At 32.9% G+C, this 68835-nt stretch overlaps 9 protein-coding genes across 15 annotated transcripts; 5 read left to right on the top strand and 4 right to left on the bottom strand.

The window, feature by feature from the left end:
• Positions 1-12271: 12271 nt before the first annotated feature.
• Positions 12272-20241, top strand: LOC106774261 (DEAD-box ATP-dependent RNA helicase 20). 2 transcript variants are annotated; one of them, XR_002669731.1, is made up of 11 exons: positions 12276-12455; positions 14457-14728; positions 15154-15333; positions 15449-15610; positions 16385-16539; positions 17888-17980; positions 18168-18253; positions 18335-18561; positions 18941-19174; positions 19756-19907; positions 20032-20241. XR_002669731.1 is itself a non-coding variant. In XM_014661194.2 (10 exons), the coding sequence occupies exons 1-10, from the start codon at positions 12400-12402 to the stop codon at positions 19812-19814; spliced, it is 1524 nt and encodes a 507-aa protein (XP_014516680.1). In that variant the 5' UTR covers positions 12272-12399; the 3' UTR covers positions 19815-20019. The 2 variants fall into 2 exon arrangements, 1 of the variants encoding a protein (XP_014516680.1); XM_014661194.2 differs by lacking the exon at positions 20032-20241 and having other exon boundaries at positions 12272-12455; positions 19756-20019.
• An 843-nt stretch (positions 20242-21084) lies between these two features.
• On the top strand, positions 21085-23446 carry LOC106773667. Of its 2 annotated transcripts, none has more exons than XM_022786383.1 (3): positions 21085-21228; positions 21307-21511; positions 22855-23446. In XM_022786383.1, the coding sequence occupies exons 1-3, from the start codon at positions 21208-21210 to the stop codon at positions 23157-23159; spliced, it is 531 nt and encodes a 176-aa protein (XP_022642104.1). In that variant the 5' UTR covers positions 21085-21207; the 3' UTR covers positions 23160-23446. The 2 variants fall into 2 exon arrangements, with proteins under 2 accessions (XP_022642104.1, XP_014515884.1); XM_014660398.2 differs by having other exon boundaries at positions 21091-21228; positions 21329-21511.
• A 1987-nt stretch (positions 23447-25433) lies between these two features.
• Positions 25434-30175, top strand: LOC106773857 (3-epi-6-deoxocathasterone 23-monooxygenase). 2 transcript variants are annotated; one of them, XM_022786419.1, is made up of 8 exons: positions 25434-25850; positions 26055-26379; positions 26877-27026; positions 27125-27370; positions 27704-27793; positions 27882-28067; positions 28155-28276; positions 28377-28653. In XM_022786419.1, the coding sequence occupies exons 1-8, from the start codon at positions 25636-25638 to the stop codon at positions 28492-28494; spliced, it is 1452 nt and encodes a 483-aa protein (XP_022642140.1). In that variant the 5' UTR covers positions 25434-25635; the 3' UTR covers positions 28495-28653. The 2 variants fall into 2 exon arrangements, with proteins under 2 accessions (XP_022642140.1, XP_014516101.2); XM_014660615.2 differs by lacking the exon at positions 28377-28653 and adding an exon at positions 29725-30175 and having other exon boundaries at positions 25446-25850.
• A 2244-nt stretch (positions 30176-32419) lies between these two features.
• On the bottom strand, positions 32420-35596 carry LOC106773869 (calcineurin B-like protein 10). The gene is made up of 10 exons (XM_014660630.2): positions 35575-35596; positions 35361-35408; positions 35096-35270; positions 34920-35002; positions 34751-34810; positions 33853-33961; positions 33700-33752; positions 33319-33399; positions 33124-33236; positions 32420-32804 (listed from the first exon to the last, which is right to left on the bottom strand). Exons 2-10 carry the CDS (start codon positions 35388-35390, stop codon positions 32723-32725), a joined length of 786 nt encoding a protein of 261 aa, XP_014516116.1. The 5' UTR covers positions 35391-35408; positions 35575-35596; the 3' UTR covers positions 32420-32722.
• A 1266-nt stretch (positions 35597-36862) lies between these two features.
• On the bottom strand, positions 36863-41266 carry LOC106773868 (phospholipase D alpha 4). The gene is made up of 5 exons (XM_014660629.2): positions 40582-41266; positions 40333-40429; positions 39591-40157; positions 38144-39338; positions 36863-37391 (listed from the first exon to the last, which is right to left on the bottom strand). The coding sequence occupies exons 1-5, from the start codon at positions 40623-40625 to the stop codon at positions 36955-36957; spliced, it is 2340 nt and encodes a 779-aa protein (XP_014516115.2). The 5' UTR covers positions 40626-41266; the 3' UTR covers positions 36863-36954.
• A 2994-nt stretch (positions 41267-44260) lies between these two features.
• Positions 44261-44988, top strand: LOC106773867 (PRA1 family protein F2). The gene has a single exon (XM_014660628.2). It carries the CDS (start codon positions 44288-44290, stop codon positions 44837-44839), a length of 552 nt encoding a protein of 183 aa, XP_014516114.1. The 5' UTR covers positions 44261-44287; the 3' UTR covers positions 44840-44988.
• Positions 44989-47699: 2711 nt separating this feature from the next.
• Positions 47700-51222, top strand: LOC106773865. Its single transcript, XM_014660625.2, has 10 exons — positions 47700-48052; positions 48175-48237; positions 48720-48801; positions 49075-49149; positions 49390-49456; positions 49602-49641; positions 49860-49963; positions 50142-50211; positions 50566-50648; positions 50751-51222. Exons 1-10 carry the CDS (start codon positions 47873-47875, stop codon positions 50779-50781), a joined length of 795 nt encoding a protein of 264 aa, XP_014516111.1. The 5' UTR covers positions 47700-47872; the 3' UTR covers positions 50782-51222.
• Positions 51223-51416: 194 nt separating this feature from the next.
• Positions 51417-54815, bottom strand: LOC106773866 (DNA replication complex GINS protein SLD5). The gene is made up of 6 exons (XM_014660627.2): positions 54549-54815; positions 54342-54464; positions 53299-53381; positions 53088-53197; positions 51736-51826; positions 51417-51659 (listed from the first exon to the last, which is right to left on the bottom strand). The coding sequence occupies exons 1-6, from the start codon at positions 54720-54722 to the stop codon at positions 51563-51565; spliced, it is 678 nt and encodes a 225-aa protein (XP_014516113.1). The 5' UTR covers positions 54723-54815; the 3' UTR covers positions 51417-51562.
• Positions 54816-60296: 5481 nt separating this feature from the next.
• On the bottom strand, positions 60297-66161 carry LOC106773863 (inactive protein kinase SELMODRAFT_444075). 4 transcript variants are annotated; one of them, XM_014660621.2, is made up of 11 exons: positions 65890-66161; positions 65027-65508; positions 64473-64742; positions 64026-64180; positions 63853-63947; positions 62676-63709; positions 62184-62344; positions 61850-61926; positions 61603-61750; positions 61261-61410; positions 60297-60852 (listed from the first exon to the last, which is right to left on the bottom strand). In XM_014660621.2, exons 3-11 carry the CDS (start codon positions 64654-64656, stop codon positions 60604-60606), a joined length of 2253 nt encoding a protein of 750 aa, XP_014516107.1. In that variant the 5' UTR covers positions 64657-64742; positions 65027-65508; positions 65890-66161; the 3' UTR covers positions 60297-60603. The 4 variants fall into 4 exon arrangements, with proteins under 4 accessions (XP_014516107.1, XP_014516108.1, XP_014516110.1 ...); XM_014660622.2 differs by having other exon boundaries at positions 66004-66161; XM_014660624.2 differs by lacking the exon at positions 65890-66161 and adding an exon at positions 65653-65769.
• Positions 66162-68835: the final 2674 nt, after the last annotated feature.

The following is a 68835-nucleotide window of genomic DNA, read 5'->3' as shown; positions in this document are numbered from 1 at the left end:
GCATATTTGATGAAGAAAATAGAAAAAAAAAATCAATATTTTTTGTTTAATTAATCGAAAACAGACATAAGCAGGTATTTTTTTGTTTGATTGGTGGAAGCAATGAGATCCTGAATAGAATGTGAAGAGGGTTTTCCCATTGATTACTTCTGACGAATTTTGAAATCAAAGACTGAAACATTTATGTGATTTCAAATTTGCTGCAAGATTTTGGTTGGAAGTTACGAAGTTATATTAAACTATATTTAATGATTAGTATTCAAGTATGAATTTTTTGTTAGTGAATGGATTAGGGACCATAATTACAAGACTAAAAGCAATACAAGTTTAATTTTTTATTTGTTTATTAATATCATTATTTATTACTGTTAACATTAAAAATATATTTAATCCTTTTTTTTAATTCTTCTTTATTTTGAAATCATATGTAACAACCTAGTTTAGTGTTAGAAAAACAGGAAGCAAGGTTTCACTTTGTAACTGAAAAAGGGTTTACTTGGAAGAAGGGGAAAGAGAAAAGAAACAAGAAGAGAGGCGCTTTATGAAGAACATCATCTGATGATTGAGTTTCGGTTAGAACTTGGATGTCGACTTCCAAAGCAAACAAATCCAGAAGAAGATTGATTATGCATGTTGTAATGCATGCATATCATTTTTCTAACACTACTATCTATACATGCATCATCATTGCCAACACCAACCATTTTTCATGTTCCTCAACAACTATAACTGAATCAAATATATTCTCTTTTTTAATGCCATCCATCTCCTATCTCATATATATATATATATATATATATATATATATATATATATATATATATATATATATATATATATATATATATATATATGCATGTCTTTCGATTTCGACATCAATGGTGTCTTTTGTTTATTTGACTTCTCACCTTCTGTATAATAGGAATGAGACGGCATATGATAAGTCATCGAAAACACTCTGCGTGGACGCGATATCCTCCTACCGATAACATGTTAATCTTGTTTATATCGGTCCAATTTTATCGGATGTCTTCAAAAGGACGCTCGTTCACCGTGCACGACGCGATCGCGACATCCTCCCACCGGTAACATGTTAACTTTGTCTGTGTCGTGCCAACCTAACGTCCGCGACAAGTGCAATCAATCACGGGTAGATCGTCCGGCAATGTTTGAAGGACAACATTAAAATGAGATTAAGGTAAAACGTAATTAAGGGTATTGGGCCATGATTACGACTTTCCTAATCACGTCTCATGTCAAAAACTATAAATAGAGGTGAGATCAGAGGTATGAAGTAGTTGGTTCACATTTACTGCACATTTATTACTGTTCTCCTTTTATTTAGTGAAGAGTGCACTGACTTGAGTGTCAGAGGACCTTTGACAGGTACTTGGTCGGACGTAATTCGAAAGAACAATCTAGGACTTGATCGAACGGAGTTGGCAACATAAAGACGGTAAGTGTGATTGGACGTCCAAAAAGACAAATTGTGTAAGTTTCGATAGTAACTCGATTCCACAACCGAGACATCTTCTATTATCAATCATTCATGTGAATTCTTTTTTCTTTTTCCAAAATTTCAGATACACCAAATAAATATATTCTTATTTTCATGTTAGAAAGTGCAAGGAAGCTTTTCACCCAACAAATAAGAAATTAGGAAGGAAATTCTTGGAATATAATGTTGGTTGTTTGCAATAAAACAATGAGTATAAGATTTGCTTCATTTGAAGGAATACAGAACTGGTGTCGACTAAATCCAAAAGATAAAAAAGTTGATTATCGACAATTATTGGAAAATATAAAATGGTTAGGAAAGTTCCGTTGATTTGAAGCAGATCAAAACGAAACATCCCAATGCCTAGACACTGTTTGATCAATTGTCCCACAGAACCAAACAAAACGAAAATTGTTGAAAATATTATAAACAGATAAACAATGGGATTATAATTAAAGAATGAAATTTGTTTTATGTAGAAAAGGTGAAGAAAGCGTGTTCCAAACATCTTCTTAGAGTGATGCATATATTGCAAGGAACTGCTTCTCCCAGTGCCCCCAATAATTCATCATAGCTTGTAAGGAAAAAGCTTCCATATTTGTAGTTGGAGGATCATATACTAAAAACCTTAATATGCTTAAAGTTTTTCAGGTCATTTTGGGTCATAAAATACTAATGTGCCTTCATCAAGGTGCAATTTGTTTATTGTGGTGTATATATGTGTTACTATTATTCATAATATAACACACTTTTATTGATGTAAGTATGTGTATAATTCGACTTATATAACATTAGTAATGTTTAAATAAATTCAATTTTGTTATTTTATTAAACACATTTTTTAATTAATAATAAAGAGAAAATATAAAAATATTACGAAATACGTTTAAAATATTAAATAAATTTAATAAAATTTAATTAAAATGATTAAATTTATATATTTCTAAAATTAGATTAAATTTTTGAAAAAAAAATAAAAAACAAAAACATATTTAATTCTTTAAAATATATCATGTTTTGTGAGTAATTTTTTTATTTTGATATAATTTTAAAGATTCTTATAATTTAGCATAACATTTTTAAAGTTTTGATGTGTAGTATTTTTTAAACAATATTAACATTAATTAGCGAAAATAATTAAATTGACTATATTCAATAATATTAAAATATAAGATCTAAAATAAAAACCATACATGATACATCTAAACATAGGAACAAAATATTAATTAAATTAATTATAAATTTAGAAAAAATAAACTTATGCTTTTAAGTTAAACCCATACTCAATAATTTTTAAGTTGAGTGGGTTTTTGCCGATTTAACTGATTCCCAATTCAAATCATTAAAGTAATTGGTGTGATCCAATTTCCAAGGGTAAAAAACTTATGATTGTGACTTTGGCTCACATTAAATTTACCTTTATGCCCCCATCTTCACTTCCTTAAAACATGTTGGTTCATACTAAAATAATTTAATATACATAAATTTAATGTTATTAATTTAATATACATAAATTAGTTATTTAAATAAACTGCTCAATCGGTTTAAAATACAAAGTTCTGAAACCGGTTAAGCTTTACTTATGAACCGGTGGACCGGGTCCGCTTCTGAACTCTGCATGATAATATCCGGTTCAAAAATTAAAAAGAAGGGAAGTTCCCGCCATGATAATGGGAAAACTCATTCATTGGGGTGCGTGAAGCATCTCAGTGTTTTGCGTTATTTCTTTTTGTCATTAGTCAAAAGTCATTTTTCAGATTTTGAATTTTCCACTGAATAACTTTTCAATTTCAATCCAAATGTTTGTTTGAAAGAAAAAAAAAACATAAAATAATAATGAGGTTTTAAATTTTAATTTTAATTAACTTCAAATCGCTTTTATAAACTTAAGTATTTTTAGTTAAATTATATCAAGTGGCTTAAATATTTTATATTTTTAATTAAGTTTTATATGTATTTTTTGTGTTAGTTAAGTGTCTTGGTTATTTGTTTTTCTATATTAACAAATGTGATTTTCTATGATTAATATAAAAAAAATTATTTTTAGTCAATAATTTTTATACAAAACCGTGATAAAACATAAATTTTAAAATAAATAATACCTTATATGAGAGATAATTAACTCTAACTATGACCATCAACATAACATGAGAACATACATATTTCATAAAATGATAGAAAACTCGTGGAAGACATTAACGTTTAACTAATATGGAAACAACCTTGGTTGCTTTTAATATGAGAAACCAAAGAAGAATGAATGTCTAACATGGGAAAACCAAAACAAAAAGTTTTGTCTTGTGAAGTAATTTAGAAGCCACTCTTTTACTAGATTGGTGTCTCGATAACATTGGTACACCGTAATTAGTTTCGTATACGGCTCAGTATTTTATACCTGTAGGGGCACGAAACTATTATTAGGTGCATCAATTCTGAATTTTATATTAAAATACAAAAAAAAATGTAAATTAATACAAGTATACACACATATTAAGATATTGTCCACTTTGAGCCAAACTTTCACAATTTTGTTTTTGATACTACTCCAAAAGGCCTCTTACCATTGGAGATATCTATGTGTGTATAAACTCTTGACCATCATTCTTTCATTCAATGTGAGACTTTGTTTGCACTCGAACAGTTTACTGATTGTGACTGATTAATCTGATCACAGTCTTACCCTTCTGGTTGTTTATATGCCCTTAACCTTTTACTGTTATTTGTTCTTTATTGGCCGTCTGATTCTACTTGAAGGTGAAATTTGGACCCTCCAATACATTTACAATGAGACAAATAAAAGCAATTTATAAATATATATGAGCATTGAGATATTTGCATGGGTCGTAATTGGATACGACCCTGAGCACCGAAAGGAAATTGAAATTGAAGAGCATTGATCATTGTGACGTGGTTGGTTAATTGAAAATGATGGAATATAAGAGATGGCGTAAAGCAAGTCTCACGAATAAGTGCTTGTGAATGAGGTCGCTTTCCTTTATAATAACCCATTTTTCACATACAAAACTCTAATAATTTTTTTCTACTATTTCTTATATATTAAATTTATTTTCTCATCCAAATATATAATCTTTTTATAATACGCAAATTATATATATATTTTTTAATTTCCCGTATATAACAGCTAAATTTACAATGTATTAGTGACACAGGGACCACCACCCTAATAGTTAGACGCTCCATTCAAATATAAATAAGAAAATGTCATAAAACTACATTGGAAACTACAATTATTATTTAGTGATATAGATTAATTAATTAATTCATTACTTGTTAATTTTAAAATATGTGCTGCATCATCACTCTGACTCCAATATCAATCACAATACGATCTCCTAACTAGATTTTTCCTTTAATTTAAACCAAATATTTTTATTTATTGATTTAAGACTTTCAACAGATAAAATTATACTCTCTCGATCAAACATTAAAATTTTCAGGATTGATTAACATCAAACTCCTCGTGTTCTTCATCTTTTTCTTGGATTAATATATAAAATTCAAATTAAGAAATAAGATAATTGGTAAACGAATTTACAAGATTTTCTTGTGATAAGCTTCACCCAGTTTCACATGAGAGAAAAAAGTCAAAGCAAAAAGTATAAGATTGGATGCTCTGTCTTCCACTTATGATTCATTATTCTTACGTTGGTGCATCCCTTTCATATGGTAGCACCATCTTCAACCGTTAATGTTTTAATTACCCAAATCTAATCGAAAGCAAAAACAAGTCCTAGGTTTAAATTACGTTAAGGATAATGATATTTAAACAATGTTTTTTTGACAACATTTGAATATCATTTACGTATTATTGTGTGATTGGTCTAAAATTAGTGTTTATGATTATTACTATTGATTGTGGAGTAATTTTAGACCAATCACACAATAATACGTAAATAATGTTTAAATATTGTCAAAAAAATATCATCTAAATATCATTATCCTTAAACCTAAACAATTACAAGTCCTATAATAATAGATGTATGTAACCCTAACAATCACCATCTACATAATTGTTGATTAGTTGTAAAAAGCTTTCTACTACACAAAAGTGGACCCCATAACTTAGTTTTTTGCTTCCTCATTTTCTAACCATCAACAACATTTTCTTCACCCTAATAATACACACTCAACCACATTGGATACATATAATTCAACACCAAAATAATAAAAAGAAAATAAAAATACTTGTCATTTCTAACTTTATAATTAAATATGTCTCTCACAGATTTAAATTTTTTTAATTTAATTTCTATTACCTTTTTATTTAATTTATTTACATTTTCTAACCGAGTCTCTATAGTTTAGTTAAATTAGGTAGTCCATTATATTCTTTTATTTTCTCTCTACATATTAAAAACATGTGAAATTTTATAATTGTAATATAAAATGATATTAGAATTAGTATAAAACAATAAATATGTGTTATTATTTAATGCTAATTTATATTAATAAGGAATCACCACCATTTCTATTCCATGAAAAAGAAGTAAACAATATATAACGGAATAAAAGTCACATTACTCAATGAATAACAAAATTTAAATTGTAAAAATTCAATTGAAAAATATAAAAATTTAAATATTCAATGGACAAGAGCTTTGTGGAGAAAAAATTAATTATTTAAAAATGAATCAGTCCTTAAATAAATTAAGATGTAATCGTGCCTATTGTTGGTAACCTAATTAATTGATGCACGTTGCACACTAATTCTTGATGAACTAATTTTGTTAGCAACAATTCCTGGGAAGCAGGTAGTAATGTGGACATTTTTTAAATATTATTATTTATTTATTTATTTTCTATATCTGCATTGTTGACTTTTGCAAATGATGAATGAATGAAGTACATGTTAGTCTGAATCTAAACATCGTGGTACTTGTTTAAATTAATTTATAAACAGCTCAGTTATTTAAAAATGAAAAGCATAGCTGGACAGATAGAAACATGAAAATGGATCCAAGGGTCAACATAAATATAATTAAAAGATTAAATCTTAACTAATATTATTTAATTTGATCCAATACAATCTGAATTTTAGTTCTTTAAAAATATTGGAAAATAATGTTTTATTAAAAGTATGTGGGCAGTTAGTTATTTTAATAAAAATTAGGTAAATTATTAATGAAGGTTATATTCGGATCTCAAATTTATTGCAAAATTAAAATTATATTCAATCATTATATATTATATATTATATATTTGAGCTATTATCTGCTTTGAAACTTTATTTATTATAGTTTTGTTTTTGAAAAACATCTTAAAAGATCGAAAGAAAAAATAAATATATAAATTATATCTAATATCGACCTTTTTAAGTGATATAAAATTATTGAAGATAATGGATTTTTATAATACATTTTAATTTTTAATCGATTATACTCAATAAAAAAAGTGTGTATTTGATTGTGATAATAGCAGTACATAATCATGTTCTATTTGTAACAAGAAAAAAAAAAACTTACGAAAGAATAATGTTTACAATGGAAAACACAAAAAATTGTAAAACCTTTTATGCCAATAGTACGTTTATTTTTTAAAAAATAATTAGATTTACGAATGTAAATTTTGCCATGTAATTTTATTATTAGTATTTTTTATATAAAGAAACTTCTATCAATAAAATAAATAAATTATATAAAATATTTTAGAATGCGAATAATAAAATTAAGTCCATTTTTTGTCTTGTAAGGCTTCCATTCCCTCTTTTCTTTATAATATTCTTTTCGAATAAACATTTATATAAGAGAAATGATTTTTTATACACCTAAATTTTTTACATTCATTTAATATTATTTTTATTTACTTTTTACTTTATTTTTTCTTGAAAAACTATAAAACTTTATATTTTTTAGACTATTTTTCCTTTGTATTATGTATCAAATAAATTTAAAAGTGTGTCATGATATTATTACTTTTTATAATATAAAACCAAACACTAAACATTTAATTTGTTTTGTTTTGGGAATCTTTTACTTAAATGCATCACGTTCAAGTAATCATTGAGGTGTGAAAGTGATTGTAAATTTGAAAATGAAACCAGGGATTATTTTACAATTTCTTTTAATCTTTGTAATTTTATTAAATTATCCTGAAATAGAAAAAAAAAGAGAGTATTTGTATCCAATTGTTTCGTACAGCCTTAGCTTTCAAACCAAGCATAGAATAAAATTTCTCAATCATGTATAATATTAAATTAATTTCTTCATGTCTCTTTAAAAGACAAAGGGGACATGAGAAAATATGAGAAGGAAAGTACGTGACTGTACTTATCAAAAATCAGAAGAAGAGCAACATATCAAAAACCAGAAGAAAGGAACAAGACAATGAAAAATACATACCAAGATGAGAATGCCACATAAACTTGGTAAGAGGATGAGTTTGCCACATAAAACCTTTGTGGCAATGTATCATAATTCTTAGCACTTTGAGCTTTCAATCACCATCAATGGCCATTGAATCTAGTAGGCCCTAATGTCTAATTAATCCATCACAATAGTGTTGCAAAAAATGTGTGGGTGTAAAAGTGCATTAGTGGGTCACATACCAATACCATTTCTTATTCCTCATCAACTCAATTATTGCCTTTCTTGTACAAATTTACAATCCATGTTTTTCACTTTTAAACATGTTATACTTTATACTTGTGTAATTCTTCTTAATGAGTTTTTCAAATGTTGGATTGATGATATAAATTTATATCATACAACAAATTATAAAATTTATTCTACAACTCCATTTTGTAGTTTTAAATTCAACGCTCAAATTAATAAAAAAAGTTGAGTTAAGATTTTTATATGTAAAGTGAATATGAGTAAATATTTCTTGATGAATAATAATTGTATTAATAGAAAGGTAGGTTGGAGATATATGTTCTTAGAATAATATTTATCTCAATTATATAATAACAATATAGTTAATAATAATACAATGATAAATAATAACGATATTATGTAAATATTATTTAAATAGACTTAAATTTAGATGATTTTATATCCAAGATATTTAATGAACTTAATCATGTTTTTTGATATGATTTTTTGGTGTTTGAAGTCCCACATTGATTAAAGATAAGGTCAAATTACAATTACAATATATAGCAGTCGGTTTTGTGGAAATTGAATTAAACTTAAAATCCACTTTCTAATAATTGGACTGAGTAGATATCTAGTATTTTGGATGAGATAAGTAGTTTTATATTATAATAAGAGGAGAGATTGAGTAGTACACGGCATTTACATATAGTAAACATGATGATGTTATAAAGATGCATCAAACGTGGTGTGGTACATACAAAATTGATGACATATTTTTATTAACCGGAAACGTTGTTTAAAGGAAAGAGGGGTCAACAAGGATTTTCTTCTGTTGAAAAGTGGCCATCATGCCTTTCTCTTACTCCATAAGTTTTCTTTAAATATATGCATGCATGCATTTTTTAATCTCTTTCTAAAATGTGCTGCTGCTTTGAATTTGTCTTCATTCATTTCGTTCACATTAATTTCAAAGAAAAGAACAATCCTTTCCCTTTCATTCAGCTCTAGGTAGTTATGATGATCATAAGAGTTTAGTTTAGTTTAGTTGATTTTTGATGTATACTTAACTAAATAATGTTATAAATTTAAGTGTTAGTATGAGTTTTTTCACATAATTAAATGTTAAATAACATTAAATTACCATTAGTTGTTTATGTGAATAGAATAATGAATTTTGGTTTGGTTTGGTTTATGATGAGCATCAAGGGTCCATGCCTCATAATGTGATGTCTCACCAGTTTTCCTTCATTTATGTAAGCTCATAGACTTTTACATAAATATTATTGACTGAATGAAAAAGACATTCACAAAAAACTTAAAACTGTTCAAATTCTTGTGATCATACATTTAATGGTGACGCCATTATTTTATTTGAAGGATGCATCAGTCATTACTCTATGCATATGTGACCTTTGCCTTTATCTTATCCTTATTATTATGCTTTAATTTTTAAATCGTTGCACTAATCTGTGGTTGTTAACTGATTAATTGAGCTGCACCTAACCTGTTTGTCATTTTGACAGAAAGAACATATGTGGCAGAGAATAATGATTTTACATCATTGAAACTTGTTTCTTCCAAAACCTTTCTTGTTGTTTCTGAACATAAGATGAACTTGGTGTTAGGTTTATAGAAGAGGAGGTTCATCAAGAGATACAACACCAACAAGATTTGTGTTCAATTACGTAAAGAATTGCCATCATTCTTTATCTAAATCGTAAGGTAATTTTACTTTCTCATTTCTATCAACATGAGACTTATTAGATTTTCAACACTTGGCTTTGGCCAGAGTCTACTTTTGGTTAAGGTTGTTTCAGACCAAACGATTTTGAAAGTGGTTAGAACCAGTTGGTGTGGTGCAGAGAGATTTGGTTCAACTACCAGTGCCTTTAAATAAGCTTTCCCTCTAAGATTTGAACCTCCAAAGGCAAATTATTTGCTTAGAGATAACTCAAAGTGCCCTGTTTGTTTATTCCAAGGGACTCTTTTTGCCTATTTGAGATGGGGCCAAGCCAATACCATGTGTTCTAAATTCTTAAACTTTTGCATTGTTTCTTTAAATGCCATTCCAATGAACCAAACCAAGCCAACATAAAAGATAACCTTGGCCTAAACAGAATTGGTCTAAAGGGCATTGTTGTTTATTGCAACAGATTTTATGCTTGTTTTGGTGGGAAAGTATGTTACTTAAATCATTGGACCACCTTCCCAATTTCAAATGCCACTCTACACTTTCTTTACCATTTTTTATGAAAAGGAAAAGAACCATTGCACTTTGGAGTAGATACCAAATATATACATATAGTTTTGGTTTATCTCAATTCACTCTGCACAAAATGCAGCAAGTGAGTTAATTAAACTAATGATGGATGATTTTAAACAAATACAACACTAAAAAGGTGTATTAGATTGGAGGATGAGGATGAAGATGAAGAAGCTGAATCTTATCAATACTTGGACCTACTTCTATCACTGTTACTGCACAAAACAAAGACAGCCTTTGGTTTTATCCATTACAGTCAGCAAAGATATGTCATTTAAGTATCAGAGCTTGTTTATATCATTCAATGATGTATGATAGGCCTATCAACTATATACCTAAAATAATTCACTTTACATTTATTTTTCTCTCAAAATCTCTAGTTTCTAAACATTAATATTAACTCAATCTTATAAAATAAGATTTATACAATTCTTTCTTATCTATAAGTCATCTTCAACTACGAGCAACTTGATTAATGGAATAAAGCTTTTAAGTGGAAAAAGACTATCAACATGTATGATACCAAATATGGTCAAATTAAGCAAAGTTCTACTTCTAGAAATAATAATTGATAGAAAAGTAGTTTGTTATGGAACGAAAGATTTTCTGTACTGTGTATACAAAAGTGTTTGAACAGGAAGAAGTAGACACCTTATCTGCATATGTGATGAGAATGGCACTATACTTTTATTTATTTATATTTTTGTGTCGAGAGGAATGTCACATGTTTGGTAATTGGATCATATCCATATTCCAAAAGGGTTGGCCAAGTTGCTCAACCTCATCCAAATCAATAACCATAGCCTTCAAAAATTGCAATGCAACACCAAATTCAGCCTCTCTTTTTCACTCATTAATTCCTTGTTATCCAATTGCCTTATCCTTTATGATACCATCAAAGTGTATCTATGTTTATAACACTTCATAAATCAAATTTTTTATGCTAATTATATTTATAAGATTAACATGAATAGTTTTATAATAAAAAGATTTAAATTTTTTTTATTGAATTGTATTTTTTAACATGTTTATTGGATTGTGTATTTTAATATGTCTATTAGATTAAAGACTCGTTAAAACATATATCAATTATATTTATTTACTAGAACCAAAATCATGTAAAAGTTTAGCTCTTAAATTTTATATTAAAATATTTTTTATTTGCTAAATTTTATTTATTTTGAATTTTTTTATTTTAAAATCATTTTGTTTAACGCCCTTGTCTATCTTTTTTCCCTCTTGGATGGGAAATCAGGCACGTGCCGAAGAAAAAACCGTTAAACAGTTCACAGCCTTTACTACCTGCAACCCAATTTTACTAATGGCACCTTCTATTGACTGAAAAGACTAAAATAATCTTTCTCATTGCATTATGCCACTGTTGCTGTGCCATGGAAGCCCGTTTTAAACAAAAGCTCGTTCCAAAATGATTTTATGTATTTTAATTTTTTTTTCATAAGTTCATTTTCAAAAACTCGTTCCAAATTCTGAAAAACTTATTATAAAATTTCTATTCCAGAAAATTAATTTCAAAAAACATTTCACATTTTCCGGAAATCCTATTATGTAAATTCTGTTCTAAAAATACTATTTCCAAAATCATGTTTCAGAAATACTAGAAAACTTACTCCAGAAGATTTTCGGAATTGATTATCCAGAATTTTTACAAAAATAAAATAGTAATTTTAAAACTTATGGGTGTGCAGGAAGTAAAAGCCCAATTTTATATTTTTTTCGAGTTTTCAGATAGTTGAAATTTCAGCACATCATGAAAGAGCTTTCTGTAGCATGTTACATTCTTAATATTTCCGGAAAATACCTTTTAGAATATTGAAATTTTCAACATTTTTTTTATTAAATATTTTAAAAATTTCAAATATTTAATATTGCCGACAAGTTTTTTCCTACTGTTCTGGAATTTAAACATTTCCAAAAATTGTCAGAAAAAAATATACGAAGGCAACAGCAGCGTGACTTGGGCCAGCTAAGAAAAGCCCAATTACCTGTTAGAGAGAAACTGAAAAACGCTGTTTGAGGAGCTACAAGAGAGGAGGAAAGTGAAGAGTGTATTATCGAAGGACATCATGAGCCGCTACGACAGCCGCTCCGGCGACCCCACTTCTTACCGTGACAGGAGGAGGTAACCACCGCTGTCATTTAATCTGAACCCTAATTTTCTGGAAACAGACATGTCCCTTTTTTCGTTCAAATTCAATTTGTTTTGTTATTCTTAATATTTTTCTACACTCCCTAGTTTTGTAGATTTTGTTCACTAATTTAGTCAGATTGTTAGGTTTTCACACTCTTAGCTCTGGTTGACGTTCACGAGTTCAGTAATCTCCAAATATCATGTTCCCGTACATTTTATTTTTTATTTTGTTTGACTCAATATTCTTTTTAGTTTTACTAGAGTGCCAAATTTTAGGGTTTTTTCATGGTGGAAACATTTACTACTGCTAGTTCAGTTCGCTTTCGGTACATTGGTATTTTAACAACTGTATGAGTCCGTGGTGATAGGCCCAATCCATCAATCAATTGCCTTGTTAATTTCACTTTCATTGTTGTTTTTAAAGGTTTTAGTATATTATATCTTATTTGGATCCAAAGAGACACTCACGGAATGCCTTAAAAGGAGGATGGATTGAGCTTGTGAGCTCACAATTGATGTCCTGCAGCGTAACCATCTCAGTTACTTCTGGGGACAATGGTTTTATTTGTTTATTTATTTTTGTTTTTTCCATTGTGTAAACCAAATTGAATGGTGTCATGTGATTCTCCATGGAGCCAACTTCGTCTAATGAGGTGAGGCTTTCTTATTTTTGTTGTAGTCATTGCCTGCCACCTCTCGTAGTACAAATTTAATGCTCTGTAATCTTTTCTAAAGGAGGAGTATTCGACATGTCTTAATGTCATATCATTATATTGTATGTTAAAAATATTTTAAAATATCTCAGATGAATTTTAAGGACCAGTTTCATATTTCACTAGTCAATAGAGTACTTAGCTGTGTAGCTGGGTGAAGCAACCTCTGGTTGCTATGTGGAACTCAAATAGCAAAATAGCTGTCTCTGCAGTTGGAATAACAGCCAAAACATATTTTTTTCTTGTGCTATGTAGGAAAGTTATCATATTACATAAGCTTCAAAAGTTCATTTTTATCTAAGAAACAACTCTTTTTCGGTGTAAAACTGTGTTTTCAATCCATTTTGTAACGTGTTTATCTATTTTTGCTTTAGAAAGATAATAACTGAATTTGAAATCCTTCTTCTTTGGCCATTTCACCTAACATTACCTCATGGTGACCTTTGTTTCTGTTGTACTCTCCAGAGCTATATTTTTATACGGTCCGTTATTTCTTCTTACATTAAACTTCCCAATAAACATTCTGCTATTATTTGTGTAATTTGTCTGACTGTGTTTTTTCCTATTAATTTCATCATCTTTCATTTTTTGACTGCATTATAATGCTCTTATTCTGCTAGATTGATAGTGATTGTGTGACTAAGCCAAGACAAGTTATTTCTTTCATGAATCTCTTTAATTTTGGGTTCTCTTTAATTCTTCAATACATACAGATATAGAGTAAACTTTTTAGTATTTATGTAATATTTAAAATAGCAGTCATCTCGCTTCCTTCTATTCTATGAAGCACAGATACTTAATATGGAATTAGGACGGTATAGGGACACAACAATGCTTTTGAAATTTAGGATACGTTAGCAAAAAGTTGTTAAATAATTTATATAAATGTAGAATATTGATAAATAAAGAGACATTGATCATTAATTGAAAACTATGATCACAATTTACAAAAGACATATGTGATTATAACAATAAATTATAATTTTTGTAATTACTTAATTATGATTGGAAGTCTAGTAGACTATCAAGTATTAGTATAGTTAAAGGACAGAGCATTGTATTTTCAAAGCATTATTACACAACATATGTTAATATGACATTCTATTATTCAACCATATAGTTTCAACTTTGGTAATCCTCTTTTTATTTTATTACAATGTTTGGCTGAATGACAGTTTACATTTCCTCGATCTTTACCCAGATGTATGTAGTTTCAACTTTGGTAATCCTCTTTTTATTTTATTACAATGTTTGGCTGAATGACAGTTTGTTTTGTTAGTGATTCTGGCCTAGGTGCACCTACAGGGTTTGGTGGTTCTGTACAGCATTCTTCGTCAAACAGGAGGGATCATGATGATGGTGGATCACCAAAGAGGAACCTCAGTTTGGATGGTTTACCTCATTTTGAGAAAAACTTCTACATCGAGTCACCCGCAGTAAGGGCAATGACTGATGCTGAGGTTAATGAGTACCGACAGCAGAGGGAAATAACTGTTGAAGGTCGAGATATCCCCAAGCCTGTCAAGACCTTTCAAGATGCTGGTTTTCCAGGTATTTCTGCTTTTTTTATTTTATTTTTTATTTCTATTTCTTCAGTTTTACTTTCCACCTTCTTCAGGTTAAAGTACATGACTTAACTTCTCATTATTGCTTTATTTCGCATAACACATTGAGAAGAACTTGTAGTTTGGAAGGATTATTAGTTCAATGGGAAATGTTGTCAAGAAAAATAGGGTGCTAAAATTATTTTCCTAATGGTTGAGGAATTGGTTGGCTGATTTTATTCAGAAGATGGCATGTGTTTTGACTAGATTGAAGTGGTCAAAACTTCCTATTTACAGAATATAACTCAAAAGAAAGGAGAAAGAACATTTTTTTATAAATATTGTATCATGATTATCTTGCAAAGTTTATTTTCAGATTATAGGATGACATCTTTAAACAGCATACTAATTCTATGTCTTGATTTCATCCAGAATATGTGATGCAAGAAATTACAAAAGCTGGCTTTACTGAGCCTACACCCATTCAATCTCAAGGTTGGCCCATGGCTTTGAAGGGGCGTGATCTCATAGGAATAGCTGAAACAGGTTCAGGGAAGACACTTGCTTACTTATTACCTGCCATTGTGCATGTTAATGCTCAGCCGATCCTAGGTAAGTAAATAAGGAAACAGCCAAGGTGATAACATTTCATATTGAATGTAAGGGTGCGGTTTTTTGACATTGCTCTCTTTCTTTTTGCTGTCCATTTGTTGACAACATATTTCAGATCCTGGAGATGGACCTATTGTGTTAGTATTGGCTCCAACTCGTGAACTTGCTGTTCAAATACAACAAGAGGCTACTAAATTTGGTGCATCATCTAGGATTAAGAGTACATGCATATATGGTGGGGTTCCAAAGGGACCTCAAGTGCGTGATCTCCAGAAAGGTATGTGTTGAAGTATACAGAGCTACAACTTTTGTAAATTAACTTACGGACTGTTTGTTGCCCCTTGGTGCAATTTTTTGTTCCCTCTTTTCATAATTGTTATGCCTTTGGCAAGTACACCAAAAATATAATTAGCAAGAATAAATATAAGTACCGTTCCAACAGGGATTTGATTGAATGCTTTGCCAATCTAATAATTTCACTAATTGTACGATTGTAGTTTCTTTTTACAAGAACAGATTAAAGAGAAATTAATTGTAAAAACAAAATCTTGAGAAAATAAGTATAAAACAATTAAATTTATAAAAGAATTTTTTATCAAGCAGGTAGTGTGCAAAATAGATATCTCTTTAAATAGAGAAATTTAAGGGTAGACCGTGGAGTGTCTTTTAAGGGAAAATAAAGAGTCACTCAAGCTTGTGGGTGTTGAGTGCTCTGTTTTGGGTGCTCAACGCTTGCTCCCCTGACTGATGGTGTTCAGTCCCTATTTTGGGCGCCCTACCCCCTTCAACTGTGGCTGTAAATCTTTCTCTCTTTTGATTCTTTTCTCCTTATTTTGCAAAATACACTAAAAAGGATAATTTTTCTTATTATATCTTACAAAACTAATAACTTAAATAAAAAAAATCTAAAATCAACAAATTCTCATAAAAATATTTACAAAAGTAAGAAATTAAAACAAACATAAAAAACAATGTAATTTATTTAAAGCTTAATTTACAGGCTAAAAATAATCATGAATTTTTCTTTGCTTCTGTTAATTTTTCGTAACAGGTGTTGAAATTGTAATTGCCACTCCCGGAAGGTTAATTGATATGCTCGAATCAAATCATACCAACTTACAGAGGGTCACATATCTTGTATTGGATGAAGCTGATAGGATGTTGGATATGGGGTTTGATCCTCAGCTGCGGAAGATTGTTTCTCAGGTTGCTTTATTTTATGATGTGGTCAATATTTTGAGATAGTAAAATTTCAAGAAATAGTTTAGTATTGTATTATTTGTCATAGTCAAGTTGATGCTTCATTCACTTATTACGAGCTAGTAGGTATATTACTAGCATGGTAGTTGAATCGGAATACAAATCACGAATTGGAAAACTTATTTTATGAGTCTCTGATTGAATCATGATTTTAAGCAACTCATGTTTGTAGGACTGACATTAAAATAATGCTTTTATTGATATACTACTCTTTCAAGCAATTCCCATTAGAGATGCTTTTACAATTCCTGATCAATAATAAAAATAGCTTGTGTGTGAATAAGACATGTAAAGGCACAAGTTCATGATCAATAACTTTAAAAACATAAAAATTCTAGGGAATTTTGACATAAAGAAAGTGTCATATAAGCTCCAAAATAAACACTGTTACTGCATAATCATAACCACTAGGCAAAAGTAAGTGGCTGCCTGTTACATAAATTTTGCAAACAATAGTTGTTTCGCTGCCGCACAGTTCAGCAACATACACTCCCCGAAAAGCAGCAGCATAAATTAATATAACAGTGACTACTTGCTGGTGCACAAATCAGCAATATAGTCTCCCAAAAAACCCAGTGCCGTTACTGCCTAAAATTACCAAACAGTGGCTGCTACTGCTGCATAAATTCGGAAGTATAGTCTAAAAAAACTTCAATCTGACATCATTTATTATCCCCAAGATCAGCATTAGTCATCTTTATCTTCTTAGACCAGATGTTAAAACAAAAAAAAAGGAATCGGTCATTCTCGTTTTGCATGAACTGATAAGAACAGAAAAAGGAAGAAAAACTGAAGGAGACACTAGAGCGGGTAAAAGTGGTGGAACAATATCGGCTACTTCCTTCCCTTTCTGTCAGGGTTTTGAAACCGTGTCACACATGACCCAACCTCCAGTAGGTGTGACCCTTGTACCAGAAATTGGGCAATATGGCTAGAGACGGATGCTGGCAATATGCTCTGCGATTCAGACCTAGAAAAGATAGAGCTCCTGATTTACATTGCAGGACCTTGGTATGATGCGATACTAACTACACTGTTGGTAGTGCATCGACTAACGGGGATTTGAGCTCAATTTCTTAAATTTAATTTTCAAATTTAGTTTGTTTTTAAAAGCTAAAAGAATCTAATTTGGCCTGCAAACAATGATATTTTCTTCATTTGTCCCCTAACTATTGTACTAGTTGTACCTACCCATTAATCCAACTGGATTTGGAAAATATGATCACTGAAGCTGCATATTTAAAAAGTTTCTTTATTTTTCTGGTCATCTAATTTGGTTTTTTGTTTTACTTAGATCCGACCGGACCGTCAAACTTTGTATTGGAGTGCTACTTGGCCAAAGGAGGTCGAACAATTGGCACGGAAGTTCCTTTACAACCCATATAAAGTAAGATATTAAGATATTTTCATGTTGGGCTATGTAACTGTACTTTTCTCTTTTATATTCCATTCCTCTATGTTGAAATGGTTTTTGGTCTGAAATGAATTGTTTTAAGAAAAATGCATTGTAATTTGTGAGAAGTGTGTATGTATGATGTATGTGTGTTTAGATAACTTCTGAAATCATTGTGCAGGTAATTATAGGGTCTGAAGATTTGAAAGCTAACCATGCAATACGTCAATATGTTGACATTGTTTCGGAAAAGCAGAAATATGATAAGTAGGATGTGTTCTGCCTTATTTTCATTTTCATAAGACTTTATCACATAGGGCGACCTAATCGAGTATGTCTATTTGTCAGATTGGTGAAGTTGCTAGAGGACATCATGGATGGCAGCCGAATACTGATATTCATGGATACCAAAAAAGGATGTGATCAGATCACTAGGCAACTCCGCATGGATGGCTGGCCTGCACTTTCAATTCATGGAGACAAAAGTCAAGCAGAAAGAGATTGGGTGCTCTCAGAATTTAAATCAGGAAAAAGTCCTATTATGACTGCAACAGATGTTGCAGCCCGTGGTTTAGGTACACAAACTTTTGCTTTGCTTAATTATTTGGCAGATATTCTTATAGTTATGGAAATATCAGTGTTTTTTTTTTTATTAATTTTGGACATTTATATTAAATTATTGTTATCCTATCTTCCTTCAATCTTGTATATTGAATTCTGTTTTACGTAATTTTTTTTGCCTATTGGTAACGTGTTATTATTATGCTGGAATTGCATGTCTTTTTAAGTTAGAATTACCTATCTGCTGCTTGAGGTCAATTCCAGAGTAGTCCGTCTTGGCATTTTTGTTGTGGCAAATAGCGAAGAGCTGCTTTTGTGTTTCATCATGACTCTTCCAGTTTACTGTCACTTAATTTATATATCTTAATTCTTCTATTTGATTACTGTCAACAGATGTGAAGGATGTGAAGTATGTAATAAATTATGACTTTCCGGGGTCACTTGAAGACTATGTCCATCGCATTGGACGGACTGGGAGAGCTGGTGCAAAAGGAACTGCCTACACATTCTTCACAGCTGCTAATGCTAGATTTGCAAAGGAACTAATCGCCATACTTGAGGAAGCTGGACAGAAAGTTAGTCCTGAATTAGCAGCAATGGGCCGTGGTGCACCACCTCCGCCTTCAGGTCAGTTAACCCTACTCTAGTATAACCGGGCTTACAAGAGTACATATAATTTGTTGGTCCTCTACTCAAGACGGTAATTGTTGGTTATATCTGTGCAGTGTATGTTTGTTTGGTGTGGACTTCATGCATATGATTCTGATACACTCACCTATAAGAAAAAAATAATAATTCACATATCATATGTTGGTGTTTAATAGTTTTGCCTGGGGTTTTGCTTTGTTACTGTTTTGGTGTATTTGATTCCTCTCTATGGAAGTTTTGTATTGAGCTCTTTTTGGATGGTTTTCTATCATTTTTGTGATGTTCTGCAAACGGTCTTTTAATGGGAGGATCTTTGATATATCTTCAGATATATTGGCTTGACGTGTTGCATGGTTCTTGATCTTTATTTTGATGATATCTTCAGGATTCCTCATCCTTTACACTCGTATCGCTCTCTAAATGAATTCTATATATCAAAAAAGGCTTCGTCCTTCCTAAATATTGATTAAACCTTTAATGTAAAACTGTGGTCAATGTTTATGTTGTCATTTTTATCCAAAAGCATTTACTGTGTTCTCGTTCAACAATTAATGAATCAGGTCCCCGAGGTTTCCAAGACCGTGGGAGGGGTTATGGCAGTTCTCGTCCATGGAGCTGATTCATGAAGGTGCAGACAGACCTTCTTGATCGATGAATCGTGCCATTTGTGTTGCTACTGACGTTATATTGTCTTGATCATTAATGTAAACTTGTAAGTGTAGTAATAGGAATTCAGTATTCCTGTTCTATAATTTTTGTTAAAATGTCCATAGAACATGTATCATCAGATAATTGTTCATAAATCATAGTTCATTCCGGAACGATTCATTTTGCAGTAAACGAGGATAATATATATGGTCTGACTTAAGCACAAAACAAGAACATGATCCAAAGTTCTACTCTATTTGGTGGGGGAGTATCACAGTTTTAAGCATCACATTAAGTATTTATTCACTGTCATGTCTTAAAATATCTCTTGCAAAATCAAAACAATGTCTGGAACGATTTTTATCACTGATATGATGGTACTATTGTTATTGTTATTATTATTATTATTATTATTATTTTTCTTTAGTGACACTGACTTGTTTGGTTTGTACTTTCATCTATTCTAAAGGAAATCCGTTTTATAATCCAATTATTAGGATTTGAATTAAAAGGGTTATTTGATCCAAAAGGCTATATTTGATAAGAAAAAAAAGTCATGGTTTAATTGTCATACTATTTGGCAAGTAATTGAATTCATTTAATATGAATTTTTTAACATATTTGTTGCCTTATAATTACATATTTGTCGTCTTAATAACTTTAACATAGTATTGCCTTTTCACCTCTGGCTTATAGGTAAATATTTTTGTGGTTTTTAATTTTAAACGAAAATACAATGTTTATTTGAATGCTTTTAATCTATATATACAGACTTAGATAAATATAAAGAATTATGTTTTAATTTAGGATTTTAAAGTAAAGCACAATTAAAAAAATTAAAACAAGAAATCAAATACATGCTAATTCTTAGAATAACTTCAGGTATACATTTTCTAAACTGAAATATTTATTATTTATAATTTCTTTTATCAGTAAAATAAAATATCTATTATAAATAATAATTATTTTTGTAGTTCTTCTCAATATCTTTGAAATTAATTAACTTTTATTTTTTTTCACCGTAAAATGTATGAACAAAAATTAAATAAAATATTTAGAAACGTAATATCTATGTAGTAGGAAAAGTAATATTTCAACATCTTACAATAAAATCTTGCATCACTTATCCATTTTTTCCAATTTAAAAAATATATCAATTTTCATATTTTTCTTTTTGAAAAAAAGCCCTTTATGTCAATTTTCCTAAACAAAGAAGTATATGCAAATGATGATTTCCTTAGATGCATGGGAAACAGTGTGACATAACAGTGAAGAAGATTTAAGAGTTGAAAGAGTGAACGGTGCAATAAGTTGAAGAGTGAAAGAGAAGAAAAGAATGAGTGAAGAAGGTCCTCCAAAGCTATATGCAAACAAGCCTCGAAAAGGTTAAATTTTTTATTTCTTTTTTCAAGTTAAGAAAAAAATTCTGGAAAATCAAATCAAACATGTAATTTTGATTCAAGGTTTCTCTGTATACGGTAATAGCGCAACTGAAGCAGTTTCGAGGACAACAGAAATCGAACGAGTTCTCCTCGCCTGCGGCGATGGGGGTCCATGGCCACGTTGCTGCTCCACCGCCGCCGCCGCCGCCGCCGCCAAGGGAACCGTTTGTTCGGCGCTATAAGTTCGTTTGGCCTATACTTTTGGCTGTGAATCTCGGTGTCGGAGGTAACTTTTTCTTGAACCCAATGACAAAAAAATCGTTTTTTTTCGTTTGAATGTTTTGACCCTTGTTGATCATGTGGGAATTTATGAGATGGGGTTTCTTTCTTTGGATTGGATATGGCTTTTATCCTGAATGAATAATGTAAGTTTTTTTTTTTTTTTTTTTTTTTTTTCTGTTTTAATCATTTCCTGAGTTTGGCGAGTGAGAAGATCATGGCATCATAAGGGTGGTGATTTCTCAGGAAGGATGGGTTTAATGATCTTCGTTTTCTGAGGATGAGTGGGGAGCAAGTGAGATCATTACTTGAAAAGCATTGGATCTGGTCATGACCAACAAAATAAATAGAAATCAAGAAATAACATGATTAGAATGGAAAGCTTTGACTATATGTCTGAGGATGGTTATTTTATGAAAGGCCGAAAGAGAGGCTAACTTGTGCCTTTATTGCTACGATGCATGCTTGGTTGTTATATTCTTGATATATGATAGTTGAGGTTGTTAGAAGCATTATTTCTAAGATTAGTGTGCTCCTTTTCTATCATTGTAACTTTTATGTTGCAATTGCAACTTATCACAATTATTATAATTTTCTTTATATGATTCATTGAACCAAGGTTTGACAAACAAAAATAATCAAGGTGATAACTTAATCATTTTTTAGACTGTATATTGGACAACAGCATTCTGTAATCACTTTTATCCTATGTACAGTTTTGCAAAAGATCAATAGCTTTATGTTTTTTAAATATCACTAAAATATTGTGTTCAAACAAACAGTATTTGCCTATGATCTTATTGAAGATGATTGATTGGCATATGCTTATAATCTAAGCTCTGTGAGAAACAAGATGTGCAATCACTTTATCCTATGCATGATTTGGTTAATAAGATAGAGTATAAAAGGTTTAAAAGTCCAAGGCATACAAAATACGCAGTTCTTCTATTCTTTTATCTATATATGAGCTAGCTACTTTCATTTTCGGACAGCTTACTAGTAGAATGCAGATGTTTAAACCATATCCTGCAACATTTCCCTTATCTGCGTAAGTAGAAAAAGGTGTCGATGAATCTTGTAACTAGTTTGATGATAACAATTGGGTTCTCAATAAAGGACTCTACACTGAAAATTTATTTACACGCTTATCTAATACATTTAACATGTGTCATTCAATATATCTTGAGAGTAACTACTCTGCTCTTCTACCATGTCATTTTTTCAGTCTATTATCTTGCTCGTGTTTTTCTTTTGTGATCCTACTCCTACATCTAGTATGCATGAATGAATTTCTACTGTTGAAACATGTCTTGTTCTGGTTGCTAGACTGATGATTGTCTAACTCTGTAGCTTACTTGTTTTTGGGGACTAAGAAGAAAGATATCGGTGAAGAGGTGGAACAAGACGTAAGTCCTGTCTCAACTATAGATACTACTGCTCCTGTTGTTGAGATGTCCGTGTCCACACCACTTATTACAAATCCTGTGGTCAAACGAGAACCAATTCCAGAAAATCAACAACGTGAACTCTTGAAATGGATATTGGAAGAGAAGAGGAAGATAAAGCCAAAAGATGCTGAAGAGAAACAAAAGATTGATGAAGAGAAAGCTCTGATTAAAAAGCTTATTCGATCAAAATCCATCCCAAGTGTCTAATGATGTTCCTGTTATCTCTATCAGCAGGGAAAAAAAGTTATTGACTTCGAATGTACCCGAATTGATTCATCCAATGCTTTTCTTTGGTTTACTTTGTTGATGGGTTTTGGATTATACATATGTTGAGGCTTGAGAGTTCCGGGTCCTGACATCCAAAATTGTCATTTGTACATTTTTTTTATGTGGCTCATTAGTTCCTTTTGTTCTGACAATAGTACAAGTTGATGGCATTTGATGTACAATGGCCTTGTTCTTTTTACTTATAGATGGCAATTGGGTTTTCAATATTTTTATTGGTTGTGTGAATAGAGCCAGCACATGCCTAGTGCAGAGGGCCGTGGGTGGTTTTTGCCAAGGTATTTAAAGCACTAAGATGAGGATACTAATTAAATTTTGCAAAAACAATTATTTTTTCTTACTGAATTTGTCCATGTATTGAATTTGGTTTTATGTATTTAAATCTGGGCATGTAAGACAGTATCAATCAGATTACAAAGTATTTGTTGGAAGAAACAATTTCTATTTGAATCTCAAATAGAAAACTTTTTTTGATAATTTTTTTACAATTATTTATGTGTAGTTTGTGATTGATTTGTTTCAAATATACAGATTAATAAAACAATGATATATAATGTACTGTAAAAAAGTTATTAAAAAGAAATTGATATCATATTATCGTCCTATTATAGAAAGAGTGGCATGTTTTCTGAGAAATATCTATGGTGTGCTGGTTTATAATTTTACGAGGAAAACTTTGAAGTGGTGGATCTTTCTCTATTTCTCTATCATCACATCATCTCCCTTGAATGTATGATTGGTTATTTTCCAATTTCGAAGCCAAGAATGCTTATTCTCCATGTTTGTTTTGGGGTGCTGAATTGCATATTCACCATGTTGAGGTTTGAGAACAGTGAAGAGAGATAGATTCACATGGGCCTAATGTAAACATGCACAATTCCCCAAAAGGATGTGGACACGGATGGCACTGTGCAGACTGGCAGGGTTCCCACAACATGCATGCAAGCAAGCCTCCATCACGAAACCAACCACTAAAATACTATAACTTATTTTCTCAACTACCAGTTTTTCTTTTCTTTTGAGAAAAGAGTTGCTTTTCTTGTAGTTGATGGTCCAAGCTCCTCAAACTCCAAGAGAATATACAATAATATGTATGAATTTCTTTCTGGGATTCTCACTGATTTTGTGTAATAGTTAAATAAAATTCAGAACAGCGCCGAATAATATCTGTTGCCAAAATTAAAGTATGAACGTTGAACTGGTTGCCTAAATCTGATAGGTTGCTTCCCTTTAAACTAAGACAAAAGCTAACTCATGAGTTGAGTTTAAAACCAGGCCATTCTGATAATAATAACAATAATGATAGTATAAAAACAAACACAAAAAGCATAATTGTTGACTACAGTCAAAGGGAAACTTACAAAAGCTTAATCAAAGTTGGGTACACTAGGCATGCATATGAAATAATCAACTTGGAGAAGAGTTGGTTTCTCTTTTTAATACCATCTTTCATGCAATTTTGTCACTCTCATTCTTGCTTGGTCCATTAAAGCAATGTACCTTCACAAGCCAATACATTTAAAAGTCACAGAAATGTGGGGATAGGACAAGTATTTTTATATGGTAGAGAAAGAAAAGGGTATGTGGCCTCTAGCATATAATAAGAGAAAAGGATGGAAATGATGATAACGTGAGAGGTTGGAGAAGAGCATGGATTGAACAAAATGTTGAAGAGAGAGAGAGAGAGAGAGTGGTTTTGATGCAAGGTGATGATGATGGAGGAATGTGGTTGGACTTATTGAGTTTCACATGAAGGCACGAGGTCCTCCAACTGCTACTGCCAAAGGAAAAAGGAAGGGGGGGACGCCATAATCCAATGTGCTACTCCAACAATCATGCCCTTCTGTGGGGACTTCTTTTATTCTATAATGTGAAACCAAATCATAAACTAAGCAAAAACCAGGCATGCATTATCAGTTAATATTTCACCATCTCAGCATATATTATAAGTCCACTTTACTATATTTGACAATTCTTTGAGAGTAAATTTGATGTATATATATATTATCATAGATAGTGTGTACTTCTTGGAATTTGTGATGTAGATAATAAGCCACTGATCTGAGAGGCATTCCCAAGTTGATACCAGCAAAACTGTTGACCCAGTTCATTCAGTCCAAAGTACAAAGTTAGCACTAAAATTCTTTGTGCCTTGAGAATATATAATAATTCTATATTATGCCTTTGTTAATGTATACATGAATATTTATATTCCCCTAACGCAAAAAGTTAGCTAAGACTTCGCACAACCTCTCTCCTTCTCCCTCTTCTTGCACGCGTACACACACATGCACACTGAAATCTTTGATAAAGAAAAACGTGGTTATGGCCGTGGCCACCATATGATTACGCATATTTAAGCCAAAGCTAGAAGTATTATAGAGTGTGTGAGAAAATAATGGACAATATTTTGATCGTGTCTGTGACAGTGTTTCTCTTATGCACTGTGATCCTCCTCTACAGGAACAGGCTCAGCCTCATGCTCAAATCAAAATATAGAAATAAACTTCCATCAGGCACTCTTGGATGGCCTTTTATCGGTGAAACTCTTGAGTTTGTTTCTTGTGCTTACTCTGATCGCCCTGAGAGCTTCATGGACAAGCGAAGCCGCGTGTAAGTTCATTTCTGCAATCATTTTTTAGGCACCACTTATTTAAGCATGCACTTCATTACAAGTTAACATATCAAAGTTGGAGACTTCTAAAGAAAAGCCATCTGGGTTGTAAAAAAGTCTCATCATTCCTTAGTTTTGTACACAAAGTTGAATCTATAAACTCATGTTGTTTTCAATAAGATTTGGCGTGTTGCATCTTGTAGGTATGGCAAGGTGTTTAAGTCACACATATTTGGAAGCCCCACAATTGTTTCCACGGATGCTGATGTGAACAAGTTCATACTGCAAAGTGATGCAAAAGTTTTTGTTCCTTCTTATCCCAAGTCTCTTACTCAGTTGATGGGAGAGTCTTCTATTTTGCTCATCAATGGAAGCCTTCAAAGGAGAATACATGGACTTATTGGAGCTTTCTTCAAGTCTCAACAGCTAAAGGCTCAGATCACCAGAGATATGCAAAAGTATGTCAAAGAATCAATGTCTAGTTGGAAAGAGGACTGCCCCGTATACATACAAGACGAAACAAAAAAGGTTAGCTCTGTAGTTTCCTTCTCTTCTCTCTGACTGAATGGGTGAATGAGTGTTCGTACATTTGCGTGTATGCCAAACCTTGTCTTCTTTCTCTCCCCCACGTGGTGTAGAGGTCAGAATCTAGCTTCAAAGTTTGCTCACGGTGACTTCTTGAGAACAGTTCCATCAGACACAAGATAAAACAAAAGATGCTGCTTCTCTTAAATCTATACTTGGCATTTTGTTACATGTTAAGTTGTTTATATCAAAGCATCAACCCCTCTAAAGTTGTATGATAAAGTGACCACACTTTCTCCTTGCGTTTATGTATGAGTTACTGAAGTAATAATTGGTGATCGAGCTGCTTATGTTTCAAGATCATAAAGTGAAAAACGTAGTTATCTTTATGGGGTTAATAATCATTTTGTAGTAATCATGCTACATTGAAATTGAGATTATTGTAATTTACTCTTTTCAAATATACCAGCAGGTGACAATTACTTCTTTTCTGTCCCCAGATTGCTTTTCATGTACTAGTCAAGGCACTGATTAGTTTGGATCCAGGACAAGAAATGGAACTTCTGAAGAAACATTTTCAGGAATTTATCTCTGGCCTCATGTCTCTACCAATAAATCTACCAGGAACTAAACTTTATCAATCTTTGCAGGTAAATCCGTTAGTTAGATATTGATTTCTTTTTTACCATACATGTCATGTGTCAAGATCACGGGCCTGGTAACACTCACTTCACTTTTTTGGTTTTAGGCAAAGAAGAAAATGGTGAAATTAGTGCGGAGAATTATCCTAGCTAAAAGAAATAGTGGCATTTGCAGAGTTCCAAAAGATGTGGTGGATGTGCTTCTCAATGATGCAAGTGAAAAATTGACAGATGATTTAATAGCAGATAATATTATTGATATGATGATTCCTGGGGAAGACTCAGTTCCAGTTCTTATGACTCTAGCTACAAAATATCTATCAGAATGTCCAGCTGCTTTGCAGCAATTGACGGTATGGTAATTGCTAAATCTCCTCTTCACTAGTTATAATGAAATTCACCTACCACAAATCATTGGCACTTCTGAATTCAAAGTTATCTCATGCTGTTTTGGTGAATTAGTATTTAGTAGTTAAGCACAGGATCCAGCTCTTAGTGGCCTAGACTAAAAGTAGAAAACCATTTAGTTGTTGCTATCATGCTTCTTTCCACCATGTTACCTAACGTTTTGAATTTTTATTAGGGAGAATTGTGGCATATCATATGAGACTGCCACATGTGGCCTTAAGAAAGTCTCTGAACTAATCTTCTGATTAACTTTTAGCAAACTACTTTTATGCTCTCAGGAGGAAAATATGAAGCTTAAGAAAATTCAAGATCAGGTTGGTGAGTCCTTGTGTTGGAGTGATTACCTATCATTGCCATTTACTCAAACAGTAAGGCCACTGTGGATCCTCACCAAAGACAAGTAAAAATGTTCCATACTTTTCACTTAACTCACTGTGTTAAAATCTACTTGTGCAGGTCATCACTGAAACTCTCAGAATGGGAAATATCATAATTGGAGTAATGAGAAAGGCCTTAAGAGATGTTGAAATAAAAGGGAACTTAATACCAAAAGGGTGGTGTGTGTTTGCAAATTTTAGATCAGTTCATCTAGATGACAGAAACTATGACTGTCCATATCAGTTCAATCCATGGAGGTGGCAAGTAAGAGAAATCCCCTTGTAATTAGTTCATTTATGTTTTGTTTGTGTGTTATTTATTTAGCTTAAGTGATGAATTGGTGAACTTCAGGACAAAGATATGAGCAGTTGCAATTTCACTCCTTTTGGAGGGGGACAAAGGCTTTGCCCAGGCCTTGACTTGGCCAGGCTGGAAGCTTCCATCTTCCTACACCACTTTGTCACTCAATTCAGGTAATCATTCTACACTTCACTTCTTTTCTAGTGAGTGAACACAGTGAATAATTGTAAAAAGTCATCATGCCCAAATTTTTGACCTCTCCTTATGACATAGGAGCAAAAGGCAAAATCATAACACCAGACATGCAAATTTCTGTCACTCAGCGGACCAAATGGCTTTGCATGGACCTTTTTCTTTACTTTACATTTTCACTAATGATTTTCTCTTTTGAAACTAAATTTGATTGCTGAAAATTACATATTCCACATATAAATATCCTGGTGGGTCAATGTCATAAATGTCTCTTTCTTGCATATGGACAAAGGAGGAATCCAAGTTGTAAAGTTTCCGGGGCCAGAAAGCCTTACATGCTACATCAGACTTCAGCAAAGCCACTTGATCCTAATCTTTTGTTGTTAACAATAATAATTAATTTGTTAATCAAACTTCTTATAAACCAATCTTGACTGTGAGAAAGCCATGATGTTTCTTGAATGTATCTAAACTGTTAGTACAGTGCCATTCTTGAAGATTTTAAGCATAATCATTCTGCAATTTCACACTGCTTTAGTGACATTTAAAATAGATACAATTTGACTGGCAACAGTGATTCACAATATCACAACAAGTACAAGATTATACCGATGTAGACAGAAATAATGTTATTTCATTAGAGAAATACATTAAACTATTGTCTCTAGGCACTGTTTGCTTATTTAGCTTGAAGCAAAAATAGTACTGAGAACCAAATTATGTGGCATGTCTGTTTTATATTGTTCTTAGGACTATAGGTTTTGACTTCTGATTGCACCATGCTTGTATGAAGATGTATATGGCCTAAAAACTGAAGATGCTAAAATAAGGAGCTATGCTGGTCAAATCATGTTAGGTTGACAAAAGCCATAGTTGATATTACTCAGTCAAGCAGCCTAATGATTTAGGCTTTTGCTAGGTCTGCATTATGTGCAATCCAACAGTGCATTTTATGCTTTTCTTTTTTAACATCTTTGAACTATTAAATATTCTTTGCTTCCTTTTGTTAAAAAGTAGATTTTAAGTCTAATTGAACCTTATAAAACTCTACGTCCAACATATACATAGTGTTGAAGTAGATATTTGATGGATAGTTTTACAATTGTCCGATAATAGATGGTATGATAAGTCAAACAAACAACAAATCTCCTGATGGTAGGTAGCACAATATGTCTAACAAACAATAAATATTGTTAGGATAAGCTCTACCACATTACTCTAATGCTAGGTTAAGCAGTGAATTTTAAACTTAACTCAATTAATCTTATAAAAAGATAAGGTTTACACACACTTATATATTATAAACTCGCATTATCTTTAGTAGTTGTGAGATCTCCACCAAACGTTGATTCAAAAAATTTTAACCAAAGAAAAAAGCATGGCATGCAATGATAATTAGACTTCTAAAATCCAATGTTTTAACATGCAGATGGCATGCTGAAGCAGATGCAATAGTGAACTTTCCCACAGTAAGAATGAAAAGGAGGATGCCTGTGATGGTAAGGAGAGTGGAATCTTAAAGCTTGGTTGGCCAAAAAGTGTGGAGCCACTTCTACCAAAGGATAAAGAGCAACCATTCTATGAAAAAATACAAAATGTTAAATAAGAGAACAAGGGAGAGGGGGGACCAGAAAGATTGGCTAAGGAGGACACACGTGTGGTGAACTGCATAAGCTTTTTTTTTGTCTCCTTGCATTAGTCTTCAACATGAAGACAATGGAAAGTTTCAAATTGAGGGACCCTTAAATTAGGTGTAGTATTTACTTTTCACCTATTTTTCTTTCCCATTTTACCTAGTGTGGTAGGAAAATAAAGGTTGATTGTAAGGGAGACCACTTTTATCTTGTTTTTGAATCAAAGTTTCTTTTGTCTCTTTCAAACTTTTTGGATTGACATGTTAACAACTTTTTTTTAACAGAATACGTGTCATAATTTTATTGTCTGTATAAGTTATTTGAAACAGACCATCACAAGTCACCACTTGTAAAAAAAAGTTGTCAAAGAAAAAATTGTTAAAAAAACTTTGTTCTTTTTTTTCTTTGTTATGCATTACTTCTTTATTCTTTTTCCTTTTTCTCCTTTGTTGGGAAGAAGAAGAGGAGGGAATAATGGAGGATAGGATTGAATAAGGTGAATAATTGGTGAGAAAAGGTAATAGTTTGAGTTTAAGGGTCCCATAAATTAATCTTATTCTTAGAACAACTTGCTGAAGGTCTACTTTTAAATATAGATTTATTCATACTTTAGACAGAGATGATTGAAGAGGGAAGAAAAGTGAGTAATGTACACAAGATCCATCACCCTTTAGTTTGAATAATGATGTGAAGCATCTAAACAACAACAAAAAAGGCACTACAATCATTTTGGATCTAAGATTCTTGATCCTCCATCAACTCCAATTCATTTTTCTGCAAACCTTTTTACTATATATAAAACTAAATCATAAAACCAATGTATATTCATTGAACATTGTTTTTCCTTGAAAATAGCACTTTTTTGTTGTGGAATCTTGTTGTTCATCTTATCTTTATCATAACTCTCATCTCACTAAATATTTCATTGGTTAGAATAATTTGATCACAACACCATTGGGTGATATTAATACTAAAAATAAAGTGCAAGTATTACAAGTAATTGTTATTTTATGACAAAGTATCTAAATATATGATTTAGAGATTAAACATGTTTTCGATCTCTACATAAATTTAATTTTTTTTATATTCTAATTTTTGATACATTTTTATCATAAACTTTAAAATTAAATAGATATAATTATTCTAATCTAATTACATCAAAAAAAAATTATATGTTAAAATGTGTTTTAGATTAAAATTTGGAATGTTTAGATTTTAATCTAAATGTTACTTTGAAACATCACATAACTGTGTAATGTTATTAAATTAAAAATTATACTTGTTCATTTAAAATTTAAAAATTGAAATCTATTAAAATTTGAGAGATAGATGAATTTTAATTTTAAATATAAATTTAAAAACTAAAAACTTATATCTATTACCTTATTATTAATAACCTAAAATTTTCTTATTTCTTTTTACTTTTTGTTCTTTAAACTGATTTTAAAATAATTAACAATTATGATTTAAGTGTTTCGAATTACTTTTTAATTTTTATTAAAACACACACAAGATATATGTCGAATATTATAATAACAACAATTAAAAGTAAAACTAGTCCTTGTCTACTATGCATAATTGAATAAATAATAATATAATAATAACAATAATTATAAGTAAAAAGTGCCTAATCACCTAATATTGTTTTACCCCCTGAATATGTGGAAACAACAACTCCAAATTTATGTGAAAAAAACAACCAAACATTTAACCTTATGTATTTGTTTTATCTATGACATATATTGCACTGCAGCTTTTGAAAAACTCACCTAAATAAATTGGCTTCTCTCATATTAAAAAAATAAGATTCAATATAAATGATATTCTGATTTTTTTTTCTAATAGGTTTCAAATAGTTATATTTAGAGTTTTAATTGTCCGATAAGAAGTTTTTCTTTGTTTTTTTTTATTATTATTGATTGTGGAGTAATTTTTTACCAATCACAGATTGACACGTAATCAATGTTCAAATGTTGTAAAAAAAAATGTTGTCTCAATATCATTATCTATACAAAATTGCTTTGATTTCCATAGTATTTATATTTACTTTCTTTTTTAATAATTTTTTTTCTGTCATAGTAAATGATTGGTGTATTGTGAGATAAATAGTAATATATAACATTATTTTAAAATCTTGATATTATACAGATTATATTGCAATGTCATATGTCCATCATGCCTTAACCATATTACTAACATGGGATTAAAACCATTTTTTTTTCTTTTGAAAACACAAACAGTAACTAGTTTTACATTTGTTGATTTCTTAAACAGTATAGTAAACATAAATTTTAAGGAAACTAATTTTTTTTCATAAAGATACTATATTATAAATAAAATCAACTAGATTTTAGAAAATCATTTTAATTACAATTTAAATATCTAAATACTAAATTTAAAAGACTAAAATAATTTTTTCAGAATTATTTTCAATCCCTAAACAGAAAGTCTGAGAGTAAAACTTCCTTTTTCACATTTAACAATCCAAACTTATGACAAATTTCAAGAAATAAAATTATAATTAAAAGCTTTCTGCACTTTACACTTCAAATATTTTCTCGTACAAATAAATGTTGGTACAACGCATAAACAAATATTTTACCCAGCACAAAAATGAGGTGTACAGGAAACTGATCAGAGCAAACCGTAATTTGGTTCCATGTAATCAGTTTACTCAGATTTTTAACACTCTTTTGTGTTCTCCTTGGAGGGTTGGACTCAACGGAGAGTGGAATCTACACCTACTCCTCAGAACAGCAACAGTGCCATAAAACAAGCTTTCACTTCTCAATGTTAACGATTGCCATTAATGTGCCAGTGAGAATCATCAACTTCGGTGTTGAAAATGAAACTGGTAAACAGTGTGCTGATGTCCCTGGCCAGTGAACAAACAACAATGAAAATACATGAACTCAGTCCCATCCAATGCAATGCACACCTCCTCAATGATTAAAATATGTTTTTCTATTAATTTGAAATAAATGTATGGGTTAAACATTGACATTATAAAGCATCGACTGCATTTGATTTGTTTTTTTTTTCATTTTCAATTTATATGTTTTTATCAATCACAAAAGTCCCAACTTGTTTTCACTTTATTTCCTGTTTTGAAGAACCTACAAAGGGAATGATGAATAGGGAAACCATCATAATGGAAAAAGATACTAGCAAAAGAGATAAAGGAAATTAATTACGCCAGATGAGGAAGAGTCATGTGTTTCAAGAGTGTTGGGTGTCGAGTGACAAATGCCTTCCATTCTTCTTTGCTTATTTTGTCATCTTTATCAGTATCGGCTTCTTCAAATGTCTGACATTTTTTAAAGAAAAAGCCACATAAGGGATCAAAATTAAAATCAACAGAGGGAAAACACTTTGCTCCAAACAATTACCTTATCAATAATGGCATCAAGGGCTTCATCTTTCATATCCATGCCACATTCTGACAAAATGGCAACAACCATTTGCCTAACCTGGAAAGAATAGTAGGTTAACAAAACAGTTCCAACTGTAAACTAAGAGCAATAGAGGGAAAATGTTATAGAAAATAGTACACATCCTGATGGTTATTTTGAGTTTTATATATTAGTTAGTGCACGTTAGATTGCCATAGACTTGACAAACAGAAACCATACCACCCTTTTCTTTGTCGAACTTGTCAAATAAAATTAATATTGCACCAAGGCAATTCCTGTGCTATGATAAAAAATATATATATATATATATTTAAGCCAATAACATAATGATAACCCGGAGATAGTCAAGATACTCACTTCTTCTCGCTCAATATATCCTGTCTGTCTCAAGTCATACATTCTAAAAGAAACTACAAGCACACAAATAAAAAAAAGTTATAACTTTTATCAATATTACAGCAATAAAATAGATGTAGAAACACAAATGCAAAACTCTTGCTGAAGACTTACAGTCAATTTTCTTTTCCAGAGGAGTACAAGGATGAAAGATACTGAGAGCATGCACAAACTCATCAAATTCTATGACACCATTTCTTTTTTCATCGAAAACATCAAATACCTAGAGAATTTTGTAATCATTAGAATGAACTCAAATACACAATTCAAAAAAGAGAAACAGCAGAAAACAACAACCTTTCAGCAAAACAAGTACATATGTGTGCAACCATGACATTTTTTTACGGGAGTGAAATGGGGAGAATGAACATAAAACAACATCTCCTGATACTATAGGGTATATCATAGAAAGTCAACAATGTAAATTTAGATATTTAAACACCAGAAATATGGTTGTCAATCCGTACTATACACCTTTCAATATCTCTATCATACGCACACATCTTTGATCTTTCAAAGAGTTTTAACCGAATGACGATAAAATATAGAAAATAATATAAATTTATCGTACCAATTTCGGACTTCAGTCAGTGTTCACAATCATTTAAAAAAGGAGGAAAGGACTGACGAGTAAGAAACTACAAAAGGAATGACACAAAAACACATTATAGTTTGTTGATCACGCAGCACACAACATAATAGACTAGAAGAAATAAAGAGTGAAAACATCATATGTGGAGCTCTGAATATTGTAATTTATTTTCTAGCAGAAATTTGCATTGAGACAGCAGCATCTGAGTATTGTAATTTATTAAAAAAGGGCATGAACTAGTTTGGTCATCTGAGTAATGTTTTCTTCTCAAATCGAAGTTGGATTTTGACAAAAATTAGATCAGCCTCCCTTCCATCAAAATCCATTGGTTCCTCGCCTCCAAACCAATTAGTCCACACTGGGTCATGAAACAAATCAATAAAGCAGAAAAAAAAAAATCAGTTGCCAAAATGCTTATACCCTGTCAAGGAAAAGATTCTCCTTAGTTGTGGTCTTCAACAGGGCCAATGTGAGTTCTTCCTTCACACAACAAACAAACAAAGAGTTAAAATTCATGATAAACAAAAACGCACAAACTTAAGATCAAAGAGAAATTGATCCCCAAATCCCAATCTAGCTAGCTAGCTACCTTGTGGATGAGACCATCGTCAATGATTGAGCTACTCAACTTCTTGAACAACTCATGCAAAGCCTCAATTTCATTAACAGTAACTGCCACACACACAAATCAGAAACTTTAAACGCCATTTCCTCATCAAGATAAACAGTAAGCAGCTGAAAATGAAACTAAAAAAAAAAACGAACACGGAGAGTCCTTGGAGAGGGCGAGAATGTTGTCGAAGGTAGTAGAAGACGGTTTCTTCTTCGCCGGAAAATGGAAATCGAAGCAACCAGCTAAGCTGAAAACCAAAGCTTCAACAAGTCCTATGAGCGGAATGCACACCGCACACAGCGTCTCTCCAAAAGTCAAGCTCGATCTCTAAAACAAATCAATCGCAAACTCATAATTTCATAATTCGTTTACACAATAACCAAACACAAATCGAAAGAGTTCAAGAAAAAGTGCTACCAGCGATACACCCGTCTGCGGAAACTCCATTTCATCTTCAAAACTTTTCTGCAGAATCAGAAATAGAATTTGAATTTCTATGAATTATCACAGTATTAATAAAAATATTTATTTATCATAAATTTAATTACAATAAAATTTATATATCTAATTACTATTTTTAGATAGACAAATAGCACATTAAAATGTTAATACTAATTATCATAAAATCAACCTAGTACCAAAAGAAATCGTGGTCAAAGGGGATTTGACCATAACTTGAGGCTGAGAATGAAATAAGAATAAAAGAGGCATTTAATTAATTATTAATTATTAATTATTAACTATTAATTAAACTGGTGACTAGGTTTTATCCACGTGGATTAAGTACTTCTTGATAAGAACGGAAAGTGTGACGTGGGGTTGGCCCAGTCATCGTGTTTGGTACAAATCATTGTTTATTCAATAATAGTTTCAATTTTTTACAAGTTTATGTTTTTTATTTATTTAAATAAAAAGCATTGAAAATCTGAACATATATAAAATTTTGTAAAGGTTAACTATCTTTAATTTCTTGAAAAAGCAAAATTAAAATTTATTAATGTTTTAAATTTTAATATATTTGATTCATAAATTTAACAAATAAATAGATATACTTTTTAATTAATAATATAATAAAGTAGCAATGGGCAATGTTTTTTTTTTCTATAATTAGAAGACTTGGTTGATGTAGATGTCAAATAAGCATCTTATAATTTATTTAAATGTCAATGATTGGTGGAGGACCAATTAATTAATGTCGTGCCTAATTCATTAGATTGTTTAAGGTTAATGCTATCTAAGTCGGCTTCGACTTTGACTTTAAGCACTAAAGCAAATAGTGAAAGCTGAAAATATTTTTTAAAGATGATTAATAATTCTCATTTAACACCTTCTTAACGCATAACACTGCTTTAATTGTGTTTTTTTGTTCTTAAAATTGGAAATAAATTTGGTTGTGGTCTATTTTTTTTAAAGTGAAGTATTCTATTAAATTTGAAAAAAAAAATTGGTTCCTAAGGACTAAGATGTTTTTTTTTTTTCAAAATATCTTTTACCATCTAAGTCGTAAATTTGATAAACTAGAAACACTTTATTTTAACAAAATATTAAATATAAATAAATGTAAAAAATAAAATCAATTTAATTTTAAATTAATAAACTAAAAATCAACTAACCCATTAGAGAAAATGTCAAATAATTAATTATACTTTATCAATTTTTTTTTATATAATATTACGTAAAGAAACATGCATATATTTTAAAAATAATAATATTTTAACATCGTTATTTACTTTAATATTTAAAATACACACTTTTAGTCTTAATAACGGTTTTATTGAACTAATCACATTATACTATTTTACAAATTAATAATATGATACCGTGTGAAATGAATGTATTTGACACGTTGACATGTCAAGACATTGATACTCATATTATTTTATTTTAAGTGATTGAAGTAACTTGTCTACTAAATTAAATTAAACAAAAAGTAAAACATGTATGTTTTTTTCTTTTTCCTTCACATTTATTAGAACACTAGTTGATTTGTTTTGATAATTCAACCTTATATCTAAGTGGTAAAGATAGGAGGCAATATTTTAGACCTTTTGCCTTTGACAAGAGAATTTGTATCAGGAAAATGAACTCCGTCAGTGAGGTCTTTCACATACCCTTCTGGTGTTACTCTCACAGGGTAACTCACAAGGTGAACACCTTCCATGTCTCTAACCTCTTCACTGCTGTAGATTTCCCACATTTCATCTCCTATTGATCTCATTCTCTCCACACATTCCAATCTTTCTGGCTCCAAGAACAACTCATCAACACTCACTGTGTGCTCATACCATAGAGACAATCTATATGCTTGAATTTCATCTAGGTTCATTTCCTGATTATCATCTTCATCTTGAGACTGGTAACATCCTATTGCAATCTCAGTGTCCCTTTGCCCGTCCATGGATCTTTGGTTTACATTAGCTGATCCTATCAGTATGTATAGGTCGTCCACTAATGCCACATGCAATGCAACAATGTTAGTAAAACTTACACCACAATTCAGCTAACACTTCAATTACTTAGATGCTTTTCCTTTTATGTATGCAATAAGAACTTGAGCAAACATAGAATGGTTAGAGTCTAACCAGCATGTGACTAGAAAAATTATATCAGAAGCATATGCTGAAAATGGTGTTGCAGTGTAGATGACTTCAAACAAGTTGAGACTTACAAGTCAATTAATAACCCTTGTCATTACTTGTCTAGAAGGAGAAGTATTAAGAAATGAACTTTTAAGTCTAACTTAATCTTATAAAATCAGTTTGTAAGATGAGATTTATGTTCACCTATAGTAAATGAAATAATAGATTAGAAAATAATAAATTTCGTTAGGATAGATGTTCCAACATGACTCTGATATCATGTTAATAATTGAACTTTAAACCTAAATCAAGTTTACAAAACCAGTTTATAAGATGAGGTTTATACTAATTTATATAATTTAAATTAATTTTATTCTAGTCGATATGATTTTAACAAGAAGGAAAAACTTTAGCAATATCATAAAGGTTTTCAGTGTTGTTTCTTCTTCGATCAAAACTAAAGTTTCTTTTCAATTAGTTTGTGTTGATCTTGAATGCAAATTTTAATCATGTGGATTGTCATAGTGAAATTACTCCAATCAAATATATAAGACCCTGTCATGATCAAGAGAAGACCAAAATATGACAGAAAATTATGATTGAAGATTAGTACTATATTACCTATCATGAACTTGGAGTGAACATAAACCATGAATCTCCTATTCTTTTGAGCATTCCAGTATTGAGTTTCAGGTTGGGGTGAATCTAGTGGAAGATACTCTCCTGGTCCCTTCTGCTCCCTGTTTGCAAGACAGAAGAAATTCAAGTAGTCTCTGGGGTGTCCCTGTTGCTCACTTTCTTGTATTGCTTCTCCAATCAACCTATACATCATTGCCATTGTTTCTCTAGTCCAATGCAGTATATCTTGAACAGGTTCACTTTCAGGTTCTCCTTCTGGCCACATTGGTATGACTATGTACACAGCAAATCTCTCCTTTGCCTTAATCTTACTTACCACCTTCAGTGCAATTTCAATGGGAATTAGATTAGTACAACCACAGTGCCTATCTTTCTTCCACCAATGGCATCCTCCAATGAAATACTGGCTTTCAATGTATATAAACCTTTCAGCACGCCTAATTGCTTCAACATAAGCTTCATGGATGCTTCTCTCCACAGTTGACTTTGTAGACAACTCACTAACTGAGATATGATCAATTGACCTGTATATTTGAACTTTCCAATTCCTCTCCCTAGGAATGCTTGAGCTCGTATTTGGCATAAGATTTGCCAAGGTGCTAGAAGGGATTAGAAAAGAAGGATCACACTGCTTTGTCCATCTTTGCTCAAAATTGGCTAGCACATCCCAGGCAGCCTCACCAATAACACAAGCATGAGCATCATGCCAAGGTGCCCTTGGCCCTCCTTTGTTGAGGCTAGCTTCTTCAATGCTTGTTTGGTAGAAATCATAACAATGAGATTCCCTAATGAGTGTTTGAAACAATGAATGCTGCTCTGTGTCATATCTTCCATCACACAAATCCAACCCACCCACAAAGCTCATTAGCTCTCTGTCATCAACAGATTTGGAAGGTTTTGTGTCCACTGTTATAGTCTTCTGATGGTGAGCAAAGAGTGTTGGGAACATGTTGTGTAATCTGGGACACTTTCTGCATATTACTTTTGTGTGGTTGAAAAAAGCAAAAGCTTCCTCATCTTGGTTGTTCAATTCGCCTTTGTTCTTCACAAAGGGTAAAGATGTTTCATCATCCCAAAGCATAACCCTCACAGCCACTCCTTCCTCTGCCTTCTTCTTCAACAGGTCACCTAACTTAATACCTCTGGCATGTGGGATTTCTGTGTGAGGATCTCTAACCTGTCAAAGAGCATATTAGCTTCCAAAACAAAAGTGTATATCAATGTGATAGGGGACTGTATCCTCTCATTAACATGATGTCATGTTCAAATTTTGTGGCTCAAGGAGTTCCTATAAAAACACTTATAAATCCTCTATCAACCAGTGAAATTTGAACTCACATCACTGTTGGATAAGTTCTATCCTTACTAACTTGACCAACTTCTCATATAAGTTTAAAAAGTCATGTGAAAATTCTGCACAATTTCTTACCAGAACCATCATGGGATTGAAGGACCAGCCTGCAATATAAACTAGATACTTTGCACCCTCAATGGCTTTATAGACATCCTCCCATAGCTTCTTTGGAGCTCCACATAGATCAAAGGGAGGTTGAAAAGCTGAAGAATGGTGAGCATCATGATAAAGTTTAACCTGACAATTGGACCTTAGTGGGAAGCTAGCCTCCTTCAGCCCTTGAAATTCCCAGTCATTGCTCAACATCTTTGCCCAACTTGGTTCCAAATCTGCTGGCTTGAACCAAAGCATAAACTTCAACTTAAGTTTTGGGTTTGGTTTTCCATTATCCATGAGGAGAGGGAACAACCCATTGATCAAACCTCCTTTCTTCAACAGCTGCTGAGCCTGAATATGGAACTTCCCCAGTATGGAAGAATGTGATGTTTTCAGTGTAATGGTGATGCATGAATCAGCTGGATGAGCACACTGAACCTGAAAGGTTTGGTTCCACACACGGTTGCTTTCTTCACTGGTTTTTGCAAACTTTTGGTTGTCTATCTTTATAGTCACATAAGCAGGCTTTCCATTTCTACATAAACACTGGAAACAAGAAAAACGATGAAAACAAAAACATAAAATCAAAACATGCCATGATTTATAAGAACAAAGCAGAATTTTCAGTGTAGTGTATTCATAACACCAAACTCTTATATATGTACAAAACTGAAATAACATTTGTGTAAAGGTTAGGAGTTTCAGTGTTAGTGGAACTTACATTGAAGGGAAATAAAGGTGAGTAAGGTGAGGCATTGAAGATGGTAGCTTCAATTGTTCCATGGAGGAGCTTAGGAGTTTCCTCCACAGCTGTAATACTTAAAATATTCATAAGAAAGTGAAAGACAGAGAACTATGCAGTTTGGTTTAACATATGATAGATTTCATACCAATTTTCAATGACTAATTGTTATGTTACACTTTTATAGGTGGCTGAGTTTACTAGTGCAGATGAAGAAGCAAAGGGAACCTTGGAATGTAATTGAAAGTTGGAAAACTTGTGTAACTTTGCATTTATGCAGACACAATCCAAGCTTGAAGTATTTGCCATCACAAGTTTTAGCTTGAAGCTAAGTTTCTTGAACCCAAATCTCAATTTACCGTAATCACAAAGTAGTTAAAGACAAAAACAAAATACAGTTATCCACTGTTCTTAGTACATTGACTGCATCATACACTGCATCATACACTAATCAATCAACAATAATGTAACTTTCTAAGGAGGATAATTACTATTAGGATATAAACAAAGTCCCACATTAGATAACAATAAGAAATGAATATGAATTTATATCACGTAAAGTACCTTTATTTATAACAAGTCTTTTGGAGTGATATCAAAAGCAAAAGTGAAGATTTAATCCAAAGGAGACATTACCACTTTTGCATAATTATGCAAATTTACAAACATTTACTCATGAAATGGATAAGTTAGTGAAAGTCATTGTGGAATTTATACACTTTGTTAACAGAATGATTGTAGAGTGCAAGGAACTTGGAGGAAAAAAAATGAAGTTTTTCCTTATGTCATATCACTAGGCTTTGGCATATATTATCTACCACAGACCAAAGAAATTGAGTTGCATGAATATTACGTATTGTTTGTGGGTTGTTAGAAGGAAACATAACATGGGTTTGTTTAGTATCACCTAACGCATAAGCTACTCAAAAATTGAAAAATTAATCAGCAGAACTTAAAAACTAAGCTCAAAAGTTAGATTGATTCAATTAGAACTTAGGTGTGTGATAATTATTATTATTATTATTATTTTTAATTACTAATCAAAAAGTAGTTTAAAAAATGTTTTATTTTGATCAGTAATTATAATTATTTTTTTTTTCAATTTCTGTTTCACAGATCACTTGACTATGGTGAGAATCAGAATTATTTTTTTTATGAAAGAATTGAAAATTAGTTAGTTGATTTTAAAATTACTTATTGAATCAGATCTTAAATATAAAACGGTAGAGAACAACATATTAACTGCCAAAAACTATTATATACAAATTTTTTTCATGTTTTAATTATATCGAATTATTTATCATCTTAATTAGAATAGCTATTTTTTTTAATTTTATTTCGCTTAGAAATGTTTCTATTAAATGAACCATGATACTAAGAAAATATATTATTATTTTGAATTTTCTATCGTGTACACATTTTTATTGAATTGCTTTCAAGAGATTGGAAATCTATTTATCTTGAAATAATAAATCTTCTAATATTTATTAGCTTTTTCTCCTTTTGTAATGTTTAACCCGACCCAATTTTATCATTATGAACTTGGGCCCATTTATCCAAGGTTTCAATGTTGGCTTTTTCTTTCTACAACTCCCTTTATTACTATTTTCACTCCTTGTTAAAGTAAAAAGACGAAAATATCCTCTCATTGTACCACGTCACCACTATTATGGATGCACCTTTATTCTCCACCTTTATTGTAAGCATGTCTTTTTCCTATCTTTTTGGTTGTCATTGAAATAATCTAAATCCAAGAATAGATATTAGTAATTACTTATTTAGTTTTATTATTCATGATTGTAAATTGCCCTTATATTGACCTGACTTATAAGAGAAGAGAAGAATGAGGGGGACACAAAAGAATTGGAAAAATTATCTCAATCTTTCTTCGGCAGTGCAAAAGATTATTACAACAGCAATTGAAGTTGAATGTCTTTGATTCAAGCTCAATATAAACACTTCAAAATATGGTACTCTAGCCACTCGGTGCAGCACAGAAATATAAAAGTCCTACAAGAAATAAAGAAAAAGTAAGTCTCAGTTCACAACATGAGTTTGGATATTTTTTCAGATTTGGGATATATATTCTGAGCATCAATGCTTCATCAATGCATCATATGGCAGAATATATCTAGGTTATGTTTGGACAAACATTTGGCAGCTAATAAGATCATGTAATCATAGTTGATGCATGACAGAGTCTGTGCTGCTTAAATCTCTAAACTACTACAACTATATTGAACTAGAAAAATAGAGGTAGTGGATCTATTGTGTAATTAAGGCAATAGTGAAAGCAACTTTTACAATGCTTGATTAATCTCTTTCTCATTCCTTTGCTGGAGATCATAGTGAGGGAAGAAATAAAAATGACTTACAAAGTATAGGACATTATGGTGAGGCTTACCATAGATGACTTTGAGCTTGGCATATGAACCAATGGGAGAATCAGTTGAAACTTCCCCTTCAACATAAAGTTGTTGCTTCCAATCCACATGGAGGGGTAGCAAAAGCTTTCTTCCCACTTATAAATAGCCACAATTTAAACACCAACAATGGATAATCTGAACCCTTAATTTGACCCCAAGTGGTACATATTAGCCAATATTGGGATGAACATAGAGACTAATAAGAAAACTCCCGAGTGAACAGCCCAATATTGGGAATACACATTGATCAAATGGGTCACAAGTGAACAGACTAGGATCAATGTGCAGAGTTTAAATAGTATGAAATATAATATGGATATGCAACAAACTTTGTCTTAGGATTTTGTATCATGTCCTTATGGTTTAAGATATTTTTGTTTAAAGTTTCACATTACTTTTCTTTGGTATGTGCACAACAATACCTTTGTCATCTCTTTTGGTGAATAACCAGATAAAAGAGAACATCAATGTACATGCACAAACTAATCTAAATCATAGAAATTGTGCTTTGTTTTATTCAACGGTGTGAAAGTTTTGTTGTTCTTTAAAACTTCAACAAATTAACGGTTATCAAGAACTATATTTTAACAGCACTAGGAAGAGATTGTTGTGAAGCCTAGGATGAATAGAAAAAGAAAAGGAATGAAGCTAGAGGCAATAATAAATATCTTAGACAACCAAAAGAAAAGGCAAAAGATTTTGACAACTTGGAGATGAGATTCCAACATGGACACACTGGCCTGGACCTTTCTTAGGTCGTTAATAGCTTGTCGTGGCGTCATGATTTGCCGTCCCTATTCCCTACAGAGTGGAGTGTGGTCTGAATTATCCACTGTATGGTCCAACTTAAGATTATCCTTTTACATGGTTTGTAAATTGTATCCCACTTTTGGTCTCTGTCATGTGCAATACTACAAATACAAAACAACAAGTTGGTTTTACATGAAAAATGGACTTCAAAAACATGATACATATTGTTTCTCACCTCTACTATCTGTAGTTTGGCTTGATCAACTATTCTGTGTTTTTACATTCACCAACCACCAACTTTCATCACACTTCACCTCTCCAACGTAAGCATCTCCCAATAAAGTAGTAACAATGGAAGTGCAAGATTAGATTTCTCACCTCACGTTTCAGCCAAGGAAGAAACCAACACCAACCTCCTTCCAAATAACAATGTCTTCACTCTTTTGGAGTCAACACCATCTTCCACCATTTTTGTCAATCATAAACTTGGACTCGCCTGCAACCAAATGCAAATCCACTAGCTCAAACCAAACTCACATCAAACGATACACCCAATCATCCCATAATAATTCACCCAATATTAAGAAAAACAGCAACAAAGTCACAAATGAGTAGGACCCAACCCCTCCTATAATTATCAAACCCCAGATCCCATTTCACAGTCTCACTCAAATAACCACATTCCCCTTCTCTTCTCAGAGGTTATTAACAGTAGAAAACCCTAAGAACTAAGAAAAGCAGAAAGCTTGAACTGAAACATGACAACAACCTACGGCACGATTCCGACCACGGGGCCTCCGAACCTGGAATACATATCGCGTGCAAAGCAGCGGATCAAGGCGGGGTTGGGGACGCGGCGGCCGTGGAAGGCCATGCTGAACTTCCGCTCGCTGAAGGTCCCCGGCGGAGGCGCGGCCGAGGCGCTGTCACGCGTGGCGGTGAACGTGTCGTACTTCCGCATGAACTACGCGATGGTGGCGCTGCTGATTCTCTTCCTGAGCCTCCTCTGGCACCCCATCTCGCTCATAGTCTTCCTCCTCCTCATGGCGGCGTGGCTCTTCCTCTACTTCCTCCGCGACGAGCCCCTCGTACTGCTCGGCCACCTCGTCGACGACCGCCTCGTACTCGTCGCCATGGCCATCCTCACGGTGGCGCTGCTGCTGCTCACCGACGCCACCGTCAACATTCTTGTGGCCGTGGCAGTCGCCGTGCTGGTGGTGGTGGCGCATGCCGCGTTCCGGAGGACGGAGGACCTGTTCTTGGGGGAGGAGGAAGAAGCTGCGGCGGCGGCCTTGGTTGGTGCTGCTTGATTCTTTGTTTTCTGTATAATTTTTTTTTTGTTGAATTCGGAGAAAGAAAATGGCTATTTGATTAGATTTGTTCAGTTCTATGGTTTGTTGTTGCATTTTTTCGGAAGATGATGCTAATTCAATCCATTTTATTTTTTTTTCTGTTTTCATATTTTGTTCTAACTTTGTGTTGAGAAGTGTGCCATCTAAATTGGTCTTCGTGTTCTTATCTATATTTAACATTAATTATTATAGTATTTTTCAGTTTAGATAATAATTTATTAGGTTAAAAATTCTTTTTTTTTCCCGTTTTGGTTGAAAAAATTCGAAATGGTCCCTATGTTGATTTTGTGTTCAATTTCGTCCCAAAGAACGAATTTTATGTTCAATTTGGTCCTTTTCAGTAACTCTGTTAAAATTGTTAACGGTAATGTGTCTACATGTGCAACTGGTAAGTGAGGTGTCAGTTTTTTGCTGACTGGGAGTCCTTTTTAGCCGTTAAAATTTTTTAAATTGAATTTTTTAATTAGGGTTTTTCTTTTGAGAATAAATTGAAGAGGATGGATTCTAAATTAGGGTTTTTATTTCTCAATCTTCTTCCCTTAGTTAACGAGCCATGTCTGCATCTTCTGAAAATTAACAATAGTTATATCCCCGTCTCCACAAGCAATTCCAATCCAATGATCATTCCCCTTCCAACCCTTGGCAAACCTTTGAGGATACCCCATAAGCCCAACAACAGAAAGAAGAACCTGCACCCTAGAATCACAATCACCAGGTCTTGACAAAAAAAAAAACTGTTGGAATCTTTATCGTTATCCACCTGAACTCCATTGCCAAACACCGGCATAGGACCCTGAAACAAGTTATTAGTCAAGTTCACAACTTCAAGTGTCTTGAGACCCACCAACGAAGGCAGAACAGGACCTGTAAACCTGTTATCCCTCAAACTCAAAACCTTCAAACTCTTCAACCCGGACAAATCAGGCAACGGACCTGTAAAAGCATTGGAGTGCAACCAAACCTCCGTCAAGAAAGTCATGTTCTGCAAAACAGCAACACTGCCACCGAGCCTGTTAACGCTCTTCTGCCCATTCAACCACAAAGACTGAATCTGAGAGCCAGAAAAGCTCAAAGGCAACGTCCCCTTAAGGTTATTAATGGCCAAGTGCAAAACCGTCAAACCAGGAAACACGTCGGAGCTGAAGAAATCCGACAAAGTGCCTCTGACATTGGGTTGTTGTCGAAGCTGAAGAAGATTGGGAAATAAAAACCCTAATTTAGAATCCACCCTCTTCAATTTATTCCCAAAAGAAAAACCCTAATTAAAAAATTCAATTTAAAAAATTTTAACGGCTAAAAAGGACTCCCAGTCAGGAAAAAACTGACACCTCAGTTAGCAGTTGCACATGTGGACACATTGTCGTTAACAATTTTAACGGAGTTAATTAAAAGGACCAAATTGAACATAAAATTCGTTCTTTGGGACGAAATTGAACACAATCAACACAGGGACCATTTCGAATTTTCCCAACCAAAACTGGGACCGAAAAGAGCTTTTAACCTAATTTATTATGCTTCTTCTACTATGTACCTGGGTAACCGTCTGGACCGTATCCGAGCACGTAAAGGTCCGATCTGGCGAACAATCAGAATCCACAAAGGGTCCCCATCCCGGCAGAAGCGGCAGAACCACAGACCCCGGGTAGGCGGACGGTAACCAAGAAGACCTTATCAGCGTATCTTCGAGTTGCCGCACACGGTACGACGCTGCAAGGAAACTGGCAGCGGCTTGCCGTGTCTGCATGACTGTCGATAATCATAACCGGGCACAACCCTGTCCATAAGAAAAACCTTGAAGAATTCACATGGAGTTCATCATCACAAGACAACTCGACATTCTCCATGCTCACAATGCCCTTGAGACGTCCAGTACAACCACCACATCGAGCCTTCGCGTCGCCGTCGACCCCGCACGGATAAGTCATACAAACTGGACGTCTTTACGTCATTACGTCAAAAATATGTCGCCTAGAACTTGGGGGGCTTGTATACCGTAGGAACCAGACGTCGATGTAAAGCTTTAGCCTAATGGGCAAAACGGACGTCTGGCGGAGGTTGAAGATTGAAATATGGTAAGCATTCAGGGTTAAGGTAAAACTAAATTAACCTTAACGGGCCTGTGATTGGGCCGTGATTAAGGTTTCGCTAATCATTGGCCCATGAAGAAAATTATAAATAAGAGTCAAAGGTAAGAGGTAGGTGGACACATTTAATGCACATTTATTTCACTCTCTTTCTATCTCTACCCTTGGTATTAAAAGACCGAACACTTACATGAGCGTCGGAGTGCTTTTGGCAGGTACCCAACCAGATTCAACAAGAGGCATCTTGACTTAGATCAACGGAAGGAGTACAAGATCGGTCGGCCGGTAACAGGACGACGTGGGAAGACTTGAGACAACAGACTATATAATATTTAATTTTTAACATATTTATTCGATGTGAATCTTAATATTATGTTTACTTAGTTTAATTTAATTTTATGGTCAATTGTAGAATCATGAAAAAAAAAACATTAAAATAAAATTATTGTTACAAATTTATAAAACACAAATATAAGAAACTAATGCCAAAATAGTCATGAAAAAAAAGTATGATTGATATTTATAACTCAAGTTGGAGATTATTAAAATGAGAGTATTTTATTAAATTTGAAACAATAAATACTATTTTAAGAATTTCAATTCATTCTATTGTATTTTTAAATTCTCAAATTTTATTCTAAATAGAATTGCTAACTATATGTATAATTAATAAATCAATTTACTTCAATATTTTAATTAAATAGCAAAGAGCTTAAATATTCTTTTTTTTGTAAGATAATAAACATTGGAGAAAGAGAAGTACACAGAGCAACACACTGATACTTTTCGTTCCCGTTTACCTTCCGCCCGTATACGATACAAGAGCTACCACCGGCGGTTTCTTCCGTCAACATCTTCGCAGATTTTTCCCGGCGTCCACCATTGGTCACCGGATACGACGGTGCGTATGGCTCAGCCGCCGTTCGATCCGTACTACCTGTACCAACAAGATGATCGGAGCAACATCAACACGCTCTTCGTGTCGGGGCTCCCGGACGACGTGAAGGCGCGTGAGATTCACAACCTCTTCCGCCGCCGCCCCGGCTTCGACTCTTGCCAACTCAAGTACACCGGCCGCGCCAACCAGGTACCACCCCTTCTCCCTTTCTTTCTTCTATATTTTGCCTATCTACTCATAACTGATACATTAAAATTGGCACTCGCGTGAATTTTTTTCTGAATGGAATCAAAGTTGGCTTTCTTTTTCAGGTCGTGGCGTTTGCTACGTTTTTCAACCACCAATCGGCAATGGCAGCGCTGCACGCCTTGAATGTGAGTACCTGGTGGCGTGATCTTTATGAACGCTAGGGTTTGGAATTTATCTCGTGTTTGGATAAACCTATAAGAGAAATAAAAATCAAATTCGTGTATCATATTAACCGAAAAAATTATATGTAAAAGTTAGTTTGTAGAAGCTCTTTATTTTTAACCTATGCACAAACTATGGGAGAAACTAAATTTATTTTTAATTTCCTGGAAGTGCTTATGGAAAAATTTTAATCAGTGATGATAGCCTGAATTGATGATGATAAAGTTATTTATTTAAATTTTGTTCCTTGGAGTGAACATTTTGGTATGAGCTTCTACTATTCGGACTAAATGTAAATTGCAGTGTAGTGTGAGCGCATGCATGTAAGGTAGTGGGATTTTGATGGAATGTGAAAAGAAATTGAGTGTATTTTATTGGGGGATGTTTTCAGTTTATAGAAATTGTTCTTCTATTGAGTTCTCTTTTGGTTGATGATTCTCACCAGGGTGTGAAATTTGATCCTCAAACTGGATCTGTTTTACATATTGAACTTGCCAGGTCAAACTCTAGGAGAAAGCGAAAACCAGGTATGTATGTGTGTATATTATGCATGCATAACCAGGGATAAATAAAAAAGAAGGAATAAAAAAAATGAAAGTATCCTCAAGCTATAATGAACATGTAGCCTATTTATCTAGATATCTACTCATTTTTTCACTTTCATTCTGTGTAGCAACTTTTCCTCAATTTCCCCCCAATATGCATATTTATGTATCTCTTTTGAATTCTGGAGGAATTCAGTTTGTTGTACTTTTCTGGTTTAAACTTCATGCATTTTACTGGTCTTTTACTTTTCATAGGCGGTGGAGCCTACGTGGTTATAGATAAAAGGACCAAAGGGGAGCGTGATGTTCAGGGATCATCAAGTGATGATGGTAATGTTACTTTATTGAGTTCAAGGCAAAGTGTGTGTACTATTTTCTAAAATGTAATCTAGATTGCTGCTATCGTCTTGTTTGCACCCATTATTAAGTGTCCTCTTCATTTAATTAGAATGGGGCGAGTGAGATTAGAAAGGGAAAAAGGGAGAGGTGCAGCACAATGAACTTAGGTTTCATATTCTTGCACATCTTGTTTCTGTGTCTCATTCTCATATGCACATCTTTAACATTTAGGTGACAGTGACCCTGACGAACCATCAGAGAGTGACGGCAACCATGGTGATTTATCAATGATACCAAGGTTGAGAGTACAATAAATTTGAACAACTGTTTACCTCAGTTTAAAATTTTGAAAATTTTCTTTGTGCAATCAGATTAAAATATAGTAGTACTTGTGAATATTGTAGTGCGATGCCGAGTCTATAATATTCTCTTATTGTATGCAGTGATGATGCAGCTGTTGGTTCTGGCCATGCTATACACGTGGTAAGTTCTAGTGAAAAACGGAAATAAGTTGGAACCCTTCTAGACTTTAGTGGAAACCATTCAATATTGTTTTCTGCTTTAAATGCAACACATAGAATTCATATAATTTTCTTTTGTCTCAACAAATAGATTAAAAATTTGTGTAGTTTGTAAAAGTTGTTCCTTGCTTTTTCCCATAAAGAATTTTTTACTATGCAATCTTTTCAAATTGGCTGTAGGAGCAACATGAAAAGGGCAGTGCCGGAGGACTGTGCTCCACTCTCTTTATCGCAAATCTTGGCCCAAACTGCACTGAAGATGAATTAAAGCAAGCCTTTTCTGCGTGAGTTGCTCCTTGCTCCTTCTCTCCTGTTGATGAACCTGCTTAGGGCCTCTGGTGTTGTTATTCAGATTGGACCAGTGCTGAGCAAGCTGATTCTTTTTATATCTAGACCGTGCAATGTTTTCCATGTACTTGGTGTTTATCATCAAACTTAATGTCTTCAATCCATGTTTTCCAGATATGCTGGATTCAACATGGTCAAAATGCGCTCTAGAGGAGGAATGCCAGTTGCATTTGCTGATTTTGAGGTTAGTTACGGTTCTGGCAGGAAATCGGTGGTGTCATTGTTAAAATGCGCTCTTCATTGCTTTGCCAACGAAGTATATTTAAGCATATCATATCTGTCAAGAGAAATGCTGGCTACACTTGTTATTTGATAGACAGATATTATTGGAAATAACAAATTTTTGTGGGCTTCACTTGTTATTTAATTATTATTTCTCTTAATTTTGTAATTTTAAATAATCTTAACCAATAATAGTGTGTGGTAGAAAATATCTGTTAAATAGTGTGTCTCTAGCACACTTTATCTTTGAGATAACCTTTCTCCCTTTAATTTACTCGTCATAGATTTATCTTGTCGACCTTCCATATTTTGACAGGAACTTGATCAAGCTGCTAAGGTCGTGGAGGAGCTTCAGGGAAGCTTGCTTCCATCATCAGATCGGGGTGGCATGCACATAGAGTAATCTCTAACCTAACGACTTCTATTAATTGTTATTCTGCTTTGATTGGATGCTTCATCTTTCTAATTTACTCTTTTCTTTTTTTTATCTGTGCTCTCTAGATACGCAAGGTCTAAAATGAGGAAGCATTAGGAAAAAAAGTTGGAGGTAAAACAGCTACCGGATAATTTGGCTTTTTAGATCTAAAGTAGTGTTTAAGGGAACATTATGAATGGACATTCCTTTAGTTATGCCTCCAATCATGTAATGGGTTGGAATTAAAGTTTTGCCAGTTAGTATAGAAGCTTGTAAAACATGTTAATCACTATGTATATTGTTTCAATTTCAAATTCGTTGAAATAGTATAACTACGGTCAATCATCACATGTGAAGATTATCTGATTTGGAGCTCGAATTGAAACTTTTATCACAATTTTATCTTTAAAAGATGTCTTTGGACGTGGGTTGGACAATGAGAAAGAGCCAGAAAATTAGTGATATAGATAGTTTTAGGAGGAAGATATACTTTAATTATGAAAAATGTAAACCACATTAGTGGTAATGCTAACAAACTGCCCCTTCATGTTCTGTGTAGTTGCTTAATTATGTTCCGTGTTAGATCAATACAATAATTTTCAATTCATTTTTCATCTGAAGGGAATGCTAACTATTAAAGAAAATAACTTTACAATGCTGTCGTACAGTATTGAATTTCGACTGCACGCATAATAAATTCCATTCGACCTGCAGGTGATCGTGTTCGTATTATCTACTCATGAAAAATCCAATTTCAGAAATACTAAATTATATTATGATACAAGTTTTAAACAGGTGTTAATTAAAAAACACTTCAGAAAAAAAAAAAAAAGAAACAAAAAAAATAATATTATCTGATGATGTGAAAATGTTCAAGAACATATCCAAAGTGAACTTATCAGAGTAGATCAATTTTGCCGCTCTCCACAAGTGGTTTTATTGATCTGTAACATATGAAATGGAGGACACCTGGCTCCATCTCAAACAGCTTCGACCTGCCAGATCAAGTGAACTATTTTTTAACCTCTTAAAAACGAGAAAAATAAATTATTCCAAGAATACGAAAATTGCCTGTCATCAGCAGGTCCATCTTCGAGTTGAATGCCCGTTAGATACTCTTTACTTCTACATAAAACAAATGTGTCCAGTTGTGGTTCTGGGACTGAAATACACAAATATTTTGTCACGGTCATTTATGTCAGGGGACAAGCTTCAAGGAAATAACATATGGTAAACTAAAAACCAAAGTATGAATTGATGTAATCCGGACCCAAAACAATCAAAGACACAGTTAGCAGAAGGAAAAAACATAAGTGGGGAATATGAGGTAGAAACCCCTCTAAATCTAACTTCGTTCTTCCCGGAACAGAATCCACAAGGGATAGAAAATTAAACATGTGACTTGACTTTCAAGTCACAAGGTTGGTCGTCATCAACCTTACCTCAGCACCATCCAATATGATACTAAATCATGTGTGCGATTTTGTGAGTAAGAGAAAAAAATATAATAGTTATCTATAATGAAGTACCACTCAATATTGATAAGATGGCTAACTAGACAAAATGATCAAAGCATAACTGAAAGAATGATAATTTTATCCAAAAAATAAAAACATAAGAAAGGTTAAGCTACCGTCAGGTCCTCAATAAAAATAAAATATGTGAAATCAAGGGCTGTTGTTATAAGGTAGTCAAGTTTTACTTGGCTATAAAGAATATCAAGAATATCATTATAGCCTTCAATACAGTGTTACTGCACAATTATTTTAATTGTTCAAATTACGCTTTCTAGATATAGAGGAAGGAAAAGAGAAAAAAAATGAAAACTAGTTGATGTTAGCTAAGATATGTACAATGTGTTGATAAAACCTAGATCACTGACCCTTATTATACTTACTCATAATCCTAACTATTTAAGGAAAGTCTGAAAACCTGATAATCTAACACTAGAAAGGTTGGAAACTACAGCAATCAATCCGAAGAGACAATGGGGAATCACGGAATTAATCCTGAACGATAGTCTAAAATACGGTAAGTATTTTTAGATATTTCATACTCTAACACCAATGATGGAAGGGTGCACAATACAAGGGTTTCAAGAACTTCAAAAACTAATTTTCCGTAAAAAATGCGAAGATTAGTGCCCAAAATCTTATTTTAGAAAGCTGGATTCTGCAAGAAAAAGCTACAAGCATGAAGGCCAAATTAATCAGAAAACTACTACAGAACTCATCGTCAGACTTTTCAATCAAGAAATGTAAATTATTTCATGCTACTAACAAGATATGAAACTTGATCTCATTACAGACTGGTGAGTTTTAGGCAGAGACAATTTGATTACTCAAAAAGACACACAATGGAGAATGAAGTAACGAAATAAAATAACCTAAATTGTCTTCTAACTTATAAGAATGAAAAATTACCCATGTCGTCTTCTTCACTTGTTATAGATTGCTTTAGAACAGACTGATAATTTTCTGGCAGCTTTGACAGAACAGTCAACTCCAGATGTTGGTTTAGGTCACTTGTACACCTGCAACAAGAAAATCATATTCAAAACCCGCAATAAAGATGCTTTAATGCTGTAACACATTGCTAGCCAAAACAATTCATTAAAAAAAAAGTAAGCCTTACGTTCTGGCGAAATCTTTCTCGTCTTTGGATAGCCTGGACCAAAGTTCTTCGGTTTTTAGGATGTGGAACATGTACTTCTCAATCTACAATAGACACATGGTTGTAAAAATAAAATAAAACAAAAAACTCAATGAACAGAGAAATTGGTGAAGTCAATTCCCAGTTTGGCTAGTATTCAAATAGTTCAGCAACTAACGCCCACCCTAATTGTTTTAACCCATTATAGAGGTACGCAGGTAGTAAAAATGAAAGCCGCAAAACTATTATTAGGGAAAAAATATCCGGCAAAAGAGAGTCCAATTAAAAAAATTAATTTTCATCTGGAATATGTTTGGGTTAACTTTTCATAAATATATTAAGAGAAGAAAAAAGTGAAACAATTTTCTTCATAAGCTAAAACTAAGTTAAAAAAAAAAAAGTTAAAAATCTAATTGTAGAGAAAATAATAAGAATTTCTATAAAAACTTAATTTTAATGTATAGAGAAATTTAATTCTTTTTTCCTTCTAAAGGTGTTTATATAGAAGTCAATTCAAACATTTCTCTAGTGCAGTAGTCCTGCTGCCATTGCTAATACTTAAGGTAAATTAAGACAGTCCACTCGGAGTTTTTTCACCTGTTCAAAAAACTGCTATTTCTGTTGCCACGATCACAGTTCGACCCCAGACGAATCAGTCTCATTCAAAGTTTTAAATTGCACCGACTGAAAGTTGCATTTGAAATTTCGTTGCCTTGATATTACAAGGAAATCGCAAACAAAATATGATGGATGCTGTCACAATTGCATAAACTTACAAAACCTTAGCATTACCTTCAAAAGTTCTTAGCAAACTTCACAAATGACTTGTAAGATGAAATTTGTAGTTAATTATACCCTAAAATTTGAGTTTATCTCAATCTAGTAAGTTCAACTGCAGAAACTTGGAAAAAATTACAGCCAAAATTAAGAGCACTGTTAAAAACCTTTTGATGAATTTGTCCATAATTTTCCACAACTTAAAGGAATTGAGAATTAACAGGCATAACAACACGGAAGGTGGCTACCTTCTGTATGCGGATGCGGAGATAGGATCTCAACAGAAATTGCGTTCTGTCCAAGTCCATCTGATACAGAGACACTGAGAGAGGATCATTACCGACACTGGATTTCTCCTCCACGGTTTCCTCCTGCACAAACAGAAACAAACAAACGAATTAAAATTGGGAGCAAGAGAAGATTGGTTAGGGTTTGAGGTATGAGAAGTTGCGTACCATGAGTTGAATCTGTTCCTTGACGCGGGAAATCAAACGATATTCGTAGCGGAGAATCTCCGGCGCCGCCTTCTCGTTGCGCCATGCTCGCTTCAGAAGCTCCACATCGGTGGTTGCAATCAAGGAAGCGTAATCGTCCAGTGACGCTTCTTCTGCACCAGAGCTTGAAGCCATTGATTATTCGATTCAAGGGTTTGCTTTTCTTTTGCTTTAGCCTTCCAACAATAAATTGGCGCCAAACCCCAAATGAGGGATAGAGTGTGGGAGTGTCTATCTTAAAGCACGTGCATGTCAATCATGCACAGTTCAATTTTTTCATTCTTTTACTCTTTTTATTTATGTAATTTTTACGTTTGATTACTTTTTCCATCTAAAAAGATTCCAATTAAGTTTTATTTTAGTACGTAGTTTACATGACGAATATTTCCTTACAATTATTAATTATGATAGAATGTTTTAGAATATAAAATAATAATAATTTTAATTTATTTAAAAGTAATAACTAATTAATAAAAATACTAATCTTCTTAATTAAGATGTTAAAATAAATTTAAATTCCTTTGTCAATATAACCTAGTGTAATTTTAATTGAAAAAGTTATATGCTCTTTTAGATGTAGACTAAATTGAATTTAATTAATTTAACATGTACGATAAATAAATTTAAGTTAATGCAGATATAAGTTGATCTTGAATCCACCGATAATCACTTTATATAATTACTTTTTATATTTTCTATTTTAATTATTCACTGGTTTTAATTATAGACACTTTATTTGTTAAGATTATAATATTATTAAATAACATTAAATGTTTAATTAAATAAGTTATTAATTTGATTTTCATGTTACTATATGAACTTAAAAAAAAGTCACTTATTGAGAGATATTTTTTTCATGTTACTATATCAATCATAATACTCAATAATTTATAACATACATGGTATCTTACATTACATTGAGAGATATTTTTTTCTTTTAAGTGCAAATTGTCACTTCCATTAAATTCTCCAGCAAGAAGTGGAATCCATGTGGCAGTTATAGGAATGTGAAATTTCAAAAAGTGAAAGGCAGGTGACGGCATGAGAGTGGACCGTCTAGTTTTTTATGATAGTATTTAAAGTGGACTTTTCAAATCACACTCAACTTCCTGCATGCAAACCTTCTTCTCCAAAATTTTCTGAAACTTCATTTTCTCCTCCTTCTCTTTAGATTTCTTCAACTTCTCTCTTCAAATTCTCATCCCTCTATTGTTTTGATCATCGTTCAGGCAACACCTGAAAGTTCATGGTGTCCAACTCTTCGTTGTAACCGATCGGTTTTCTGTTTGGGTATTTTCTTTTCGTTTCCATGCATGCAAGTATCTTGCAGCTTGCATGTGTTCATCAACTCACTCTCTGAATCAGTTTTTATGTATTTGATTCTATGGTGGATATTTTTCACCGATCACACGGTTGGTTGTAAGCCATAGGAGTAAATTAAGGTGTAAAGCAATCGGGAAAGCTTAGTTTTTGGATTTAGAGATAAGGGAAGCTTGTAATTTAATTATGATTTTTGCTGTATTGAATATTTTATGTTTGAATGAGGATGAATTGGTTGATATTGTGAGCTTGCAAGGATGTTTAAACGTGTTTGTGATTGATACATTGACGGGAACTGGGTAGTAATAGGGTTAGTCGTAACTCTGCTTAATTCTGCAGAATATTGTAACTTGATTGAGGGTCATGTATGACTGTTCGATTTTCCCTAGTACATTCGATCTTGACTGAATTCTCTTTTGTAGGGAATTTCAGTTAATGACCGATCGGTTTTCTAATGTCTAAGTATGAGTATTCGGTTAGTTAAAGTTTAAGGGGTTTCTTATTGGTTAGTCTAGTCACTAGATTTCAAAATTTGTTAAGATAAAATTTAATCAATTTTACACATGCTTGATAGTCATATTGAGTGTTCGGTTTATACCAACACTCAATCTTTGAAGTGATCGGTCATAGACTAGCACTTAATCTTTGAAGTGTTCGATTTTAAACTAATAATATCTCTTTTAAAGAGTGTTTGGTTTCGTACTAACACCCGGTCTCTTAAAGAGTGTTCGGTCTTGTACTGGCACTAGGTTTCCTGAAGAGAACTTTATCCTATGATAAAGTGTTCGGCTAAAGTTCTAAAGTATTCGGCCTAAGCTCTAAGCATTCGGCCAAAGCTATAGTAGTATGGTTAAGTCTTTAATTTTAATTCAGAGTGATGTGTTTTCAGTCTTAGACAGTATTAGGCTCGAGTTAGGACCAACATGTTTCCTGACCGTTCGGTCATTGAATTTGAATAAGGTTGTTCTTACCGTTCGGTCATATTCATAAGTTTACAGTATTATTTTCTTAAATTCTTGATCTTGATTGAGATTGTTAATATATGATTCTGATTGTATTTGGAGTACATAAGTATGATGTGAAATTATGATAAAAAGAGTGATATGGATATTAAAGAGAATTCCAAGGAGGAATTTCTCATAAATTGTGGTGGTTGGTAAAGTATGACCGTGGGTCTGACTTCGTTTTTTATCCTGATATTCCGTGATTACTCCTCCTCATATAGAAGAGGGTAACTCATGCGTGAGAATGGCAGAAGGTGCGCGACCATAAGACCAGATGGTCGTTTTAGGACTAACCTCGGGTGGCAGCTATTGAGTGTATCCCAATTACTACACCAAGTCGGGTGTTAGAAACGACGAGCTACATGGTTCATACAATCCGGACAATGTCAAAAGTGGTTAGTTACAATGTTTATTATGTTCGTCTTTGATTGTGATACTTGTATGATGAATGAATGATTGAATATGTTGATTGATTATTCAATTGTTTTGTTTAAATGTTAGGTTGGATTTGATTAATGAAATTACATAAGCTTACCCTTATTTTATTGTCATGTCTTTTATTGTCCGTTCGGTTCTCTTCACTACAATGACCATTCCATGAATATGAGCAGAAGATGTTGAAGATTCTTTGGAGGAAGCTCTGCAGAATTAATAGCCTGAAGATAGTGTAGGACCGTCCAGTCAATAGATGTTAAGTAAATAGTAGGTTGTGTAAATAGTTTCCTTTGAAACCGTTAGGTTAAATTTGTCTTTTGTACAAGGGCTCGGTAGAAACTTTCCTTTCCTAAGACTGTTCGGTCTAAGTTGTATTTAGAACCATTCGGTTGAAATTGTATTCTCTTATTTAAAACGTCCAACTTGTGTTCGATTTTAAATCCTTGGGATATTATTTATATTCATATTCTGTAATCAACCTTATTCCATTGTTTTATCATATTATTATTGTTAACTTCTGGATATAATTATAGTTTTTAATCTATATTTAGTGGAATGTTACCCAAATCAACTTAAATAATATACATGTAAGGATTTTTGTCATAAGCAAGCAATATTATATCACGTATTACAGTAATAAATTTCACTAACTTAAAAAACTACCTTTATAAATAATCATCTTGAAATATTGGAAAGGGAAAAATGAATTGGATATGACGTTAGTTTGTTATATATTTGTTAATGAATAGAAAGTGATATCATGTTTTAATAATTATTAATCCTGTTCTTAAATTATTTTACAATGAAGTTAAAAATAAATAAATTCTAACATCTTTATTCTCTTTATTATACTTTTAGTAGCTAAGATGTAATATCCACTGACCCACTCCCAACTCTCATCTCTCTTTATCTTTTCAATTTGTTTTACTACATAATGGAATTTTGACATATTTAGATCCCTGAGTTTTAATTAGCCCTACTACTTAAACTTTGAAATTTTGTCTTATAAAAGTCATGGTAGATAAATGAAACTATTATTGTTTTTCATAGATTCTTAGGATATTAAACAATATGAATGTGAATTTTTCTTTTGTATATTTCATAACACATAATATATGTTAGTGTTTCAAATGAGTGAATGCTAACAATAACATAGAATGTGAATTTAATATAATATTGTAGAAAAAAAGTTCTTTTAATAATTATTTTTTTTTATAATTTTTTCACAACATATATGTGATATTGATTCATTTTAAATATAATCAATAAAATAATAACATTTGTCCTGTTATTAGCTATAGTAACTCACCTACATATGTGTCCACCCACCTACTACTCCGAACAAGAAAATAATGTAACTGCGAGAGAGGTAGATATAATTTTACACGTCACTTTGCTTTTGATCAGAAGTTCTGAAAGTGAAAACTATGTTTTGGTGAAAACTTTCTTACAGAGGTAATTTTGTCATTATTTATACTCTGCCTAATCCAACTACCATACGTTGCTTAGAAAAGACAGCTAATGGAATCTCAAATCACATTGCTTAACTTGTGCAACTTTCTTTCTCTCAAGCAAAATACTTTGCATCAAACGATGAATCATAATTATTTCAGTAAATTTGCCCATTTATACTCAATAAGAAAGCTATCATAATTATAAGAAATTGAAATTTAAAAAGCTTGAATTAATCTTCTTTCCCACAAAGCATGAATGAGTGTTTCATTTACTATTAAATGTTCAAAGCACAGAAGAATAAAATATATTAAAATTCTAAGTATGAGTTTAAGTCATACATTAGTTAAAAATGAGAAATAAAACACTATATAAAGTTAAAGATTCATTAATCTATTATTTTAAAATTTTGAATAGAGAATGATGTCAATTTCTTATTTAATTTGGTTCAAGTCTTATTAATGTTGTATTTTTTGAATAACTTCTTATTCGATAATCCTAAGAAGTGTTATCAAAGTAAGATGTATATGTGAGAATAAAAACTCACATTCTAAAGGGTACTTTTATAACAACTTATAATTTTTTAATAAAGTAAGATAACGTTAAATAAATCTAAAAAAGTTTGTGTGAATATTTTTTATGTCTACTCAAGAACTTTTGTTATGTTGTCAGAGGTGTGTTGGATTTCTGGGCCTAATGGAGTATTGGATAGGTGTCTAGATTTGTAGGAACGGCCCAGATGATTGAGGATCCATGAGCATCTTATAAACTTGACTGATATGATGTACCATAGAAATGTACCAAATTGAAAATAATACATTTTTGTTGGTACTGATAGTTTCCAGGATTTTTGTGTAGAAATTTACAAAACATTGCATTGATCTATCGGAAGAATCAAAGGTGTGGGTTCTGTAAAGTTTTTGGTGATGTTGATATACACGGACAAGACTGAGACAGAGTCACCCTCGGGATAAGGTGTGGAGTCCCTTTGTTTGTAACTTGCCTATACAAAACCGGAAAACAGGACACTTGACATGTCTCTTGATCCTACAATGTCTGCACCACACAGCCCTGTCCCCATCAGCCAACCAATATATTTTGCTTTATATGTTACAAAAGTCAGGAATTCAACAAAAAAATAAAAAAATTGTCATAATCAACCAACCAAGGTGTTTCATTTTGCATCCTTCGGTGTTGAAAATCATCACAAATCCCATTTCACCCTTCTGTTAGGCTTAAAAAGTTAACTGATGTGACTACCATTATCATGATTGCTGCTTCACATGACAGTCTCAGACTACCAAGTTTGTTCATTTCTCAATGCATGCAAGTCCATGCAAAAACATTGGAACAAGAGAGAAAGTAATCATGTGGGAGAGATTATTAAATGGTCCATGACTTCCATATTAGTTCAGATATTTCTCATCAGTTTTTACTTCACATTCACATTATCAAGATTTTTAATTTACTATTTTGTTACACTGAGATTAGTTGAAACTGTAATAATTTTTGGATCATATAATATAATAGATGAAAGATCAGAGAGAGAGATTTCAAGAGTGATGAAGATAGTAGACAGCAGCACTAATTCTATCAAGGTCACTGAGGCACTAACTTAAAGGATTTCCTGAAAATTCTTCAAAAGCTTCTATATTTACCTATCCTACTTTCACTCTGCTATACAAATGCAAAATTAGATCCCATTGCACAAGAAAAAAGGAATAAAAAACTAACAAAATAGGTGGGGAACAAGCATGTTCTATATATTTAGCATAACAAGAACGCAATCTTCATCATCAATCAATTCAAATATCATCTTCACATGAGGCCCTCCTAGCCTTGTCCCTATCACCCCAGTAGGAAGGCTTGTACTTGTCAAGGGATAGCTTCCCGCTGAAGGACTCCAGAGTCTCTTCTAAAAGGGGACCACTATAATGGTGCTGCCTTTGCAATGGCTCTGACCACAGTCTCCCACTTCGGTTTCCTGCATCATAGCCTGGAGTGGAGATGTAATTTGTGTCCATCACCATGTCACCCTCTAGTATTCGGAGAACCTTCAATAAGCAACCACAGGTGTGACAAAACTTGCCTTTTAGTATCTCAGTAATGACCATATTATTATATAACTAAAAGAATTGAAACTAAAGCCATTAAACTGGCTTCTACTAGCAATTGCAACAAATGATTAAGTATCACACAATACCAAAGTGAAGAATGGATCAATTTTAGGAACATAGGGCAGTTGACAAGAAGTGCATTGCATGCATATGAGGAATTACTATACAAGCTTCCTGATATTTTGGAAAACATGTTCTAATTCTTTTGAACAAGACATGCAGTTAGCCTTTTCCTTCAGAGTTCTGCTTAACTTGATTAAGTTCTAGGAATTATATGCCACTGTGAGTTTTTCTCATCAAGCAAAGTTTGGTAAAAAGAACAAAAGGGCTTAAAACTTCCTTTACCTGTGACATGCGTGGCCTACATTGAGGATCTCTCTGTATGCATAATGAGGCAGCATGAAGCATGCAATACACCTCATTTTCAGAATAGTGGTTACCAAGTCTTGGATCAATCAGTTCCTCTGTTGCATATTCTTCTAAGAGAGGTCTTGCCTGTTTAATATCCAAAAGTTCACACAATTAGGCAAAGGCTCGCATAAACAACAACAGAAATTCAAACTTTTCTATTTGAGAATTGGAGTGTCATGTTTCAAACGAGAGTTACTATGTACGCTTTTGAAATGGTGCCAACATACAACGATCCAAAAGTTAATGAAGTTAGACAGTCTCATACTGTAAACTTACCCACTCGGTAAGGCACTGCTGTCCCTTTGGCCTAGTGAGATCCACAGCTTTTCTCCCAGTAACAAGCTCAACTAATACCACCCCAAAGGAATAAACATCAGCTTTTTCAGTGATTTGACCACTTTGAGCATATTCAGGAGCCAAATACCTAGACAAAAACGGCATAGTTCAGTTGCAAATTCAGTGATATATAGATATATACAAATTTAATTATGAGACTAAGTCAAGATCAATACAAAACACTTACCCAAATGTTCCAATCACTCTAGTTTCCACACCTGTGTCTCCATCAGGCTGCCACCTTGCCAGTCCAAAATCACCAACCTTTTCATAACATTATTTAGCCCAATTAATACTCTTTGAAATTGAAGGATACATTTGATGCACCTCAACACACACTATGATATTTAGGAAACTGAAAAATATATTTTTAAGCAGTTCACAATTATTTTAATGAACCGAAGAGAGACACAGAGAGAGAAAACTGTAGACAGATGAATATTCAATAATAAAGTATATGTGTCTTTCAATATGTAAAGTATGACACGGCATTGTACAGAGGAAGCAAAGCAGTACCCTACCAGGGGTTCAAAATCGTGAGTTATGAGAATGTTGTTTGGCCTCATGTCACGGTGGATAATACAACCCACTCTGCACTCTTCATGAAGATATCGTAATCCACGAGCTGCACCAACAGCAATTTTTTGCCGTGCAGACCACTCTAATGGATCCTTTTGTCGCCCTGAAATATTCTTAAGCATTATTAAATCAATTTATAATCAAGTCACCATGTTCATATAACTGACTGTAGCATGAAAATATCATGATGTTAACATATACGATGCATAAATTAGCCCTCTTAAAGACAAAAGAAAATGATAGTTGGCTATCCATTTATATAAACCAAAAATATGATTTTTATATTAACTAATACCATTTTAAAGTTGTTAATGATACTTAATTGACAGTTTATGAACCACACTGCATGCAGAATGTTTTCTTCGCCAAGTTCAAGCCAATTCAAAATATATTCCTATCATTAGAAAATTTGGTATAGGAGCAAGAGAAATCACCATATAAATGAGAATCCAATGATCCATTGCATATGTACTCATAAACCAGTAGCCTTCTCTTATCCTCTATACAGAACCCAATGAGCATAACAACATTCCGGTGTTGAGCACAGCTCAGGACTTCCACCTCTGAACAAAATTCAAGATCACCTTGAGAACTAGCTAATTTATGTTGCTTGACAGCAATGACTTGTCCTTCTGGTAGAACCCCTCTGTGAACAGATCCAAACCCTCCTTCAGCCAGGAAGTTGGCCTGCGAAAAACCGCCTGTAGCAAGTTCTAACTCAGCATAGCTGAACCATCTTGGAGGTTTTCCAAAAACAGGTGCCTTGTGTTGACATATTGAGCACAGTGGAGGGGGACCAGGTGGGGCATTTCCAGATAATGCTATTGCTTCTCTTAAATTTCCACTGAAATCCAAGTCATTCCTATAGGTTGATATTTCAAATCCAGCTCCTCTGTCAAGCCTAGAATATTTATCAAGGAAAGCTCTGGTTGTAGATGCTTGAGGCATACCATGAGTTGTCTCTGATCTCTCTTCATTGCGTTGTGATGATTGTTGATGCAAAAGCAATTCTGTGATCCACGGTTGGTATCTCATGCTTGCTGAAGATGTGGACAGACTTTCACTTTCAGTGTCTGAATTAGTATCACAAAGCTCTTGACTTTCTTGGATAGTTTCCTCTTTTTTGGACTCACCATTCGTCTCTGAGATGAAGAATGGTGAAGTTCCCGGATCAGAGCTTGAAACTGATGAAGTACCAGCTTCGGTTGCAGTGAATGGTGTCCCTAGCTCAGGGCTGCTAGATGGAGTTACAGCAGGTCCTTTGATAGAATTTAAGGAATCAAGCTTTATTTTGCTTCGCTTTTCAGACATGTCATCTTGCTCGGGAGGTGATGGACCTGCTTCTTCAACATCCTTCTTCGGAGGTCCAATCAAATTCAACCGCAGTACTTTTGGTTGAGAACGCTTCATAACCACGATGTTACACTGTAGTTCTTCCATGCATCGCTTTTCTTCATGTTTGAGCTGTCTGCAAAGAAGGCAACACCACAAACAAACAACACAAACTCAATTACAATCACCGAATAAACAATAAACCAAAAATGTAGATATCATCAGGATTAATGGTTACAATAGCATGCTTCTCAACGAGGAAAAGATAAGAGAGAGTACTTGTCTAACACGACCCAATTGGCTTGTGCTTTTTTGGCTTCTGCTGCCACTGCTCCACAAGGTGATCCAGAAACAATTTTAATCCTGACATTAATCTGCAGAGAAAAGAGTGGATGAGAATTTGACCACAACTTTCAATTTGCATGAACCTTGCATACACCAAGGCTACTAACCTTGTTTGGATCATAGACGTTATGGAGTTGAAGGATCATCTGAGAGCAAGAATCAGTGATATCACTCTTCTGCTCTGATATTGTTCCTGGAGGGTACTTCTTAATACCACTGGCACAGTCACCAGCAAATCTTGGAAAACCCCATAATCTTCTGCCTGCATATGAGTAGAATAACAGTCATTTACACATAATAGCATGGTCAAGGATCAAAGTCCTACAAAAGGAACACCAACATAGTTTAAGAATGCACTCATTATTTCCTGTCACACACTGCCGTGACATAATTTCAAAATGAAAAACCACAGAAACCACTTGCCATGTCACATACTCGCATCTGAATCAATGGAATCACATCCCCTTTTTCCAATTTGCCAGAAAAACAATGCCCAGCAGGAAAAAGAAGCACAAAAGTAGATCAAATTCAGGCGAAAAAGGAATCACAATCACCTGAACTTTGTGAAGGCACAACCACTAGCAGTGTAATGCAATCCCCAGGTTGAACAACATGGGTCAGGGACCAAACAAGAGCAGTCTTTGGAATTTCTTTAGATGCCTTAACGGCAACAATGACCTTCTCAGCACCATCAGAACCTTTCTCTTGCTTCCCCCGTTTCTGTTGCTCTCGACTCATCAGTACCAACAACAATGCTTCAAGAACTTCCTTGCTCAAAATATTCAACTCTCAACAAACATCCAAAGCATATGTGTTGGCAATTTCTACATAGGAGAAAGTGAAACACGAGAAGACGTTCAGTGTCATATATATCAATCATTAGTCTGCCCCACCACAGCAATTATAATTTATCTTATCACCAACATGCTTGTACATTCCACGGGGTAATAAAAGAGACAAATTCTTATAACCAAATTCAAAACATTTGTATTTTTGTAGCAGTATCACACACTCAAAAGTAAAAACCTTCCCCAACGTTCACAGAATCTTGTTTTTTTTTTTCAAGTACGTTCCTAAAGTAGTATAAAATCCGGGAAGAATCAGATACCCTTTTATGTAACAGAAAGCAAGAAGCAAGAGGTTGAGGGTGCAGCAGCCTCCAGTTCAAAATACAAAATGCACTTCAAGCTTTCTAAACTCCAACAAGATTCAAAACAGTGAAAGATAGCTTAGCATAGCACACTGCTTGATGAGAGATTTGAAAGGAGGCCCTTCACTCCACTAGCTGTTGTGCTTTTTGTACCTTCAAATAACCTATCAAGTCAAAATAGTCGAAAAGAAGCTGCTTCAGAAAAGGTAAAGGGGTGTGTGATTTGGATCCAACTATTTGGCTCTACTATCGAAAACATTTAGAAGGAAGCCTCCACAAAAGATTCCTCTGCATAAATAGTATATTGTCCTTCCATCTTCATCAGAAAACAAAACAATTCAATCCAATCTCCCTGAACCTCAGAGACACATAAATATGACTTGAGAGATATAGGTCTTTCAGCTCTCTTCCTCTGTGAAATCTCACCCTCAGTTTTCACCCTGCATAGTCCCAGATTCAATGTACATCAGACAAATAATAATAATAATAATATTGCAGAATTAGGTGTGTGAAGAAGAAACACAAATAAATAAATATATAAAATATATAACTACATGTATGTACAAAAATCCTATATGATTTACTAATAACTTGCAACCGCCATTTTGTTGGTTTAGAAGGTCAAAAGCATCATTGGAGACAAGGAAAAGGGAAAGCCGGAATAAGATCCGGTCCAAAACTTCATTTTTTTTAATACATTTATTTATATTATATCTTTCCATCAAACAACCCTTATGGACAATAGAACATCCAGCGATAAAACAAGAAGAAGGAATATCACACTTCTTTTTTCAAAAAAAAAAATGTTTTTTTTTTCTTACAATTATTGTCTTCAGATTCTCTTAAAATCTATTTCCAGCGCAAACACTTGCCTGAACAACCAAGTTCAATCAAAATTACTCTTCTCCGATAAAATATGAAAATGAGTCACTCACAGAGAAACACCAAAACGAAACAAAGCCCGAGACTTTATCAACAGTTAAGTCAACCCAGAAAGAGAAACCAGTGTTGGTTGAGACTTCAAAGATAGAATGAGTAAAAACATTGCGAAATGGTTTCTGGGTAAGAAAAAAGATATCATCAGCCTTGTTGCAAGAGACCAATGGAATTCTAGACAGAAAAAATATATATTAATATAATAAAGGTTATTTATTGTAATTGTTTTACTCACTGTAGTAATTTTTTTGAATTTTTTTTAACAGCTATTGATTTGAAGTTTCGCCCTTTAAAAAATTGAAAAAATCATGTCACAGTAATTTTACTGTACCTCTAAATAGTATATTTTTGTCATAACAGAAATAATGACCACAACTTAATTTCCATGACCAAAATTTATAATTATTTTTGTGTATAGACTAAAACTTAAACCACATGCACTCATTCTCACTGTTATAATCACACATTTTCATGTACAGAAAATTGAATGGTAACTATTTAAGATTAAGGATGATGATATTGTTTTCCTTTTGAGGAAAAATATAAATTTGAAGATAAAAGGCAAAGGTGTTCCTCCTTGGTATGGTATGGTCTACTACATAGTACACAGTAAGGAGAAATGCAGAAAGACCAGATGACTTATTTTCTATCAGTTTTGATTTTTGCAGTAAAATCACCTTAGAGGGGTGGTCTGGTTTGGATATAAAAAAGCCTCTTTTTTTCTCTTAATTTCATGTATACCCCTAACTTTTGTTCATATGTAGCATTGAAGTTGTGAATGTGAATGTAAATGTGGGAACTTTAATTTTGAATGGTGATTCATGAGCGGGAGGTTACAGAAAATGGCATGAAAATCTGTAAGGGTTGCTCTGTTCTGAGAGATGCTGCATTGATGTTTTCATGACTTATATGTCATTAATAAAGGGACAGTGTCGTGTTATGGTTGTGGTTATTATGACAAACTCACTGACTTTGGTCACTGACAAATGAAGCAATTTGTTACTTGGAGTAATGGGAAGATGGCTTAGATAAGAGTGTGTGGAGGGACCTACATGATCTCTTCTTGTAGTAACAGCATTTGTTTTTTCTCTTCTTGAATTTCAAATTAAAGGGTGCTTGTTTTGTTTTGGTTTGTGGTGATTCGAATGTGCTAAAGTTTGCTTCCTTCCTCCTAAAGTTGTGTGCCATTTGGGACCAAAACATCTTGGGAGGGAAAACTAGGTTGTGACATCACTCAACTAAAATGGAGACTTGTGTTGTGTTTTTGTGTATGCTTTTTAAGGTTGATGATCATAATAATTGCAAATTTTAGATCCATTGGTCTCATCATCATTATGTAGACTCCAAAGTTGTTATTATTGTTCCTTTACTTTACAATATCTTCCTTCATGATTTGGCTTATGATTGGTTTAGTGCTTGAGTAGTTCAAAAACTTTTAAAATATTGAATTCAATGGGAGGAGAGAAAAAGAAAATGAGCAAAAACACTAAAATTATGCAATTTTTCAAAATTTTTAAAATGAACAATTTTGAAAAAAATTATAAAATAATAAATTGTGCTAATTTAGTATAATTTCATCATGAGAATATTATTTAAAGAAAGGTGAAGCATTTTAAAGGGTAATAAAATATTTACATTGATTGAGAAGGGTGTGTGGGAGCAGAAATAGAGGAGAGTGGCATGATGGTAAATTTAAGAAGGTAGTTGTCCTATTCTCTGAGCGCATTGAATGTGTTTTGGATTTGGTCATAAATGGCACAGCGGTTAAACTTTTAAAATGCACCGTCATGTCACCGTTACATTTCATGATTCGATACTAAATATGTCATGGGATCCACTCATTTTTTCAATATAACAATGCTAATAATAATAGCACGAAATAATTTCTATTTAATAGTTCCTTTAAAAATGGGTAATTGTATGAAAATGTCAATGGTTTGTAATGTCGTGAGATCGTGTATACTTATTTTTTAACATTTTGATAGTTTATATATATATATATATATTAATTCTAAATTGTAATATGAGATAAAATAACATAAAAAAATGTGTTTTTTTATGAAATTATTTTCTCTTCAAAATTTTATTAAATTTAGTTTTTTTATTTTAGAAATACATTTTAATTTTGTTAAATTTATTTAGCGTTTTGAATATATTTCATGTAACATCCTATAAAATATAGTTTAAAACTATATAAATGAGTTAACATATTAAAAGAATTAAAGTAAAGTTTACATAAGCCTTAAAATATCCAAATATTTAAAACTGGACGAGTTCCTTAAGTTTGACACAAAATATATAGAAATAAAATCAAATGGTTCTATAAAATACGTCTAATCCGAACGGTGGTACAAAAAGTATGCTCAGTTTGACGACCAAATGGTCCTAACTAGACTTCAAAACTTTCGTCGTCCAATGCTTGCTTCAACGAACACTCGTAACCTTCTGCTCACATCCACAGGATGATCATTGCAACAAGAAGGATGACCGAATGGACAACACAGACAAGATAGGAGAGTAGGGTAAACTTATGTAATTTAATTAATCATAATAATATAAACAATTTCATACTCAATTATAGCATACTATTATCATACACATATTTCAAGTAAAGACTGAACATATACAGACAATGACCGACCACGTGATATGACCATCCGGACTAGTATGTAATGTCAAGTTCCAGGGGTTTGTGCACTGGTGTGGTGAAGTAACTGGAACACCCTCAACTGTCGCATCAGGTTAGTCCGATAAAATTCATATAAACCAACAAACAAGGACCTCTTGTTATTCTCACCACATAATTCATCACTCTCTACTTGAGCATGGAT

This window comes from Vigna radiata, chromosome 9, assembly GCF_000741045.1.
Source record: "Vigna radiata var. radiata cultivar VC1973A chromosome 9, Vradiata_ver6, whole genome shotgun sequence".
Lineage (NCBI taxonomy): Eukaryota > Viridiplantae > Streptophyta > Magnoliopsida > Fabales > Fabaceae > Vigna > Vigna radiata.
This window is presented reverse-complemented; position numbering and strand designations above follow the sequence as displayed.

Excerpts from the sequence above, each read along its gene's own strand:
- LOC106774261 (XM_014661194.2), top strand. The coding sequence starts at position 12,400 with ATGAGCCGCTACGACAGCCGCTCCGGCGACCCCACTTCTTACCGTGAC. Across the intron at positions 12,456-14,456 it reads TCTTACCGTGACAGGAGGAG|TGATTCTGGCCTAGGTGCAC; the intron begins GTAACCACCGCT and ends TTGTTTTGTTAG. Across the intron at positions 16,540-17,887 it reads TGCGGAAGATTGTTTCTCAG|ATCCGACCGGACCGTCAAAC; the intron begins GTTGCTTTATTT and ends TGTTTTACTTAG.
- LOC106773667 (XM_014660398.2), top strand. The coding sequence starts at position 21,180 with ATGAGTGAAGAAGGTCCTCCAAAGCTATATGCAAACAAGCCTCGAAAA. Across the intron at positions 21,229-21,328 it reads TGCAAACAAGCCTCGAAAAG|CGCAACTGAAGCAGTTTCGA; the intron begins GTTAAATTTTTT and ends ATACGGTAATAG. Across the intron at positions 21,512-22,854 it reads TGTGAATCTCGGTGTCGGAG|CTTACTTGTTTTTGGGGACT; the intron begins GTAACTTTTTCT and ends CTAACTCTGTAG.
- LOC106773857 (XM_022786419.1), top strand. The coding sequence starts at position 25,636 with ATGGACAATATTTTGATCGTGTCTGTGACAGTGTTTCTCTTATGCACT. Across the intron at positions 27,027-27,124 it reads AACTTTATCAATCTTTGCAG|GCAAAGAAGAAAATGGTGAA; the intron begins GTAAATCCGTTA and ends TTTTGGTTTTAG. Across the intron at positions 28,277-28,376 it reads CACTTTGTCACTCAATTCAG|GAGCAAAAGGCAAAATCATA; the intron begins GTAATCATTCTA and ends CTTATGACATAG.
- LOC106773869 (XM_014660630.2), bottom strand. The coding sequence starts at position 35,390 with ATGGAGTTTCCGCAGACGGGTGTATCGCTG. Across the intron at positions 33,962-34,750 it reads AGAATCTTTTCCTTGACAGG|GTATTTGATGTTTTCGATGA; the intron begins GTATAAGCATTT and ends AAAATTCTCTAG. Across the intron at positions 32,805-33,123 it reads ATGACTCTTCCTCATCTGGC|GGACATCAGCACACTGTTTA; the intron begins GTAATTAATTTC and ends TTCACTGGCCAG.
- LOC106773868 (XM_014660629.2), bottom strand. The coding sequence starts at position 40,625 with ATGCAAAGTTACACAAGTTTTCCAACTTTCAATTACATTCCAAG. Across the intron at positions 40,158-40,332 it reads CACCTTTATTTCCCTTCAAT|TGTTTATGTAGAAATGGAAA; the intron begins GTAAGTTCCACT and ends TCTTGTTTCCAG. Across the intron at positions 37,392-38,143 it reads TCACTCCAAGTTCATGATAG|TGGACGACCTATACATACTG; the intron begins GTAATATAGTAC and ends ATGTGGCATTAG.
- LOC106773867 (XM_014660628.2), top strand. The coding sequence starts at position 44,288 with ATGACAACAACCTACGGCACGATTCCGACCACGGGGCCTCCGAACCTG.
- LOC106773865 (XM_014660625.2), top strand. The coding sequence starts at position 47,873 with ATGGCTCAGCCGCCGTTCGATCCGTACTACCTGTACCAACAAGATGAT. Across the intron at positions 48,802-49,074 it reads TAGGAGAAAGCGAAAACCAG|GCGGTGGAGCCTACGTGGTT; the intron begins GTATGTATGTGT and ends TACTTTTCATAG. Across the intron at positions 49,964-50,141 it reads TTAAAGCAAGCCTTTTCTGC|ATATGCTGGATTCAACATGG; the intron begins GTGAGTTGCTCC and ends CATGTTTTCCAG.
- LOC106773866 (XM_014660627.2), bottom strand. The coding sequence starts at position 54,722 with ATGGCTTCAAGCTCTGGTGCAGAAGAAGCGTCACTGGACGATTACGCT. Across the intron at positions 53,198-53,298 it reads GAGAAAGATTTCGCCAGAAC|GTGTACAAGTGACCTAAACC; the intron begins GTAAGGCTTACT and ends TTCTTGTTGCAG. Across the intron at positions 51,827-53,087 it reads AAGTGAAGAAGACGACATGG|TCCCAGAACCACAACTGGAC; the intron begins GTAATTTTTCAT and ends TGTGTATTTCAG.
- LOC106773863 (XM_014660621.2), bottom strand. The coding sequence starts at position 64,656 with ATGAGTCGAGAGCAACAGAAACGGGGGAAGCAAGAGAAAGGTTCTGAT. Across the intron at positions 63,948-64,025 it reads ACGTCTATGATCCAAACAAG|ATTAATGTCAGGATTAAAAT; the intron begins GTTAGTAGCCTT and ends TTTTCTCTGCAG. Across the intron at positions 62,345-62,675 it reads ATTGGATTCTCATTTATATG|GGCGACAAAAGGATCCATTA; the intron begins GTGATTTCTCTT and ends AGAATATTTCAG.